Here is a 66301-nt window from a genome sequence, read left to right on the forward strand (position 1 = left end):
CCTTTTGATAGAGCCTCTGGAAGTATCGGCGAAAACAACAAAGACGTTAGTTGCCGCACAGGCGGCCGTCGCCTTTGTCAGGAGTTGGAGAACGCTCAGAGGACTCGCTTCGGCGATGTTCGACCGGAGGAAGATAAAGTTGATAGTCGAGAACGTAGGGAGAGTCTCCAGCGCCATAGAACTTTTAGAGAAACTTCTGTCAAGGTTTCTCCTCAGCGGGACACTCCTCCAAAAGCAATTAAGTGTCGAGACGCTCGGCAAGAATCCCGTAAAGACTCTTCTCAGCACTCTTGTTCTGCGGTCTTTCAAGAAACCGCTCAGAACATAAGATTTAGGTATCGAGAAGGTTCGAAGGACAACGTTGATGGCGCACTTCAGTCTACGTATCATGTCGCTCCTCAACAGGTGCGCAAAGGCATAGTTAGAGAAACTCGACGTCCTATTCATCGTGAAACTGTTCAGGACGCTCGTGAGGACGCTTCGCTGGATGCTCAATATCACAAGCATCGGGTTACCCGACAAGAAACTCACAATGCAGGTTTTGAAGACGCTAAACATCCTAGACGTCATGACGCTATTCGGCATGAATTTAAGAAGACTTTGCTAAGCGCTCAACGTTCTTCACGTCAGGACGCTCGCCAGGAGGAAGATGAAGACGCTCATGAATATGCGTTTGAGGACGCTAGGCATCCTAAAAGTCAGGACGCTCGCGGAGATACAAGGCAGGACGCTCCTCAGACGAGTGAGCGATCGATTCTTCAAGAATTTGGACGAAAGCCTCATTTAGACTCTCGTCAAGAGGGAGTTCTCCAGGACGCACGGCATGACGTTCCTTTACAGGAACTTGATAGAAATTCGACGCTGATAGGAGAACATACTCTAATCTCCTCTTCGAAAATTCTTCAGGGAAATAAGAGTTTAATCTCTTCTCGCTCGAAACAGGACACCTCTGCTGTTTCATTGGAAGAAGATTTAACTGACCCTGGTCCTGAGGATGAAGAAGAGTCTTCAGATTATAAAACCCTGACTCGCCTTTTGAAAGACTTGTTTCCTAATAAGTTTCAAGCTCCAGTTCCTCTCTCTCTGCCTTCTCAACTATCTTCATCGAAGGCAAGAAGACGACCAGGATTTGTGAAGATGGCTACGTCTCTCTCTACAAAAAGGGCATTCAAAAGGATTCACGATTGGATGGAATCCAAGAAGCGAAGGGCAAGACTTCATTTGCTCTTTCCCCCTGCAAAACTTAGTGGTAGAGGAGGAATCTGGTATGAAACGGAGGAGGAAGCAAGTTTGAGGATCCCTGCCTCCGCTCAAGGTGATTTCTCTAATTTAGTTGATGCGCCAGAAGATCTTACCTTCCGTCAGCAAAAGTATCCTGGACGATGACGGAAACAGACCATCATCTTAACGGTATTTTACAGGCACTAGAAGTTTTAACTACCTTGACGGTGTCTGGGGGTCTTAGATATGCAGTCTAGAAGTCCAGACACTATTTCTTTAGAAGGAATTATCTAGTATTTTGTCATGTATGGACAAAGCAGTAAGGGATAGCTCCGACGAATTGGCATCACATTTTGCGTCGGGAGTCCTGAAGAAACGTCGCTTTACTGCAGCTTTACATCAAAATCAGTATCGCCCACACAGAAAGCAGAACTGTTGTTCGCCCCCTGTTTTCGGCTCATCTTTCCTCAATCAATGGTAAAGATCTATCAGTGAATCTTCAGGAAAAAGCAACGCAGGACCTTTTATCTCAATCTCAAAACGTCCTGCTGCCCAGCCCTCTTCCAGACTACGCAAGTTTCCAGGAAGAATTTTAAGCCCTTTCGCAGCAGAGCTCCCTCGAGAGCCTCCACTCGGGGGAGGAGCTTCCCTAGAGGCAGAGCCCCATCAAAGCCTAGGGGAAAGAAATGACTTATCTACCCTTCAGACACCGGTCGGAGCGAGACTCTCTCTCTTTGCAGAAGCATGGAGGATAAGAGGAGCGAACAGTTGGTCACTCGAAGTTATCGAGAACGGTTACAAGATCCCGTTCCTCTCAAGACCTCCTTTAAGCACAGAACCGATAGATCTGTCGCCATCTTACCAGACTTCGAAACAACAGATCCTGCTAGATCTTCTGGATCAAATGTTAGAGAAGAGAGCAGTAGAGCGGGTTCTATCATTGAATTCCCCGGGCTTTTACAACAGGTTATTCCTGGTTCCGAAGCAGTCGGGGGGATGGAGACTTGTCCTGGACGTGAGCAGACTGAATCTTTTCGTAAGAAAGGAAAAATTCAAGATGGAAACTTCACAATCTGTTTTTAGCACACTAAGACCAGGGGACTGGATGGTGTCCTTGGATCTCCAAGACGCATACTTCCATTCCCGATTTCATCCTCGGTCCAGGAAGTACCTCAGATTCGTCTTGAAAGGACAAGTCTTCCAATTCAGAGCCCTCTGCTTCGGACTAAGTACAGCTCCGATGGTTTTCACGTTTCTGATGCAAAACGTAGCAAAATGGCTTCATCTTTCAAAGATAAGAGTCTCACTCTATCTAGACGATTGGCTCATCCGGTCGTCTTGCAAGACAAAGTGTCTGGAGGACCTTCACACAACGTTACAGCTGACAAAAGCCCTAGGCCTTCTCGTCAATTTCGAGAAATCCCATCTGATCCCAACACAGTCAATCGTGTATCTGGGGATTCAGATGGATTCAGTGGCTTTTCAAGCTTATCCATCCATGGAACATCGGCTGAAATGCTTATAAAAAGTATCAGTCTTCTTAGAGAGGGAAATATGCTCAGCGAGGGAATGGATGAGTCTGCTGGGACCATTTCCTCGCTGGAGAAATTTGTTTCTCTGGGAAGACTGCACCTCAGACCTCTTCAGTTTTTCATAGCAGACAACTGGAAGAACAAAAAAGACTTGAACGAAATTTTGAGAATCTCTCAGTCAGTCAAAGACCATTGAAGTGGTGGTTCGATTCCCGTCAAGCTATCGGAAGAACTGTCCCTCAAGCTTCTGAGCCCAGACCTAGTGTTGTTCTCAGACACGTCCATGACAGGCTGGGAGCAACACTGGGGGATGGAGAAGTGTCAGGCCTCTGGGGAGGGGAACAGAGGTCCTGGCACATAAACCTCAAGGAATTAGAAGCAATTCGATTGGCTCTGCAATTCTTCGGGGAAGAATTATAGGACGGATTGTCCAGATCAATTTGGACAACACCACTGCTCTCGCATATATCAGAAACAGGGAGGACGCATTCTCGATCCCTGTTCGAGATAGCAGAGGGATATCTTGCTCTGGGCGAAGATGAGAGATATAACGATACTAACAAGGTTCGTGTCAGGAGTGCAGAACGTTTGGGCAGACCTTCTCAGCAGTCAACATCAGCTGCTTCTGACCGAGTGGACTCTCCATTCAGAAGTTTGCCCGGGAGTTGTGGAGACTTTTGGGGGAGGCCATTAGTAGACCTCTTCGCGACATCGAAGACAAAGAGGCTCCCAATTTACTGCTCACCCCGGTTCTCGACCCAGGAGCGATAGCGATAGATGCCATGCTATGGAATTGGAAGGGAATGGATGTCTACGCCTTCCCATCCATTCAAACTCCTGGGAGAGATGATAAGGAAGTTTGCGGCTTCAGAAGGAGCAAGAATGACCCTGATCGCCCCATTTTGGTCTGCAAGCGACTGGTTCGCAGAGGTCATGTCGTTTCTGGTAGACTTTCCAAGGACTCTACCAGAAAGAATCATCTACTCAAACAGCCCCACTTCGAGAGGTATCACAAAAACCTCTCCGCTCTGAGTCTGACTGCATTCAGACTATCGAAAAGTTGGCCAGAGCGAGAGGTTTTCAAGAGCAGTGGCAAGAGCTATTGCCAACGCTAGAAGAAAATCCTCTCAAGCTGTTTACCAATCGAAGTGGGCTGTTTTTAGGAGATGGTGTAAGAGGAGTGATATTTCTTCCTCCACGACCTTTCTTGTGTAAAAACAAATAAATCATCCTTTTGAAGAAACTTGTTCATCCCAAGATATTTCCTCACTGCTCTGAATGAACACTGGTAAAGGTCTTCATCATTCCTGCTTGTACAGTGATGCCTCAATCTTATACAATTTGAGCTGCATGAATTATCATACACAAGTTTTTCAAAGACATGTGAACACAAACACAAAAATTTTTAATCCTCAAGAAACCCTCCAAAATGTTTGTTTAATTTTTTTATGTAATATAGGTTTTCAAGCTTTTATATGTGTAACTTCAATAACATTAAATAATAAAAAATAATAATTTTTTTCTCTCTCTCTCTCTCTCTCTCTCTCTCTCTCTCGTCTCTCTCTCTCTCTTTACTGGGATGAGAACATTTTTATGGACATGTATGTACTATTTTTATTAATGTTTTTCAAATATTGATATTAATAATAATAATAATATACTACATAACAGTTATTACAGAATTCATATGTGATAATATTTAAAAACAATAAAATTACTTTTCCATTTCACTCCTTTTAAGTAAGGATTCTCTCTCTCTCTCTCTCTCTCTCTCTCTCTCTCTCTCTCTCTCTCTCTCTCTCTCTCTCTCTCTCTCTCTCTCTCTCTCTCTCTTACTGAGATGAGAGAATTTTTATTATACATATATATGTTTATCAAAATTATCAAATATTAATAAGATTGATAAGATTAAATAATAAGGATAATAATAATAATGATAATAATGATACAAGCAGTTCCCAGTTATTGGCAGACTTGGTTAATGATGATCCGGTTTTATGGTGCTCATCTAGCGCCATAAAATCAGCAATTTATGGTGCCATAATAAGCAGAGTTCCTGTTATTGTTGCCATAAGGTGCTAATAATAGAGTTATGACGCTATAACATACGTAAAGGAGCCATGATTAATCAGTTATCGGTGCCATTAACCGAATATATCAGCGCCATAAGCAGCATAAATCACCAAGTTTTGGTTAATCAACCGCTTCGGCAGGCAAATGGTAATTGCACTGACAGTGGAACTCCTTCCAGGTTGGCTGTGCCCCTGTCTTGTAATGGTACAGTTGATGCCTCCCTTGTGGAGGTAGCCAGGCAATGGAGTGGAGTTGGGAGAGGACATCCCCAGAGGAGGTCTCATCCTAACAGAAATTCTATTCCATGCTGTATCTTTCTCATCATGCCAATGCAGTAAGATTGAGTACTCCATGATGTTGTGTGTGACCTGGAGCTCAAATGTGGGAATGGATGTGGCTTCTACCCAAGTCATTGTCCAACAAGTTGTTTTGTCTACAGTGGCACTGGCGGGCACACAGGACTGGTCAATCAGACAATGTCTGAGGCAGTGTCCACCATAGCTTGCCGCTCAACTGGCAAACTGGAGCCATCAAGGGGCGCCATTGAGATGGTCTGAGTCTCCACCCTCTCAGAGTGAGTATTATCAATAAGCCACGCCGAGGCAGACTTGGCACTTATCAAGTTGATGTGCTTGGTAGAGGTACCATGCTTTGGGCAGGCATGAAATCTGGCATTGTAGTGACTGAAAGCACCACAGTCCTTGCAGGGCCCCTTTTGATGGGCTCGATTGACTGGATTGTCAGTAGGTGATGAGGTTTGTTTGAGAGTAGTAATTGGAGAGGTACCATTTGGTTCTTGGTCTGCTTAGAGGAGTGCTGGTTACTCCCCCTTTAAAGTGCCACTCAGGTTCAGTGTCCCACTTTCTTAGAGTAGTTGCGGACTGGAAATCTTGAAGGGGTTCTGTTCTTCAGGCGTGCTGTCCCTGAGAGATGTCCGGGTGGCAATATGCATCAGTGAGACGTGCTGGAGGATGGGTTATAGGTCTCAAGCATCAGCCATATGACAGCCATCCATAAATGATTTGGGGTGTTTGTCATTGAGGGGCCCATGAGCACATTGATAGAATCTTCCAGAATCCTGTTAAATAGGTTCTCAAACTTGGTGCATGACATGGACTCGAGCCAGTGAAACCAGTGATAGGCCCATTCAGCCCAGGTCTGACTGATTTCTTTTGGGAGGCCCCTAAACCTTTGTCTCTATTTCCCAGTGTGGTTATCTCATAGGCCTTCGTAATTACCCTCCGAACGTCTGCCATGTTTCCCTTCTTACCCTCACCCAGCGAGCTGAGGGCAGCCGTGGTTTTACCTTACATGTGCTTGAAAGCAGTAAGGACCTCGCCATCTCGGTGGTAGTGTAGTTGTCGATAGCATTTCTACTTCCTCCAACCATGCATCGGACTCATCTTCATTCCAGGCGCAGTAGATGTGGAGATAGAGGTTTGTTAGTCAGCCAGAGCTCTGGCACTGTCCTTTCAAGCCTTTTCCATCTTGATCTCCTTTTCCTTGAGAGCTAGCTCATGCCTTCTTTTTTCTTCTGTATCCTTGTGTTCTTCTCCTTCTACCCCTTTTCTTCTTTTGTTTCTCTCTCCTTCCTTTCTCTTTCTGCTTTAGCTTCTTCTTACCACCTTTGGTCTTGTCTCTCCTGCCTTTGCTCATCTCATTCTTGTTTTTCCATTTGGAGTAAGTCATCCAGCTGTTCCTCTGCCCACTTGGTGAGCTTCTGTCCCTTAAAACCATCCTCTATCCCCATATTATTTATGAAGGCTTGGTAACGTTGTGCCGACATGGCTCTGGTAGGAAAAGACGTATAAAAGAGATGGCTTTGGTAATCAAAATGTTTTTGGGAAGTGTTCCTTCAATTTGGTGGCACTTCAATGGAATAATGATCCCTTTCAACTAAGGTGATAATGTGGCTGAGTGTGCTACTCAAAGGTTACACTAATGGAGCAGTCCTTGATTAGCAAAATCCCTAATGGTGGACACACTGCTTTTGGCACTGTATCTCAGTGTGCAGGACTCTTTCTTGGTGGCTCTAGAGTGCCGTTGTATTCCGAGGAACAACACTAATTTGTGGTACAAATCAATTGTACTAAAGGAAATGGCACTTTGCCTGAAGCAGAGTGCAAGCAATGAGTAAGAGGAGAAGAAAAAGGTAAAAGTAAGACACTTCAGGTAGAGTACTTGTTGACAGTGCACCAGATTAGGGGCACTGTGAAAGGGGAATCCATTTTGTTTTGGCACTCATGGGTGACTAGTTCCTACATACTAGTGCTGCTGCTTCCTTTCATGCAGAGGGAGGAAGACTTGGGAAGTGCAATGGATGTGCAATTTATTGCTTATAGTATACATGTCTTGGTAAGGGCCCACTTGTGCGAGACACTTGCAACCAACTGATGTTAATTTTAACTTGCACTCAAAATTATTCTGTACTGCAGAGGTTTGTTGTATATGGTCCATTCTTTTCTTTTAAGAAATGGTTCGAGCACCCTCCCAGCCTCCTGAAGTGTGTAATGGCAAAAGGTGTGAAATTATGCAAGTAATGTTGACACGAGCGCATAGACAAATTACAGCACTATGGATGAATGAGTAAAAGAAAAGTAAAGGATATGCTGAGGAAGGCTGGGGAAATCCCAATGATTGAATTTGCTGTATAACCTTGAGTTTGATTTGGTTCCCTTGGTTTTGTGAAGTAATAGGTTATCGGTCAATAATATCTCACGCGATTAACAAACCATTCCTTCTTATTAGTTTTGGTTAACTAGCATACAGATTAGAATTGTTGAATCTCTCTCTCTCTCTCTCTCTCTCTCTCTCTCTCTCTCTCTCTCTCTCCTCTCTCTCTCTCTTCTCTCTCTCTCTCTCTCTGAGGAGCATATGTTGTATAAGAACGACTCGTTACCCTTAACTAAATTAACTAGACTACACTCTCGGGTTAACATGAAATGAAATGTGGTTTCCTGTTCTTATTACTGTAATTAATTTGTAAAAGACTTTCAATTTACTGAGCAAAGTTGATGTTAGGTATGTGTGTAAAGAATGGAATGTTTCCCTGTGCATGCTATGAATGACAGTGATTGGAAATGGCCATTCAAGGTTGTGCCTTGACAGATGAGGCACATGAGAAATGATTACAATTACTACCTACTTCAAAATGGCTGCCAGAATCATGTGATTGCCAACAGGTGATCATGTATGAAGGTACTGTTTGCTGCTCTAGTGACATCATGCAGCCTCCCACATTGCAACACAGTACCAACACAATGCCCCCTTCGTTACTTTACAATTTAAAGAAAAGAATGCATATTTTCTCTGATGGAATTATTTATCAATTGAAGGACAATTTGCATGCACCCCTCCTTTTACTCATATATCAATCCATTATTATCTTGGCTTTCACTGTTTTTCTATCACATTTCCATTTATTTATGTAGAGGTCGTCATTACTTTTATAGTTCATATAATATTAAGGTGTTTTATTCCAGCTTTTGCAAGAATGTGACTGTGTTGAAAATGTTTTGGTTGTAAGTCATGGAGCAGCTCTAAAGCAACTTTACATTCATCTCCACAAGACTCTAGGATGCCCACTTCCTGGGGATCAAGAAATTTTGAACAGAATTTCTCCTAATACTGGGATCTCTGAGTATACTGTGCAGTAAGTATATATAAAAAATTTTTCCTCACTTACTAGAAACGTACACTGACGTAGCATCATTCTCCTGTAAAATTACTAAAATGTGCACAGTACATAAAAGCATGTTTTAGCTTAAACCAGCAAGTTTTATCTATGAAGATAATGGCGAGTAAGTATTAAAAGTTGAAAATTGTCTTTACAATTTGCTATGTGTATGTATGTAAATAGGATTATCATATCTGTAAACGCAGTAAGGTGGCAGCCGTGCTAATGAGATTTCCAACCATGCCTCCCTGACATCTGTCAGATGTGGATTTGTAGTCTCCTACGGTGGGTACTTTTATCAGTAGTGTCCCTTGAAAGTACTATATTGTGACTTCCAGCCAAATGAGTTTTGAAAGCCACTCCTAACTTGACACCTGCCTGTGGGTGGATCTGCAGTCTCAGACGGGTGTATGTTCATCAGTACTGTCTCTGTAGTATATATGTATATCTCTGACTTCTATTACTATGCATCAGTCCTTCGTCAATGGCTTGGAAATAAAGTCGAAACCGGTGAGGACCTACACCCTGTCTCTTATTTTTCACCTGTGGGTTCTGTTCCTCACCGCCACACACTTTCTTTGGAGTACTAGACCAGGTGACTGCCCTAGACCAGTCAAACAGCGCTGTAATCCTGCAATGGCGCAAATAAGTAAAATTATATTTATGCAGTATAGAACCGTAGGATTTACTGCACAGTAGTACTGTACAGTACATTACAGTATTATAAATACTGTAAAGTGAAAAAAGCCTACCTTTAATCCTTTGGGTGTCTAGAGAATGTTAAGATATAATAAGGTTTTATATAGCGTACAGGTAGCTATAGTGTTCAAGTTAGGATAGTTCGTCTTACGTTAATCCAATTTTACGAGAGACCAAATTATAATAGCCTAACTTTATCCCATCTTCTAGTTAAATAAGTTCAAAAACAGCAAAAGAGAATGATGAAAGTATGGTTTTGACATTATACTTGTTGCATAAATGTGTACAGCCATGAACAACCAAATGAGAAAATTTTTTCTTTTTCTAAGTAGTACAACTGAATTGGATAACAACATCCGTTTGGCTTGTATTTCAACCATCGTTCTGTAGTAAACAATTACCGTAGTTGTAATAGATAACATTATATAGAATAGAATTGAGATATCTTAGTGTAATAACTTTATTCACTATAGATCAAAGATCAAAAGGGAAATATACTGTTAAATTTAAACCTAGTTGTAGCTGAAGCTGAGAAAATTGTTCAAGCTGCTAATGACCATTATCGTGCTATGGCAACAAGGATAAAACTCCAGTAAACATATGCCATCAAACACAACTGTAGATAAAATTGAGATTAAATAATTTTAATCAAAACTACTGTGCTTGAAAGAATACAATTTACTGTTGGTTTCACGCCAATAAAAGATAATGTAAAGTTCGTATTACGATGATATAAAGGAAAATTGCTAACGGAATCGCACAATTGTTTTACTCAATAAACATTCCGCCAACGTAATCTGTCAACGAAAGAAAAAACAATTTAGTTCACAATTACAATGAGACATATTCCACCTAAAATCAATTTATGCTATACAGTAGTTGTAAATATAATTTTTTATAAAAATGTGATTCAAAGATATAAATTAAAATTTTATTATTTGGGCACGACTGAGCAACCTATTCTCTTCTTCATGTGAAAGGCTGTTACAAAGACTTCAAATGGACATGCGTACTGCCACTGTATCATATTTATGTATAAAAATAGAATAAGAATTACCCTGTTTAATAGAATTTTTCATTACACATTTTAAACAAAATTTAAAAGCATGAAAAAATTATAACAAAAGCTGAAGTTTCATTAACAAAATGAGTTATAATTAGCTCCCAAATTAATCAAATATAACCACGTGAAGTCTATGTAAATGCATTTTTGGAACAGCGGCAGACAAGAACGAACATGAAAAAGCGGGCAGTTACAAAAGCTGCCTTAATTTGTATCATATTTATGTACAAAAATTAAAATATCCTATACATGATATATTTTCATACACATTTTCATAGAAGCATGAACATTTATGTAATCGACACATCATTCGCAAAATTTGCACTTTTTTAACTATATTTTCGCTTTGATAAAGTGGAGAGAGTTAAAAGCTGCCTCTGTATCATATTTATGTACAGAAATAAAAATACCCTATACATAATACATTTTCTTACACATTTTAAACATAAAAGCATGAACATTTATAAATTGACACATCGATTGCTAAATTTGCCCTTTTTTAACTCAATATTTTCGGAAGAGCGACAGGCAGCGGCATAGAACAGCATCAGAGACATATAGTTTACCCTAATACCTATGTATAACTCTCAATGAAAATTTTTAATATCATTTGCATAACCTTTATGGTCTGAACGGTATTTCTACAAATGTAAGTACTTGTTAGACATAATGGCGCTAGCAGCTCTGTTAACCGAAAATAATGCTGTAAAATTACCTTAAAATACCTTATTTTTTCATTAATATTTTTGACGACAGCCGTAAAACCAATTCGATGTTAAGTGATTGCGCTATATATGAATAACATGATCACCAAATATATAAAAGGTGATGCTATGTTTAAATAAAAGTAATGCCACAGAAGAAAATGAAAAGATAAGAACTGCCAAGATCTTTCGGTTTCAACGACCCTTTACTATAGGCAAATCTCGGCAGTTCTCGTTTTTTTCCATCTTCTTCTGTGGCATTACATACTTACATACACATACAGTAATCTCTCCCATGTCCAAGGCACTGCCAGACAATAAAAATTTTTGGATATGATTAGAAAACTCTACAGGTGTAAAATGTTAACCTCATGCCTTTACTCATGTTAACCAGCCAAACCAAGTAACACATAGTCCAGTAAATATGCATATAAACAGCAAACAATACAATTTGTTCTGCTTATAAGTAACTTAAGGCCTGTCCACAATATGAAACATTGTTTGCAATCAATTAAAGGAAAAAAAGTGTGATTTTGCTTGTATTGGATGTTGCTTTTACTTCTTCCAAAATGTCTTGTGGCCTGCACATCATTTGTTTCTTCTGCCACAGCTAGAACAGTAAATTTAGTGGCATACTTTCTGAACACTTTCCTCTTCATTGTGTGAAGGATGAATAAAGATTTATTTTATTCTTATTTATTGAAGTCACATTGAAAATTAGCAAATTTTTAACTAGTTAGCAGATGCAACGCAACTCGTAATAAACAAAATAGTCACAGGAACTGACATCAGCAGACAGTTGTTTCTCAATTTGATTGTTTATGTCAGTACTTCCTGTTGTTTATGTTAGTGCCTTGCATGCAGTGGTAAGTGGTTGTTAATTAGTACAAGAAATAGTGATGATTTCATAGACAAGCCACAAAGTTTGTAAGCTTGATTTAATGTATGAAGATTTGCATTTAACCAATGAACTTTGGCTTCTAGCCTATTTATTAGTTAAAAGCTAATTCAGATAAAATGTGAATTATCAGTGGTATCTACCAAAGCCTGGTATAGTTTAATCTACTGAAAATACATCTTGCACTATTACACAATGTTTATGATGAAACCATGTTTTTGGACAAAATTTTAATGATTGCATGATACGTACATGAGTATATACTACACAAATTAAAGTTCTTTAGGTTACGTACTGTATATTATTTTAGTTTCATAGAATGCATTTGGTGGAAATGAATGGTGCTTGTGTATGTACAGAGTAAGCTTCATTTCTGAAACCCCAAAAAATCCAAAAACTGAAATGACATGTGGCACTGCCCTCATGGCTGATTCAAAAAGGTCGTAGACCACGGACCATTAACCAGAAAGAGCTGTGATTAACAATTCACTACCACGCCTTTTAAGATGGCTCAACCACCTATGTCTTTTGTGCACTCGCGTCGCATACCACATCGGCAACCGGTGAGTTGCCAGACCACAGAGTTGGTGATTTAAGAGGTCGAACTGTGCTGTATAGAGAAAAAATGGATAAGTGAAAAATTAATTAAGATGAAAAATTTTATTAAGTTAAACAGAAGATATAAAACTGATAAAATCGCAATAGATAGGAACAAAAACTTGAACGTAACAAAATGTATAAGTAACATGTGATGCATGTCCACCCTGGACTTTGGACCAGGTTGTAGTTTAAAATATATTTTTAAGTACAAAACCTTCACTAATACATGCATCAAATGAAGTTTCATCTGCGTTTTTTACAGTGGTTATAGGAGGTATATATAAAGGGGTTATAGGAGATATATATAAAGGGGAAAGCAATAGGAAGGTTTAGACAGGTGGGGCACAAATCTGTCGTTTGCCATGGCGTATGCTCAACTGCTGCGTCTACAGCTGAATGCTGCTCATGACACAAGATATACATCTTAGAATAAGAGTAATCACTCTAAAAAACTGACACCAAATTCATGTAATACAAAGGGTTTACATGACACCACGTAACAAACATGCTTGTGCACTGTGTCTCGGCAACAGCATGAAGCAACACTGACAACATAATTCCCTAAACCTTCAAATTTTCCTCTACATCACCTCATGTTGCACAAAGTCTTATCTTTTTGGTTAGACACTATACATCATCATTCTTAACCTATTCCTGCACCATTCCTGCATTTTGGCTTTGGTCACTTCTCACTTCTACCAGAGTCTGACTGTTCAGTAGGTTCACTAGACTGTTCACATCACTCTGTACAAGTTCATCATTCTCCCAAGAATCAACCCTTTATTGTTGCTCACTTTCCACACAATGCTGTTTCATTCTAACTCATTTCATTGACTCATTCATCAGCTGTTTCTCTGTTGCTTTCTTCATCCTCGTCATCATCATACACATTAATCTCATCTACAATAATGTGCTCCACAGCTTGCAAGCTTTCTTTTCATTCATAGAGCTCACTGACTGAGCATTTGACACCATCGTCATGTGAGTATACTGCCACAATTCTACCAAGTAGCCAGTAATTCAGGTGGCATACTAAATGTGCATAGACAGATGGTTCCCACAGGAATGTAACATTGTTCACACGAACAACATAACTGGTCCGGAAGGGCACAGTGTTCCGTAGAATGCTGGTGGCATTTTTTAAGTGCATTAACAAGTCCCACAGGACAAAACTGTTCAAAAGAACATAGTAGCACTCTTCAAGTGCGTAAGGATTCCTTAAAGGAATGTAAAGGGTCCCAAAGAATGTGGCTGGCATACAATAACATCAAAACAACTGTTGCAATATCAGGGCCGAACAACATTCTGAATTTATGGCGGCTTGTCCCACAGGTGGCTAGCATAACATAGCCTACTAATCCTCTTCCTATTGGAGGGGACAGGTGTAGTGAATGCTGATACTAATGAATGAAGTGACATCTGTGGTCGTGTGAGGAGAATAGTGGAGGTGGACATTGCAGAGGAGGTCTGAAGGCTCTGATACATGCTATACAATCCCCCACAATTTACGTCTCCAGACATCCTAGCCCTAGACACAAACATTCCTGACAAAAAACAGCAATTAGGGAGTTCATGTCACAACATATGTTTAAGGTGTTTACTAGGTGTTTGAAGTAAATCCCTTACAATCTCAATTAAAATCAGTCCTAACTGACATACTAAATTAATATTACTGAATATTCCAGATTAATTCTCTAAACGACTGTAACTCACTACAGATATGAATGCATTGCTCCAAATGAGCAATTTCATAAAATGGACTAGCTTTACTTTTTACAAATTTTTTTACACATTTCATTACACTCAACAAAATACGAAACTCAATACTCTCCACTATAGACCAGATTTCAGCAGGTTCAGAGGATGGTGACGACTTGTGTGTTATCCTATCTCCCTGATGCTTCAAGACTCGGTAGTGGATCAATTGCATGTGATAGGCACATACATCAGCACCGTTCCACACCTGTAGAATACTGTTACCCTATCCTGCCCTATTAGCTATAGTACATTTACTCCTAGCCTCATCCTGGTTACTCAACTAAGTTACAGCGACCTTAATATATTGCTCCAGATTACAACTGTATTGACTCTTAAACGCTTCAAATTTCTAGTTAACAGGTTAGTTTCTCCCTTACTTCCCCTGACATAAGCAGTTTCCCCATATGCCTTACTCAAGGCATCAGGAATGACCTGAATTTCTAATTCCTCTCTCAGGAACAAAGGTGACAAAGTAATTGTTGACTAGAATAATTTGACCAATTCTTCCCTCTCGCTTCCTCAAAGGTATGTTTGAACCTGTTACAGGAGACATCAACTTGTGGAGATCCCAAATACAAAGACCCGGAAAGCAAAGGGAGCCACCCGTAACAGCGCCTTGTATGACAAGAATCAGGCATACTTGGTATCCTATAGATCAAGAGACACGGTGGAAACCTTTAGATAAGTCAGAAACCAAGGTATAGGAATTTTACTCAATTTCAACAGTAAAACATTCAATATGTACTACTAAATCATGGTCTGAACACAACAATCATTCATAAAGTGTTCTACCTTTGACTTTTAGGAGACATTAAACACAATCCTGAGGCAAGTGGTAGTACTCTTTTAAATACTGAAATAAGGCAAGTAACAGCCTTCTGCTCTAATTCTAGTCCGACAGCACAGTTAGCAGCAGCAACAATTACACTTAGAGCTTCGACAACTCTTAAGCAGCTTTCTCTCCCAGAGCACCAGGTAATCACGTGAAGTTAGTTACATTCTGTAACTCATGACTTCTGTTAACAAGAACATCAAACTAGGTTATCTAGTTCATAATCTCAGTTAACAAGAACATCAAACTTCGATATCTAATTCTTTGAAAGTAGAAGTTCACTAATTTCACTGAAATACAGATTTCTTGCCAGTTTTTTATTGGTTGCACTACAATTAACTAACTTTTGAAACTGCTGCAGTGCATATCTCAAACTGGCGCACTTGCAAGTGCATGCAAGTCAGCATCAGGTGTGTTTCGCACATGTGAAGTCCCGTAGGATGCAACAGTAAATTCACAACGGGTCCCAGCCAATACAACCTTTGAAACACCGCCGCCGCAGTGTGTCTTCCAACTGCGTCGGGTGTGTTAGGCACATGCAGAGTCCTGTAGAATGCAACAGTAAATTCACAACAGCCCACAGAAATTAAGTTAATTGCTCCCGACATTCATGCAAGCACACTGGCTCCTTAACTTCATCAAATGGTTGGCAAAAACTATTCCTTAAGCCTATCCCATACTATCTTTGCAGTTTCTCAGCCAAGCATGAAAAAACAATCACTTGCTCTACATTCCCAATGTTTGTTGATACAGGCTGTCCTTGTTTTGAAAGACCAAATGTCAGAAATATTCCCTGACTGATATGGTTCTGCCCCAAGATGGTGTAGGACTATTATAGCCTGGCCTTAAGGGCGAAATCAACAAACATCTAAGCAAAGGTCCAGCAAGATCTGGATGAGTTTTTACACTTTTATGATAAAACTAAACTATTCAAATTTAACAAATACATGAAATGAAAGGGGACTCGTGCCAACTGACAACTTACAAAGGAAATCAACTCTGAAACAATTGAACACGAGGTCCAAAATGCACACAAAGATAATGACAAAAATCTTATCAAAAAAACACTTGAAAATCTCTTTACATTGGCCTTACGAATTTACAGTTTCATATGAATCTTACTTATCATCAGACTAGATTTTGAGTGAAAAGCAACCAAGCCAAACCTCGAATGGCAAAAATACAAAAGGATTAGATGTGGACACTTCACTGACTACAACAGCCATCTCTTGGATGAGACAAAGATTACACAACCCTACCTCAATTAAGTACCCTAGAGAAAGAGGCAGAGGCTGCTCTGGGAGCCTCGATGTCACCTTATATTCTTGAACATATTTACTTATAAATGAGAACCACAAACTCTGCTGCTTGCTTCCCATTTGTGCTTGCAAATCCTGACCGTTGCAAATGATTGTCAGGAAAAAAAGGTCCAGGATTTTTGTGACAATGTCCTAAAGTAGAACGCTACATGTGATAGAAATTTGTATATTTGCTAGGGCGTCAGAACAAATGAGCATACATACATGCAGTTAAAAATATATATATGCCAGGTGATGGACATGTTATAACCTCAGTTGTGACAAAGGTCAGTGCTCCATTAACAATAATTCTTCCCTTACAGGTTTCCCCACATCAGACAAACTTTTTTCCATAATATCCAGACATTTTAATTATTTATTTTGGGTTCAATGGACCTGGAGTGTACATTTCGTGGTTGATATTCAAAGTTACAGAAGCTTTATTGTATGCAGCTGGCTTCAATTATTTTTTTTATTCAACATGTTATGATGCTTGTAATGATTAACAGGCTGGACTGATACCAAAATTTTCACATGACTTACATGGGATTTGAAATGCACATCCTGTAGTATTCCAGGAGTTCTTCATGTGTGCTTTTTCATTATATTTTTGTTTTTAAATGCCACATTAACTCTACCTCTCTTAGATAAATGGAAGATATCTTTACAGTTATTACTGATGTTCAGTATATGTTAGTAAACAGGTTTTTTGTGATATAGGTTATTATTATGATAAAAAGTCTTTGATGTTACTATTAATGCATTGTTTAATGCAGTATCAGGGATTCATCACACTGGATGATTGGGTATTATATACAAGATTAGAGGAGGAAAAAGCCTGAGGTGTTCAAAAGAGGAAAGATGAGAATCCAGAACTCAAACATTAGGGAAGGGTATGGAAAAAGAGAGAAGTGTATAACAGGCTAAAGGTTCACGAGCCAAACGTATTGCCACCAGATGAGATAAGCTTCTTTCCCATCTTAGCACAAAATCACATATTAGTAAGGAAAGAAAAGCATGTGTAGAGAATAGGCCAAACTATTCAGTGTTGGTGTTGACATAAGAGAAGGGGCTTCCCACTAAAGACAAACTATGCAGGCCAGTTCTCAAAGGGTCCTATAATTCTTGGTATGTACTGTAGTCAATTTATGATATGTCTAAGTTTGGTTTTGGGTTGGGGAGTTCTAGCTTGAATATCATGATATTTTAAGTGTAGCATTCATAACTAAATTACTTCTTTACAGATATGCTCCAAAGAGGTATTTGCTGCACTGTGTACGTATCCATGATGATGACCATCTGCAGGCATTGTCATGATATAACTAACTGGGAAGGGTTAGTCATCAGGTATGTTCATCTAAATAAGTTTGAAAACTTACCAACTAAAATACCTTGTAGAACTATTTAAATACTAAATGATATGTAATTACAATATCTTGAGAAGTTTTAGTGTTACACAGTTTTTGTAAGTTTTAATTGCCTCAGGTGTATGTGTATCAAGCATCTCTGCTAATTGTACCTCTCGCAGTTTGGTTAATGAACATTTATAACAAAATATACATACTTTTTAACACTGGTATGTTACCTTTACCAAAGCCTACTTGTATATATCTAGGAAAGTTAATTTAAATTCCAGCTGTAAAGCAAATAAATATTCTTCATTGAATGTGGTTTAATATTTCATTCTTTATCAGTGTTCAACATTTTATGTAAGTGAAGTTACCGATAACAAAACAAACAATTAAATGTCAATTATATGGTAAGTGGCCTGGGAAGTCAGTGAGTGACAGACTTTCAGCAGCCTCAGAGTAATTGAACTGTTACTGGATATTGCAGTGATAGATGCTGTTGTGTGCTAAATAATTTTTGTTATTTATGTATAACTTCCTACCATAATATAATCTACAAGTGTACTAAGACATTCAGGAATTGGAAGAGTCCCCACATGAAAAAGTAGTCTGAGTCTTATCTGGTTAGTAACCAAAGGTACACTTGTCGAAACGGACAACAAGCCCATTCTCCTGCAGGCGCTTGAGGATGGCCCGGACATGGTTCAGGTGCTCCTCCAGCGATCTGGAAAATATGAGGATGTTGTCCACATAGCAGACACAGAAGGGTAGGTCACCAAGGATGCTGTCCATAAGGCACTGAAAGGTGGCTCTGGCATTCCGCAGGCCAAAGGTGAAGAAGGCGAACATGAAGGACCCGAAGGGCGTGATGGTCACCGTCTTCGGGATGTCATTGGGATGGACGGGAACCTGAAAGTAGGACTTTAGGAGGTCAATTTTAGAGAAGATCTTTGCTCCTTGGAGAGGCTTGGTGAGGTCCTGCAGGGGGTAACTGTCGGGCGTGGTGACGAGGTTCAGGCGGCGGTAGTCGGCGCAGGTCCTCCACGTACCGTCTGCCTTCCTCACCATGTGGAGGGGGGACACCCATGGGCTCATCCCTTCCTACAGATGCCCATCTGCTCTATTTCCGCGAACACATTATTGGCTTCCTGAAGGAGCTTCGATGGGAGGCGGCAGAACTTGGCGTGCGTCGAGGGGCCCTTGGTGTTGATGTAATGGTATACACCATGCTTTGGCGTGACCCCTGCCACCTAGCGAAGCTCAGGTCGGCAGACATCCGGGAACTCTTGTAGGAGGGAGGCATACCTGTGGGGAAAAAACGGAGCCGATGATGGGTGCCCTGGGTCCTGTGGTGAGTGGCGAGAGAGGCAGGTCTCAGTGTCAAGGCATTGGTGGGCTACATCCACAAAGAGCCTATGGTGGTCTAGGAAGTCTGCCCCCAGGAGAGGGATTCGTACGTTGGTGATGACGAAGGGCCAGGTGTAGGTCTGGCCCAGGAACACGGTGGCCTTGGTCCTGGTGCCATAGGAGCGGATGAGGGTTCCGTTGGCAGCTACGAGGGCAGTCGGGGGTACGGCTGCAGTCCTCTGCCGACGGCAGGAACACCGACTGCATGGCACCAGTGTCGACCAACATCGTGGGGCTGGCAATTGTGTCCTCGATGTAAAATCCTATGGGCATTGCCTCTGTCTCTTTTTGGAGGCACGAAGGAGCAGGGGCACTCGCACTTCCTTGCCCTACTGCCGAACTTCTGATGGAAGCAGCACCAACTGTTGTCCTGGCGGGGTTGCGAGGTTCTCCTTCTCAGGTTCCTCCTGCTGCAGGCTGTTGGCTGACGGTGGGGCAGAGAGTTTTGTGGCCTGGGTGGTGATGATCGGCCTGCTCCACCAGGCTCTCCATGCCCAGGTCTTCTGCGTCGAGGATCTGGCTGCGGACCTGGGGCACGAGTTGGCTGAGGCAGAGCTGTTTAAGGAGGCTTACTTCCTTCCTGCGTCCTTGGTGGTCCACATCCGGCAGTAGCACCAGGCCCTAGAGCTTGTTCCAGGCTATCCTCAGGTCCTCGTTGGTCATGGGGTTGCCCACCAGGTTGAAGATGTGGGCAGCTCTCTCAGGGACCAGGAGGGGGAAGGCCTGGATGAGCTGGGTCTTTAAGGCCCTCATAGGGCAGCGCTCCTGGCTGGCTGGCCATCCAGGGGGCAAGGCAGTTGAACACATCCTCCAGGAAGGCTGCAGCGATGAGGTCTGCCTTGGTTCCTTCCCTGGTGATCCCATGGAGCAGGAACTGTATCTCCGCGCAGTGTAGCCAGGCTGCAACGTTGTCTGGAGAAGGGTGGCAGTTTGACGGAGTGGGGCTTCGCTGGTGCGGTGGCGATGTGCAAGGAAGTCGATTGGGGCGCAGGGTCGGGGCGTCAGGGGACCGCCTTGGAGAGCATGGATCATGTCGCAGGTCGGGGTGTCAAAGAACTAGAAGGAACGATGGACAGCTCCCATTTTTGAGCTGAGTTCTCCATGTCTGCCAGCTCACTCTTACGGTCAACAGGTGTCGTAAATGGTGGGCCAAACCGTGAGATAAATGCCAAAACGCTCTTGTAGAGGACGTGCCGTTTTGAGTCCACTAATGGCATGGTCAACCACGGATAGGAGCACCAGAGAACCTAGACTGAGCGCCATATGGGTCCGTTAAAGGTTTTCTGGGGTAGGTGGCCTGAGCTGTTACTGTCCTAATCCGGTAGGTCACCAGTTGAGGACTGGAATCAGACAAGGAGAAAGCCCTAATTAACATTTTTGAATAGAGACAGCTGTATGTTGTATATGAGGCAGCAGTGCGGACGGAAACGTAGTGCCCGTCATGCACACATATACAAAAGGGACGAGCCCCCGCTGTGATTATGTTTCTTTGCAGCTGAAAATATACATATATCTTCATGCAGAGAGTACATTTTTACATAATATATCAGCAGATAGGCCATGAAATGCTCTACATTTCAGTATATGGTATAAAAAGTATGTACAGAGGAAGGATAGGCATTTGGCGAAATGCCGTCCTTACACTCTTATTCTTAGTTATAATTACTGTTACTGTAGGCTACTATATCCAGTTCCTTATTGCTATTTGTGAATCTATATGTATCCAACATATTCTGGTAGGATGGACATAAAAATGGGTCTGTTTATCCAAATTTACCCAGTTTCCTCAAATTATCTGTGCACCAACGGAACTATTTTCTCAGTATCTTGAAAAAAATTAAACTATTCTCCCAAAATACCCTGTAGTAAATTATCACACAATCTTAAGTACACACCCTTATTCATAAAACACAACTTGACAATCCTGCTTCAGAATCATTGCTCCTCTATACCAGTAATTGCAGCATACTGAAGTCTTAAATTTACTGTTTCCTCACCTATGGCCACTCCCACCCTACCATCCCCCGTGGTGACACGGTAGTTATGGTCATGAATCAGAATAGAAATTTATTAATATATAGTGCATAGTAACGTTTAGAATCATCCACAGTTTCTATTTTCAACTTTACTGAGGCTCAGAGCTATGATTAAGGTATTAAAAGATCATCTTATCTGCAATTTTAAGCAATGTTTACCTTACTTCATCAGAAATTTTCTGATTACCCAACACTTCTCATAGTGGCACTCAGACAAACTATCTGTTGCATAGATAAAGATAGCACAGTCTCTGAAAAGATGATTGAAAAACAGCCAAAAGAATTTTGTTTAATTACTGTATCTAAACTACTATACTAACTCTGGCATTCTTTGCCATATACAAATTATGTTCCTCATTGTGGATAAAGAATGGTTAAAAGTGTTTTGTTAGATTTAATTTTTTATTAATTTTCTACACTTCAGTTATCATTTTCCAGTTTTCTTTCCAGTAGAACATACTGTTTTCTGATAACTTACAAACAGCAATACTATTAAATTATATTCTTCAATAGAGTCTAAAAGCTTGACTCGTACTCTTGTTAAATATAATGCTAATAATAATAATGTTAAAAAATCCACAGTTATATGTTAAAATATTTCTATGTAAAAAACAAAGACTTTCAAACACCTAAACGGTGTTCTTCATCAGTGTAGACGTTGAAATGTAAATGGAGAGGGTATTTTCCTCCTAAAGAGCATCTAAAAAGGTGGGCAGGGCAAGAAAATAACAGCCCATTATCGAAGTGCTGGTTTGAGTGTTGAGTAATTCAACTCAACAGGCAGTTGCGCCAACCTCCTTGATCTCCAAACCAGCACTTCGATGATGGGCTGTTATTTTCTCACCCCGCCCCACCTTTTCGAGTTCTTCAGGAGGAAACTACCCATCTCCATTTACAATTTAAGTCTACGCTGATGAGGAACATCGTCCAGGTGTTTGAAAGTCTTTGTTTTTTACATAGAAATATATTTTGATATATAATTGTGGATTTTTTAACAATTTGTTTTCACAAGACTGTGAATTTATTAACAATGATAATAATAACAATAATAATAATAATAATAATAATAATAATAATAATAATAATAATAATAATAATAATAATAATAATAATAATAATAATAATAATAATAATAATGCCCATTAAATTTCAGCATATAACTGATGAAAATAGTATGCCTCAAAGAAAATTTTTTGTAAGACCTTACTTTAATTAACTTCATGGAATTAAAAGGAATCATTGTGCTCTAATTGTTTTCTTCTTTGCCAAATTATTCCATTTTTTTATTATGTTTAAAATTTTATTTTTATTCTTTCTTTTTATCTTTATTTTTTAGTTACATTTTCCTTTTTATTTTATTTTTATTTTTATTTTTATTTGTATAACTTATTCATATAAGTGGAAAGTTATCTGAATCTTAATCCATTTATTCATGAGCACAGTTCATTAAATAGAATACAGTGCAAAGTAGTAACAAACTGGCAAAAACAGAAGTATTTGTATATTATAAACAAGGATTTATTTTACTTATAATGAATATTCATTTCTAAGTAAAATGCAAATATGGGTACAAAACTGTCTACTTATAACAATAGAGAGTATTAGTTATCTCATATGGTCCACCATTATTTAGACTCTTAGAACTTAAAATGAGATTTTGGTCCATATTTTGTAATGGGCGGCTATAGTAAACAGTTTGTGGCTTGTTCTCCTTTACAGCTTGTGGTATCTCATCAGTGATGATGTAGGTAGTTGAGACTGGATTTCTCTTAGATTTTTTGATGACTGTGTGATTCTTTGCTGGTGGGGGTGTTTTGGATTCTTTTTTAGTCCCCTCTGAAGAACAGCATAGCGTTATCAAGCCAAATATCATCATCGAAGCTGCAAAAGAAAAGGTTTTATGTAATTATACTATTTTTCTTTTCAACGAACCACAATCAGTCATTCCTTAGTTGTCCACATTATCAACACTGTCCCCATCTGCTCCTAACCTTCAGCATCTCTCTTTCTCTCTCCTGAATAATATGTGTTTACTATTTACATATATATATATATATATATATATATATATTATATATATATATATATATATATATATATATATATATATATATATATATATATATATATATATATATATATATATATATATATATATATATATATATATATATATATATATATATACAGTAGTACCTAGAGATACGAAAGGCTCAACTTACGAAAAATCCAAGTTACGAAAGCCAATGCGAAAAATTTTACTGCTCTACATACGAAAAGTTTTCAAGATACGAAAGGTTTTCTGAAAGTCCGAGATTCGCCCGCCCGATAACAATTTTTGAAACTCGCGCCGCACGCGCCATCTTAGTGTTAGTAGACTCGCCATCATCCTCCTGCTCTCCCATTGGTTCCTGATGCTAGCCAAGCCATGAGATCCTTCTCTCTGATTGGACAGCATCCCTCCATCATGCATCTTCTATACGTACGCGCTGGCGTCCCTTAGCTCGGCCACTCCGCACCCGAAACTTTACCGTACGCAATCGGCATTCGTTCGCTCCAACGATTTCGTTTAGTAACGTAAATTCATTAGTGATTTCGTTGCAGTTCATATTATCGTGTTGTGCGAAGACTGTATTATTACGTATTTGTGTAACTTTACATAAATTAACGTAGTCATGGGTCCCAGGAAAGTTGAAATTCACGGAAGCGCGTGCTGTCTCTGGAGACAAGATGGAGATCATAAAGAAGTACGAAGCTGGTATGCGATTGAGTCGTGATCGCAAAGGAATATGGCCGTAATCCGTCGACAATAGGCACCATCCTTAAACAGAAGGATGCCATCAAAGCAACTACACCATCGAAGGGCAATCACTATTTTTGTCCTTTTTTCCAGCAAGTAGGTAGCCATGTGCATGATGGGATGGAACGGCTGCTCCTCATCTGGATAAAAGACAAAGAAATCGCTGGCGATACAGTAACGGAGACAGCAATCGCTCACGAAGGCCATTGCTATTTTCGGCGATTTGATTGCGCAGGCGGAAGACGAGGGAGGGGAAGGGACTTCAATGCCAACCCCAGAGTTCAAGGCTTCGCATGGCTGGTTCGAGAAATTTCGTAAATGGACTGGCATCCATTCGGTGGTGCGTCATGGGGAGGCTGCCAGCTCGGACACGAAAGCGGCCGAAGCCTTTAAAAAGACGTTCGACGAGATGATGACCAAGGAAGGCTACAGTTCTCAGCAAGTCTTCAACTGTGATGAGATGGCCTTTTTTTGGAAAAAAATGCCTCGTCGGACATACACATCACGGAGGAAGAGAAGAAGCTACCCGGCATAAGCCTATGAAAGACAGGCTTACGCTCGCACTTTGTTCGAACGCCAGTGGGGATTGCAAGGTGAAGCCCCTACTGGTGTATCACTCCGAGACTCCTCGAGCCTTCAAGGCCCACAAAGTGTTGAAGGAGAAGCTTCCAGTGATGTGGAGGGCTAATGCAAAAGCCTGGGTAACGAGGCTTTTTTGTTCACCGAGTGGGTAAATCGTGTTTCGGCCCGACTGTGAAGAGTTTTTTGGAAGAGAAGCGCCTCCCCCCTGAAATGTCTGCTGGTGTTGGACAATGCCCTCCCCACCCTCCTGGCCTCCCGAGGAAGATATCCTAGTGGAGTATTCCTTCGTTTAAGATTCTTTTTCTTCCGAACCCAACACCACCCCTCTCCTCCAGCCCATGGACCAGCAAGTGATAGCGAAACTTTAAGAAGTGTACACGAAACATCTTTTCAAGAGATGTTTCGACATCACCGATACCACAAACCTCACCTTGCGTCAATTTTGGAAGGAGCATTTCGACCATCGTCATTTGCATCCGACTCATTGACCTAGCTTGGCAGGAGGTTTCGAGGCGAACCTTGAATTCCTCGTGGAGGAAACTCTGGCCTGATGCCGTATCCGCCAGAGACTTCGAGGGATTCGACGGTGGCGAAGCTGGTACTGCAGAGTCAGAAACAGTTGATGATCCGAAACTGTTTTGGAACCAGATCTTGATGAGATCGTTGCATTCGCAAGTCCATGGGGCTGGTCGTCGACGAGGACGACATCAACGACCTTCTCGAGGAGCACCAAGAGGAGCTTACGACGGATGACCTGAAGGAGTTGGAGGCCATGCAACTTAACGTCGTTCAAGAGGAGTTCTCTAGCAGCGGCGAGGAAGAGGAGGAGGAGCCTATGACAACGGCAGAAATTAAGGATATTCTAGGGCGCTTTTCATAAAGTGCAATTGTTTACGAAAAAAAGACACCCCGAAAGGCTCACACAAGGTCTATGCTTGCGCAGTTCGATGACGTTTGCTTGAGTCGTTTCAGGAAAACATTGTGAAAAGTAGGCAGAAGCAATCTTCCTTGGATCGTTATTTTTAAAGAGGCCTTCAGCATTAGCAGGAGTAAGCAAAAAGGAAGAACCAAGTGATAAAAACAGAAAGTTGAAAGCAAACAAAAAGGAAGAACCAAGTGATGAAAAACAGAACGTTGAAAGCGGTGATGAAGTTGAAATTCTGTAAAAAAAAAAAAAAAGTCTATGTAAAAGTAAAAAAAAATTTAAATATAAAAAAAAAGAAAAAAAAATGTTTACGTAATTTCTAGATTTTTTGTAAGTTAAGTGGTTACAGTTTTGTTAAGGTGTTTCGTAAATTTTAGTTTTATGGTTTTCCTTAAAATTTTGTGTGTTTTCGTAAAGTTAAGTGTACTTATGTACGTACGTTATCTGCTGTTTGTCCTCCTCCTCCTCTGCCGCCACTATCAGAGATAGCCTCACTCGAAAGGTAAGCTTCCACATTTTACGTTACATTAATAATATTTTCTTGTACACTAATATACACTTTATTTACAGGTTTTTTATTTTTATTCTTAATTTAGGTATTGAATGGTCCCCAAATGTTGTCAGTATTTCATTGTTTATAGTCAATTTAGCTTTATTATGAAATTTAATGGGGTGTTTTTGGAGGGCTTGGAACGGATTAGCCATTTTACATGTAAAATGTGTTCCAAGATATGAAAAAACTCATTATACGAATGCCGCCTCGGGAACGGATTAAATTTCGCATCTCGAGGTACCACTGTATAATATAATATAATATATAATATATATATATAATACTTGTTAATATATATATATATATATATATCTATATATATATAATAATTATTATAATTTATATATATATTATATATATATATATATATATATATACTAAATATATATATATATATATATATATATATATTACAGTGTTCCCCCATATTTGCAGGGGATGGGTACCAGACAACCCTGTGAATAGTTAGAACTGCCCTCTAAAAATGCTTATATCTGCCTATCTTGAAAGTTCAAATACCATATGTATACTTGAAGTATCATCCTACATCAAATATACCATTGAATTCATATTATTAATATCATTTCAAAGTCATCTTAAACATTTTACCACTAGAAACATATACACAGCCAATAACGCACAGAAAGAGAGAGAGAGAGAGAGAGAGCGAGAGAGAGAGAGAGAGAGAGAGAGAGAGAGAGCACTGAATAGCAACAGCATTATTTGACCACCATCAAGAGTGAAATTATTTGTGAATTATTTAGAGAATAATAATGAGAGAGAGAGAGAGAGAGAGAGAGAGAGAGAGAGAGAGAGAGAGAGAGAGAGAAATAACTCTTACGATATCAAAAGATCGAAATGAACTTCTATAGGCAACATTTCTTCCCCTCCCATAGATACATATATCTTTTCCAGAGAAGAGAGAAAGAGAGGACTGAACAAGCATCTATTTGTCTATCTATCAATTCTTTGGCAGAGAGAGGGAGAGAGAGATAAAAGAAGGAAGAAACAGAAACACTTATAACTGCCTGTCTTGAAAGTTCAAATACCAAATGTATACCGTAATTAACCCTTAAACGCTGAAGCGGTATTTTAAAAATCGTCTCCCGTATGCCGGCGGCGTTTGCGAGTGAACGCCAAAGCGGAAAACATGTTTTTTTCAAAAAATCACAGCACGCTTAGTTTTCAAGATTAAGAGTTCATTTTTTGCTCCTTTTTTTGTCATTGCCATGAAGAGTAGTATGCAACCATCAGAATGAAAAAAATATCATTATCATATGTAAAATATTGGGATATATGACAGAGCTGCATATATAATTGTATACAAATTGTGCTGTGAGCAAAACGGTTAAAGCTAACGAGTTAATTTTTTTCCGTTATATTGTACACTAAATTGCGATCATTTTGGTATACAACACATTGTAAAATGATCAAGGCAACACAGAGAAAATATTATCACAAAATGATGCATGAATTCATAACGCACAGACGTAAAAAAAAACTTATTTTCAAAAATTCACCATAAATCGAAATATTGTGCTAGAGACTTCCCGTTCATTGCAAAATGAAGGTAATTGATTGAATATTACTAGACAGTAAGTGTTGTAGCTTACAATTGCAGTTTTTGACCATTTCGGTTGAGTTAAATTTGACTGAAGGACAAATTTTTTCTATTTATCACTCAGGCGGTCCCAGGGTTACAACGGGTCCGGCTTACGACGTTCCGAGGTTACGACGCTTTTTCTTAAATATTCATTGAAAAATCCGCCCTGGGTTACGACGCTTGTTCCGAGGTTACGACTGCTGACGCTTCTGACGCTCCGAGGTTTACGACGCTTTTAAAAAACACATACTATGATAAGATAAGAATCCTTTATAGTTTAGCACAGTTTCTCTCTCTCTCTCTCTCTCTCTCTCTCTCCTCTCTCTCTCTCTCTCTCTCTCTCTCTCTCTCTCTCTTTGTATTTTCCAACAAAAATAATCACTAATTCTCTCTCTCTCTCTCCTCTCTCTCTCTTCTCTCTCTCTCTCTCTCTCTCTCTCTCTCTCTCTCTATACTACAAAGATGTATGTTTTTTAGTATGATAAATAAATGATTTACTATTTTCAAATATTAATATTAATTTATACAACAATAAGATCAATTCATTAAAGAAAATACCATAGTGAATTAGTAAGATTTTAGCTTATATTTAAAAAATTATGGAAGAATGAAGGAAATCCGTCTTCTTCAAGTAAACTTCCAGTAACCTTTTCTTGAGATTCAGGTACTAAAACTGTCAGATATCAAGTTCTGTGACAGCCAGGAGGGGGAAATTCGGGGGAAGAGCTGCAGTGTTGCAATCACGTGGTCCTGACATTTCCCCCCCCCCCCCCCCCCCCTCTCTCTCTCTCTCTCTCTCTCTCTCTCTCTCTCTCTCTCATTTACTATTTGTTTTTAATACTTTCAAATAATAATAATAATAATAACTGTAATTACAAAATTCATATGTGATAAGTATTTTAAAGAAATACAATACGTACTAATCTATCTATGTCACTTTTAATTAAGGTTAACTCTCTCTTTCTCTCTCTCTCTCTCTCTCTCTCTCTCTCTCTCTCTCTCTCTCTCTCTCTCTCTCCTCTCTAATACTTTTACCGAGATGAAAGAATTTTATGGTACTAGTATGTAAAATGTTTATTGATAATTCAGTTATTTAATAATAATAATAATAATAATAAAACTTTAATTACAAATTCATAATGGTCGTATTTTAAAGAGATAAAAAATTACCTTTCCATTTCACTTGTAAGGATAATTCCTCTTTCTTACTGAGATGAGAGAATTTTTATGGTAGATGCACGTGTTTATTATATTTTCAAATAATAATAATAATAATAATAATAATAGAAGTAGTAATAATACGATAACTAATTTCAAAAGAAAATTCTTCCCTTTGTCTTTTTCTGTATCAATTTCCCACTTCAAACTCGAGTGGACACTCGAGCTTAACAATGCCATACGATGGTCAACGAATTTAATGGTTTTATGTAATTCTCTCTCTCTCTCTCTCTCTCTCTCTCTCTCTCTCTCTCTCTCTCTCTCTCTCTCTCTCTCTCTCTCTCTCTCACGAGATGAGATCATTTTTCATGGACGTGTATGTAATAAGTTTATCATTAATATTTTCCAATAATAATACTATAAGTACAAAATTCATATCTGAGTATTTTAAATACAATAATCATTCCATTTTTTCTCTTCTTTTTTTAAATACTGTAAGGACAACTCTCTCTCTCCTCTCTCTCCTCTCTCTCTCTCTCTCTCTCTCTCTCTCTCTCTCTCTCTCTCTCTCTCACCAAGATACTCTGTCATACATTTTTCTGGTGTTTCTATTTCTTCCTCTCTCTCGCTCTCAGCAAAAAGAATTGATAGACAGACAAACATAATTGCACAGTCCTCTCTTCTCTCTTCTCTGGAGAAATATAGTATTTATGGGAGGGGGAAAAAGTTGCCTACAGACATTCATTTCAATCTATTGAAACGTAAAGAGTTATTTCTCTCTCTCTCTCTCTCTCTCTCTCTCTCTCTCTCTCTCTCTCTCTCTCTCTCTTGTATTTTAATGAAAATATACAGTAATTTGTGAATACACAGTGTTGCACATGAAAAAAGTAAATTAGTGATAATTTTAGAGATACGGCCCTAAGAAAAAATTGCAAATTAGTAGTGAAATTTTCCCTGTGGACATGTTTTCAAGAACGTCGTTCCGGCTTACGACGATTTTTTGGGTACGACGCGTCTTAAGAACGGAACCCCCGTCGTAACCGGGGGACTGCCTGTACTTTATATAAAAATATTTTTAAAACTGATTAAAGCTACAACCATAGGTTGTTTTTTGTTGTATTTTACATGAAATTGCTCACATTTTCAGATATAAAACTTTATGTAACGGCTAATTTAAAATGGTGCAAACATTACGACAATCGAACGAAAAAATTTATGTTTTTTCGGAAGAGTTACCGCACGGACGTTAAGGTAAAAAGTTTATTTCATAAATTCACCATAAATCGGAAATATTGTGCTAGAGACTTCCAATTGGTTGCAAAATATAGGTAAATGATTGAATATTACTAGAATATTAATAGTTTAGCTTACAATTGCGTTTTTCGACCATTTCGGTCGAGTCAAAGTTGACCGAAGGTTGATATTTGGCAATTATCGTTTATTTATATAAAAATATTTCAAAACTGATAAAAGCTATTACCATAGGATTGATTATTGCTGTATTCTAAATGAAATTGCACACATTTTCATACATAAAAATTTATGTAACGGCTAATTTAAAATGGTGCAAACTTTACGACAATCGGACGAAACAATTTCTGATTTTTTTTCGGAAGAGTTACCGCGCGGACGTAAGGAAAATGTTTTTTTTTTTTCATAAATTCACTATAAAGCGAAATATTGTGCTAAAGATTTCCAATTTGTTGCAAAATAAAGTTAAATGATTGAATATTACTAGAATGTAAGAGTTTTAGCTTACAATTGCGTTTTTTTACCATTTCTGTCGAGTCAAAGTTGACCGAAGGTTGATATTTTGGCACATCATTAATATATGAAAATATTTCAAAACTGATAAAAGCTACAACCATAGGGTTGTTTGCTGTTGTATTCTACATGAAATTGCGCACATTTCCATATATAAAACTTTATGTAATGACTAATTTAAAATGGTGCAAACATTATGACAATCGGACAAAAAAATTTATGATTTTTTTGGAAGAGTTACTGCACGGACGTACGTAAGGAAAAATGTTTAATGTGTCTGTGAGAAAAAGTGCCTAAAAAAAGGGGAAAGGAGGCCAGCTAACCATTTAGAAATTTTGTAAATGAAAGATTTTTGTTTTTTGACAAATTCAGAGAAGCCACATATACCACTTCACAACATAAAACTTTTAGGCCTTGAGTAGATTCCCTATTTACAAAAGTACCAATACAGGACGTTCTTCAGTTTTTGAGGCGGGAAAAAAATATCCCCCTGTTCAGATCATTTCCCATGGGTGCTTGACAAAATAATAAAAGTTAGTTGAATTATGCGGACTAATACATATTTTCATTCGGGAATCATTCTATAAGCAAAACTTTGGGTGTAGTATGGGAGTACTTTAAGACCTGTTTTTTAGCCAATCTGTACATGGAATACTTTGAACTACAGTAATAAATGCAATAAAACCAAAAAACATGCTTTGGATGAGATATGTAGATGATATTCTAGCATTTGGGAAATAATGGGTGGGGCAATTTTAATGAATTCCTTTCAAATTAAATGCATTTAGTGCCCAGCATCAAATTTAATGTGAATGGGAAAAACAGAAAACAAAATTCCTTTTCTTGATGTTTCAATAATCAGACACGACAGAATACAAATTTACCCTATACAGAAAACTAACGTTCTTACTTTCATACATTCACTACTTTAGCTATCACGACATTGCTATCAAGATAGGTGTAGCTAGCAACCTGTTCTTAAAGAGCCTTACGAATTTGTTCCCAAGATTTCCTGGAAAAAAAAATTTGAACTAATTCGTAAGCAACTTTCGTCTTTAAAGTATCCTGACCATATAATGAGAAAGCAATTCACAAAGCAAACATAATTTTCTATCGACCCCTCAAAACAAGACAAAGAGACACCCAACAATAAAATAAAAATTCTTTACCTGGACAGGATTAAGACAGTGACTCAGACCCTCAGAAAATCTCAACCCTTTTGCATTTACTACCCAAACTCCTTAGCCAAATCCCTGATTAAACATCCAACAAAAGACATTCCCCAAGTAAACAGGGGTTTATGAAATCCCATGCCAGGACTGTGACCAATCTTCCATCGGATTTACAGGAAAATCACTTCCCCAGAGATTAATACAACACAAACGGTCAGTTAAGTATTATGGAGGAGTTATGGAGTTCCATTTGACAAACATCGGTGTGTGTGTGTGTGTGAGAGAGAGAGAGAGAGAGTGGGGGGGGGGGGGGGTGTAATTGCTGTATGGATAGTTAACGACTGTATGGCTGTTAGTGAGTTCTGGCTGGGTTGTCTGCTGGTAGAGATCAGAGTTCTGTGTTTTGAGTGAGTTTTTCAGTCAATCTTTGGTGAGAGCTGGTGATGGGTAGTAGTGTTGGAGGACTCTATTGAAGGCATTGGAAATTGGTTGAGTTTTGTGTTTTGTTTTGTTGTTGTTTAGTTGTTGCTAAGTTTGATGTTGTTTGCTTAGAGTTGTTGTGCCTGTGTTGTTGTGATTTCTTGGCGTTGTTAGTGGGTGTGTGTGTTGCCTTTTTTGTGTTGTTTGTGCAGAGGTCTTTTGTTGTGTTGTTGAGTTTTTGTTGTTATGTGTGAAGTTGTGGTTGTGTTCCTTGGTTGTTTGCTGTGTTGTTAGGTTGTGGTTGTGTTCTTGTTTGTTGTTGAGTTGTGGGGGTGTGGTCTTTGGGTGTTGTGTTGTTGGGTGTGTTTCCAGTTTTGTTGTGTTCTTGTTGTTGTGTTTGTTGTGTTGCTTTTTGTTGTTGTGTTGTTTGGTTTTGGTGGGTTGTGGTTGGTATCTCTGTGACCTCGACCCGCGGACAGCACAGGATAGCCCGGAGTATCTGGATTGGTGGAGTTGGTAAGTACATGTGTTTGTGTGTTTTTTGTTTTATTTTTTCTAGTTGTAGGTATTGTTCAGTTGTCCTGCTGTATTCTGAAGATAAAGTAGAAAGTGACTGGGGTGAGTTGGGCAGCTGGACTGATTAGGTATATGTGGGGGGGATTCTGCAGCTTGTTTTTGAGCTTGTGATTCCGCCACAGTATGGACAACAGAACTCCGCTATTTTCAACTATAAAAAGAACATAAACCATAGAATAAACTGAATTTGTGACGTATAATTTATAGCAGCAACCGCCGGTACAAGAGTCAAATGTTGGAATTTGCCTTAATAAAAGAGAGGCAGGTAATGAACATCTCAAAAGGAGCATGTGATTCAGATGTGATCGACAAGGTTTCATTCAACCAACGCTTCAAAAGAATAAAGGAAGATTATCAGCGGGGGTGACCTAAATTGGCTTACCTGTGGATGGGTCTCTTGGTATAAATACCACCTTTTCTGTAAACTTTTCTCATTCATATACCTGAAGAGAGACAGCAGTCTTTGAAATATAATACTTTTCTCTCTATATTTTGATGTTTTTATGGGCTCCTTTTATTAGATGGAATTCTGTTGTAACAACATTTTTACCAGTCATAATATATATATATATATATATATATATATATATATATATATATATATATATATATATATATATATATATATATATAGTCAACCTCCATACTCACTTATTCACTGGTTTTTCTGATGAAAAATATTCACTAATTAGTGTATTTTGGTGTTATTTTCATGACTAAATACATTTTTATGATACAAAAATGATTTACTAATTTTCAAATATTAACTGATTAATACTGTATTAGTAAGTTTAATAAAATTAAATGATATCATTAAAAATAATATATATTATGTACATATATATATATATATATATATATATATATATATATATATATATATATATATATATATATATATATATATATATACACAGGCAGTCCCCGGGTTATGACGGGTTTGGCATACGACGTTCGAGGTTAAGGCGCTTTTCAATTATATGGATCAGAAATTATTTCCAGGGTTACGACGCATGTTCCAGGGTTACGAGCCTACAAAGCTCATCTGGCAGAAGAAATGTGACACCACCAAAAATTCAAAATAATCAATATTTGAAGGTTTGTTTTATGCAAAATGCAATAAGAATGCAGTTTACATAGTTTTGAATGCACCCAAAGCATTAAAAGTAAGGTTTTCTTAGGATTTTTGGTGATGTTCCGGCTTACGACGATTTTCGGGTTACAATGCGTCTCAAGAACGGAACCCCCACCGTAACCTGGGACAGCCTGTAGTTATATATATATATATATATATATAATATATATATATATATATATATATATATATATATATATATATATATATATATATACAGGCGGTCCCCCAGGGTTACGACGGTTCACGGCTTACGACGTTCCGAGGTTACGACGCTTTTTCTTAAATATTCAATGGAAAAATCCGTCCTGGGTTACGACGCTTGTTCCGAGGTTACGACGCTGATGCTTCCGACGCTCCGAGTTAACGACGCTTTTAAAAAATGCATACTATGATAAAAATCCTTTATAGTTTAGCACAGTATATAATAAAAATAAGTTTCTGGTTAGATTACAACAAAAATTTGAGATTATGATGATTTTCGACACTTTTTTGTTGTTATTTTTCTATGTTTTTTCTTTTTTTAGTGACGCCTCATATGCGGAACTAGTTCCGACCGAATGAATGACATACTAGTTTACATATAACAGTCCCCAAGCGCAAATAATGAAAAATCATTGCTTCGTTTCCAGTTAATAATAACAAAACGAAGTTTCTGCTTAGATTACAACGCAAATTCCAAGTATCCAAAGAGAGGACATTATCCAGTAATTTGAGCAGAGAGAGAGAGACGAGAGAGAGAGAGATGGAGAGAGCAGAGAGAGACGAGAGAGAGAGAGAGGCAGTCTTCCGACGCTCCGAGTTAAGGGACAGAGAAGTCGTTTCGTTCGGTAAACGGTTTGAGATTATGATGATTTTCGACACTTTTTATGTTGTATTTTTCTATGTTTTTTAGTGACGCCTCATAGGCGGAACTAGTTTCCGAGCGAATGAATACATACTAGTTACATATAACAGTCCAAACCAAAAAGCGCAAATAATGAAAAAATCATTGCTTGTTTCCTAGTAATAATAACAAAACGAAGTTTCTGGTTAGATTACAACGCAAATTCCAAGTATCCAAAGAGAGACATTATCCAGTAATTTGATCAGAGAGAGAGAGAGAGAGAGAGAGAGAGAGAGGCGTCTTCCGACGCTCCGAGTTAAGGACAGAGAAGTGTTCGTTTCGTTAAACGGTTTGAGATTATGATGATTTTCGACACTTTTTATGTTGTATTTTTCTATGTTTTTTAGTGACGCCTCATATGCGGAACTAGTTTCCGAGCGAATGAATACAATACTAGTTTACATATAACAGTCCAAAAGCGCAAATAATGAAAAAATCATTGCTTGTTTCCAGTAATAATAACAAAACGAAGTTTCTGGTTAGATTACAACGCAAATTCCAAGTATCCAAAGAGAGACATTATCCAGTAATTTGATCAGAGAGAGAGAGAGAGAGAGAGAGAGAGAGAGAGAGAGAGAGAGAGAGAGAGAGAGAGAGGCGTCTTCCGACGCTCCGAGTTAAGGACAGAGAAGTGTTCGTTTCGTTAAACGGCCTCTGACTCATGCCAGTAAATGTTTTGTTGATACTAATAATATAGCCTATTTAAAGATACCGTTTTACTTTAATTAGTCTATATGATACGTAAATAGTAATCAACTGTTCTTGTAGCCCTCAATATTTGGCAAAATCGAAGTATCCAAAGAGAGACATTATCCAGTACGTAATTTGATCAGAGAGAGAGAGAGAGAGAGAGAGAGAGAGAGAGAGAGAGACGCTTTGGCAACAATGGTCTCGGGGGTTTTTATAGCTTCCTTCTGCTTGATGATCGTGGATATTGTAGAAGGATTTCGACCATACTCCCGTTGCAAAATCGACGATACGAACGCCACGTTCATGCTTTGCTATAATTTCATGTTTTGCTTCCATCGAAATCATTTTCTTGGGTTTTTTTCTATCACCTGCTTTGTCTTTAGCTTTGAGACCCATGGTTAATAATAAAATAGACCAAAAATAACACGAAAAATAGGCGCAAATACAACGAACTAAACAACGACGTGTTAACATGCAGCACCAACAAACAAACAGACTGAACGCCAATTTATCCCCGGTCACCGATACAAACTAACAAAACTCGTCGGCAAAAATCGTATCTCAAATATTTCGTTGTATATCAAAGCTTGTATTTTCGCAAAATTTTCTGTTATATCTCAAAACATTCGTATATTAGGGCAATCGTTATGTCAAGTTTCCAATGTAATTTGATCGAGAGAGAGAGAGAGAGAGAGAGAGAGAGAGAGACGAAGAGAGAGAGAGAGTGAGAGAGAGAGAGACGCTTTGGCAACAATGGTATCGGGGATTGACGTAACGTTTATTTTTTTTTCGGAACAGATAGGACAGAGAAGTGTTCGTTCATTAAACGGCCTCTGACTCATGGCAGGAAATGTTTTGTTGATACTAATATATAAGCCTATTTAAAGATACATTTACTCTTTAATTAGTCTATATGATACGTAAATAGTAATCAGCTGTTCTTGTAGCCCTCAAGATTTGCAAAATCACTCCAGGTTGTACATAAAAACTTCAAGAATGTAGTGTCACCAGAGGATTACAATAGTTTTACCTTCAAGAACCAGCATTCTTTTATGAAAAAATAACTCCAGGTTGTACATAAAACTACAGGAAACAACATGTAGTGTAACCAAAGAATTACAAGTAAGGTTTTTATTAACTTTTTTATTAGTTTAAGACATATTTATCCAAGCGTCGTTCCGGCTTACGACGATTTTCGGCTTACGACGCGTCTCAAGAACGGAACCCCCGTCGTAACCCGGGACTGCCTGTATATATAATATAATATATATATATATATATATATATATATATATATATATATATATATATATATATATATATATATATATATATATATACATACACATATATATATATATATATATATATATATATATATATGATATATATATATATTATATATACATATATATATATATATATCTATATAATATATATATATATATATATATATATATATATATATATATGTATGGTATGTATGTATGTATGTATAAACTGAATCACAAAAGTTTGGAACATGATAACTCCTTAAAATAAAGGTATAAGCCATGAAGGAAAAATAAACAACTGGAGTTTCTGCAAGATCTTTCGACTCAACGTCCCTTACTCAGCAGACAAACTGACTTACATGAGGAATTTACAGTACAGGAAAGTTGTATAACTGACAGATAGGGATTATAAGGAGATTAGTACCTAGCATCCTGTGTTTGAGCAGTGGGACTTAATTTTTTTTTGTTTTTAAAATTGTACCCAATGTTTATGCATGTTTGGAAAGGTTACTCATTCTCCAGGTGTGCCGGATTCTAGGTACTAATCTCCTTATACAGTGGCCCCCCCGTATTCGCGGGGAGGGGATGCGTACCAGACACCCGCGAATAGTTAGAATCCACGAATGTTTGGAAACCTCTATAAAAAAACACTATAATAAAAACAGCCTATTTTGTTAGTTAAAACTTAAGAAAAAACCACTAAAAATTCTCATACATGGTTTTTTAATAGTTTTATCACAAAAAGTGCATTTTATGATGAAATTGATAACAAAAACCAGGAATTTGTGGATATTTCTCATAGAAAAATATCGCGAATGCGCGAATTTTCCGCGAAAAATGCAGGGAAACGTTCCCGAGAGAAATCCGCGAATGTGTGAGTCCGTGAATCCGGAGAACGCGAATACGGGGGGGCCTACACTGTAATCCCTATCTGTCAGTTATACGACCTTTCCTGTACTGTAAATTCCTCATGTAAGTCAGTTTGCCTGCTGATAAAGGACCCCGAGTCGAAAGATCTTGCAGAAACTCCGTTGTTTATTTTTCCTTCATAGCTTATACCTATATATATATATATATATATATATATATATATATATATATATATATATATATATATATATATATATATAACTTAATCACAAAAACATATAAAAACGTGATTCTATGTATAAATAAAGGTGATGTCACAGAGGAAAAGGAAAAGACTGGACCTGCCAAGATCTTTCAGTCTTAATGACACTTTACCTAAGGTAAGCCTGATCAGAACAAAGAGAAACACAGTAGAGGTAAGCATATACTAATGGACAATACAGGATTAACAAAAGGTCCAATTCACTTTAAAGAAATGAAAAACCGCCCATGTGCTAGATTAGAGATTTAGAAGCAGCCACCACACGTGGTCACAGGTAATTTAGTCAGACAACAATACATTTAAAAAAACAAGGAGGCATATATGACCGGACTGTACAAATTTAGCAAACTCCCGAAGGATAGATTAAGGATTTAGGAGGGGTGCTGTCAAAGGCATTTAATTCGGAAAAACAATACACTTTGTATTTATAACATGAAATTTACAAATATATTCAAACATTGAGTGAGAAACAAACATAGGATATAAATATAGCGAGCAAGAGAGAGAGAGAGAGAGGGAGAGGTAGAGAGAGAAAATTATAAGTAAAAACATGTGTGACTAATTAATTAATAGTTAATTCATTTATTTTAAGGTCCTTCATAAACATTTTACAAATATATGGTTCCAAATGGTACAATCTTAAACTAAGATTTAGGTTTAGTTTTTTTTATTAGGGACTTTGTATAATCGCTGATTCAAGAAAATTCCTTGAAATTAATCATTAGACCTAGCAATTATAGAGCTATTGCCCCAATTTATACAATGAGATTATTCACTCAGATGGATAAATAGTGCATTTGAAATCTGGGCAGTTGTAACTGAATACATGTGCTGCTTAATTCGTAAATCTAAATTTTTGCTTGATTGACCGACATAAAATGGCGGGCAATCCTTACAAGGAATTTTGTTATTTGTTACGAGACTATTCTTAATTAGTATACCATTAATGGTATTGCTATAAGAGAACGCAATATTAACATTAAAAGATTTAAATATTGATTTTATAGTTTCAAATCCACGAAAGTAAGGTAATCTAAGTACATTTTTACGTGTTTATTTTTTATTATTAGCAACACTATAAAACTTTTTGTGAGCTTTTTGATAACATAAATCAATTATATGAGGTGGGTAACAGAGATTATATCCTATCTTTTTTATGTATTCTATTTTTTGGGCAAGATATTGTGGACTCGTAATCCGCAAAGCACATAAGAACAAGGAAGAAAAATGGATATTTTGATATTAAGATGGTGGCCAGAATAAAAATGTACATATGTTAAATTATTTGTGGGTTTCTTATAAATACTGATATTACATTGGAAAGACTCGCTATGTATTAATACACCTAGGAAATGGATGTTATTGTTATTTTCAATTTCAACAGTGAATTTGATGGATGGCACTAAATTATTATCCAATTTAGACAATAAATCTTTTACATTGATACCAACAGGTAAGACTACTAAGATATCATCTACATATCTGGACAATTTTAAGAGGACATGTGTGATATTTGGGAGCTGTTGTCTTTCAAAAAATTCCATAAATAAGTTTGAAAGGAGAGGTGATAAAGGGTTACCCATGGCCATACCAAATATTATTTTGTAATATTCTCCATTAAAAGTAAATCTGCAAGTACAAATACACAAGTTAATCAGCTAAATTATGTGACTAATGGACAAGGTAATTCATGCAATACAAGTTCATTACTTGATTATTCTAGCACAGAGTCAATAGGGATTTTCTGTAAACAAGGAACATACATCACAACTGACAAAGATATCACTAGGGTTTAATACAATGTTATTTCATTTTTCCACAAGATCAAGAGTATTCCAGATGTGTGAATTAGATACAGTTCCAAGTAGTGGGAATAACAATTTAGTAATATATTCAGATAGTTTATACGCAATTGATCCTACAGTACTAATAATTGGCCACATAGGGTTGTTTTCCTTATGAGTTTTAACTATGCCATATAAATAAGGTAATAAGGGACAATTTACAGTTGATTTACACAACAATTCTTTTTTATCTCAAATTAAAGTTTTTTACTACTTGGTCCAACGGATTTTACTAATAAAGTATGCATGCATGCTATGTAATCAATTTTGTCCAGAACTACTAAACTATTGTGTTTATCAGCCTTAGTAATTTGTAAGGTAGTATCATTCTTCAGTTCTTTTAAACTTTCGTAGCAAGCGAGGAAATTATTTTCATGATAGGCATTCGTAGCACAATATGTCATGCCTTTGATAATGTCTAGATGGTTTTGTGGTAGGTCACAGTATTTTTCAAACTTATATAGATATGTTGTTAGTATTAATAAAGCTGGAGGTTTGTTGCAAATGAAGAAAGACAAACCAAAGCCTAATGCACGCACTGCATTTTCACTTATTTATTTGCTTGATAGATTCACTACACAATCACTTCTAGCATTGTTGTTCCAATCACTGTTGTTGATAAGGTTGTTTAATTTTCTATCCAGTTTTCTAATTAGTGCATCTGTGGTTCTACGAAGTTTTCCATATATTTCTCGCCTTAATATATGTTTCCAATGAGCAGGACTTATGAAGGGAAGGGGAACAACAGATGGTATATTTTGTCTGAGGCAAATAATGGAAGAAATTTCGGGAAAGACAAAGGGACCTACATATGGTATCATTGACCTTGAAAAGGCTTATGACCAAGTCCCGAGACAAGAGGTATGGAGGAGCCTGAGGGAGAAGATGGTGCCAGAGAAGTATGTGCGATTGATACAAGAGATGTACCGGAATGTATTTACCAGAGTGAGGAGCAGTGTTGGGGAGACAGAAGGTTTTGAGGTGAGAGTAGGATTACACCAGGGGTCGGCTCTGAGCCCATTTATCTTTAACATGTGATGGATGTTATAATAGAGGAAGTAAGGGAGACAGTACCATGGAACATATTGTATGCGGATGATATTGTTCTGTGTGCAAAGAGCAGGGAAGATCTGGAAGTGAAATTGGAAAGATGGAGACAAGTACTGGAGGACAGAGGAATGAGAATAAGTAGATCCAAGACAGAATATATGTGTACCACCACTGAGGGGGATGATAGAGAAAGTATTCAGCTTGGTGGAGAGCAAATAAGGAGAGTTGATAAGTTTAAGTATTTGGGATCTTTTGTTAACGCTGGAGGAAGTATGGAAGAAGAAGTAAAACATCGGGTACAGGCAGGCTGGAACAACTGGAGAGCGCCTCGGGAGTTCTTTGTGACAAAAGAGTGCCGCTTAGGTTAAAAGGAAATTTTCACAAGACGGTGGTAAGAACAGCAATGCTGTATGGTACGGAAACAGCAAGCATGAGAAAAGCAGAGCAGAAGAAGATGGATGTGGCAGAAATGAGAATGCTTAGGTGGATGTCTGGGGTAACAAGAGTGGATAGGATCAGAAATGACTACATAAGGGGGTCAACTAAGGTGGTGGAAGTATCAAAGAAAGTGCAGGGAGGGGAGGCTGAGATTGGTATGGACAACGTGAGGAGAGATGAGGACCACGCTGGGAGACATACTATGGGGTGGAGGTGCAAGGAAGAAGAAAAAGAGGGAGACCAAGAAAGGGATGGAAGGACTGTGTGAGAGGAGACTTACATGAGAAGGGAATTGATGAGGCAGAAGCACAAGATAGAAATAGATGGAAACGGCTCATCTGAAACGGCGACCCCATATAAAAATGGGAACAAGCTGGGAAGAAGAAGAAGAAGAATGAGCAGGACTTAAGTAGTTAAAAGTATGTTGGGCTTTTTTCCTGTTCTTTAAATTTCTCCTTTTCCCACTGAATGGAAACACATTAATAAAGGCGCTTCACTGTACATACTTATTTCTTGGTTCCTAGGTTTACGCCTCTGAGCCAATGAAATTATTATCAACAAAAAATTTCCCTTCAGTTAACATGTATGAAAATATATTATTTCTGAGGTAGAGCAAATAGGTATTAAAGGACATTTGTAGCTTAATGCGTATATATGAATCACAGTGATGGGATCAGACTCATAAATTGGCTACATATGACAAAAGCACTAAACAATTATTCAAGGTCGAGAAATTCCCCTTCAGTTAACATATATGAAAATATATTAATTTTGAGGTAGAGTGAATTAGGTATTAAAGGACATTTGTAGGTTAATGGTGTATATATGAATCACGGTGATGTGATCAGACTCATAAATTGGCTACGTGTGTGACAAAAGCAGTACACAAATATCAAGGTCGTAGAGGAGGGTTGATGCCGAATCCAAAACAACGAATACCATAAGCGCGACAGGGATTGTAGGTGAGAGGCGTCATAGACTTATATCTTATCGTGGTAGCTGTGTGGTTAAAGGTGCTTCACTGTATGTCCTCATTCTTGGTTCCTAGGTTCACGGCCGAGAGCCAACGAAATTATTATCAACTAAAAATTCCCCTTTAGTTAACAAAATATATGAAAATATACTAATTCTGAGGTAGAGCGAATTAGGTATTAAAGGACATTTGTAGCTTAAAGCGTATTATAGAATCACGGTGATGTGATCAGACTCAATATATATAGTATATATATATATATATATATATATATATATATATATATATATATATAATATATGCGTGTGTGTATGTATGTATATATATATATATATATATATATATTATAATATATATATATATATATATATATATATATATATATATAGAGAGAGAGAGAGAGAGAGACCAGAGGAGAGAGAGAGAGAGAAACAAAAATAGCCCAGTACTTGGGTAAAATATTCTTTATTACAACTAGTTTTAGACTCTTACATACTCCATCATCAGGCATCTAAAAGATATTAAAAAAAAGCATCCACTTAAATAAAATAAAATGAAACACGTCAGAACTCACTGCCAAAATTAAAAGCCCAAAACTAGTTCACAATAAAAAGAATGTTTATGCAAGTACGTACTCTGCTTTCGACAGAATTTTTCTGTTGTATCAATATATACAGGCAGTCCCAGTTATCGGTGGGGATTCCATTCTGATGGCTTGATGATAACTGAAAATTGGCGGTTTTCGGCGATTATTGGCGACAATAACAGGTTAATGGTGCCACTGTTAGGCATGTATCAATGCCAATAACCAGAAATCAGTGCATTTCAGCACCTATTTTCAGCCATAAAAACCGGATCGTCGATAACCGATGTCCCTGGTGTAATTTGATATATATATATATGTATATATATATATATTATATTATATATAATTATATATATATATATAATGTATGTATATATGTGTGTATATATATATATATATATATATATATATATATATATATATATATATATATAAAACAAAACATGTCTGTGTGTGTGTGTACGTAAAAATTTATTCATTTCTGTTGCCCAGTGAATTAAAGAGTATTTTCTCCTGGCATGGGAAAGTTGCAAATCTAACCAATTAACTGAATGAAGTTGTAAAAGTTGCAAGTTAAGTAGTAAAGTAGTAAAATTTGTAAGCAAGTCAGAGAATTACTTGTCAAGCAATGAAGTCCTATGATTATATTTCAGATATATCCTTGATCTTGCATTTTATATGTCAGTATATTGTATATAACATTACTTTAGGTATAAAGATGTATGTCATATGTAAATGGCCTTATAATTTCAAGTTTTCTCTTTGTCTTCCCCTTGTAAATGTAATCTAGAAATAAGTAGCTATTCAGGTACTATTTAATGTTGCTGCATTTTTTATTCTTTTATAATATAGTAATATGGATAGTTGTGTTTATACATTTAATACCTACCACTGCTACTAACCTCCAGAAGTGAAGCATGTTATTATTGCCATGAGAAGCAATACCTGTCGTGGCGAGCAGAGGAGAAAATCAGAGCTGAATGAGCAGTCAGTTGGATAATAGTAGATTGTGCAGCAGACTCCTACAAAGGTGAATAGACTCCCAACAGCAATGAGTCCTATACTGAATAGACCACTGATGTGGCCTCTTTTTCCCTGGAAAAGAATGACACGATGAAAAAGCAAAACAACATGCTGGACCAATTGTTTTAAAAATTTGATGCTATATACTATGCATAATCAGTAGATCTACTTTTACCCACAGAAATACATAACTCAGAAACTAAAGTGGAGGATTACCCTAGTATGATAATTCTTCTCAAGAGCGTAAGAAAACACCCAACCCAAATAGTAGAGATATACACACACAGAAGGTGTACTAAGTTCAGATCAGATGCAGTTTTCGGTGTCTTCCCTTTTAGAAAGAAGCAAGAGAAACAGCAGCGTATTATTGTACCGTAAGGCTCTGTTCCAAAACGGGTAAACTCCTTCCAAAGTTTCTTTGTCTTTGAAGTCATTGGCACCTTTTTTTATTTGATAATTTTTTATTTGATAGCTACAGGGGAGTCTTGAGGAAGGTAGGATTTCTGAATTTTTTTTTTTTTTTTTTGAAGTAATTTATATTAAAAGACATAAGAGATAAAGGAAATTGAAGAGTACATGTCTGAACATAAGATTTATGAACTACAATTTGAACTTAATTGATGGTACTTAACTGCCTATTAAACCAGACCAATGAATCTTGGTTAAATTCTATTGGAAATTGGATATAAAATATTAAGTGGTTAGTTTTCTCTCTGTTGATGACAAGAGATAATATATGTATAAATATCGGAGTCGGTTAATGGCAATCCACTTTTATGATGCTTGCCTGTGCCATAAAATCGGCGATTTATGGCGCCATGACACGCTGAGTTCCAGTTATCGACTCCTAACGTAGTTATGGTGCCATAACACACCAAGTTCTGGTTATCAGCACCTAATAAGGTTATCGGCACCTAATAAGGTTATGGCACCATAACGTACCTAACAGAGGTGTCATTAACCGGTTATTGGCATTATAACAAGCAACAGACAAGATATTCAGACTTTAATAGACATCTTCACAGAAAAATCCATACTAAACTTCATAATAAAACACAGTTAAATAGTTAAAATCCGCGAATACTTAGAACCCCCACTTAAAATTCTTACAACTGCTTATGTTGAAAATTCAAATACTAAATGTATACCTTAAATAACATTCACCATCAAATATACCTCAAATTATTATCCTATCCTACTGTATTAATCTTTGAAATTATATTATTATTATAATTTCAAAGTCATCTTAAACATTAGTTCCTTTAAAAATATATACATATGTACTTCTAACCCTTCCAACTAAAACCGAGAGAGAGAGAGAGTGTAACTGCTATGACTTATCTTGTGCCAGGCAAGAGAGAGAGATAATTTATCTCTTTAATTTCTCATGAACTTTAATTTATTTCTGTTTACTAGGGACTGACAAAAAAAATGTTTGTTTTTGTCTTCCAAAGATGTATTACCTTTACTAGCAATTTTAAACCACTATGAAGACACAAACATTGTGCATGTGCGTTAATATCAATTGGTTAAAGAGAATCACAGACATCACCAGCAGATTAAGAATATTGCAACAAGAGAAGAGGGAGAGATGGGGGACCATATGCAACCTCACCAACGAACAATAACAGCAGGACATCATGCATGCCATTAGAATGACATGAGGCAATCTAAGACATCAGACAATCAGACACTCAAAGAAACTACACAACTTATATGGTGGGAGAGTGAGGAATGTACTTAAAAAAGATGGCTACATCAACTTGACAGAAATAGAACTCACTGACGACCAAAAAGAATTCTTTAACTACTCCTTAAATTGCTATTATATTGAAAGAACAAATAAGCAGAAAAAAATAATAGACAATCTGCAACAAATTGAACACGAGGGCAAAATCGACATGGAAGACATTTATTGAAGAGCTACTGGTAGAGGCTAACCAGACAAGAGGACACAATCAAAGCAAGATATTAACGATGAGTTTAAAGGATGCCGCTAAAGAGCTAAAAAACAACTTAAACATTATTATACACAGGTGACAAAACAGCTATATACATGGTAATGTACAGACAAGAATACAAGAAGATGAACAACATATTAAACGACACACGAAGTTCATTAAACTCCACAAAAGAAAACCCTACAGACCAGTTAAAGAAGAAAATGGCTAGACTAGGCAAAGAAGGATAACCCACAATGCCATGAAAACATTTTTCCCAAACATTGTGGGAGACTAGCCCGGGATATTGCTATGGCACAGTAAAGTCACTTAAAATAAACAACCTACTCAGACCCATCATATCACAGACATCCCCGTACCTTTAAGATATTTCATCACCTACATAGTTACCCCAGTTGGGAGGTGACCCCACCCAAATGGATAGACCTTGTCTGTCTTGGCCTTGGTCCCGACAACTGCTGTGGAAGTTGCAATGAAGCCTCCACAAAATAATGATAATAATAATAATAAGTAAAGAACATAAGAAAAAAACTGGCTCTCCACAGCAGAAAGAGAGGAACTTAACAGAGAAATAACACCCAGCAACAAAGGACAAAAAGATGAATCAAGAGACGATACCACAGAAGATGACAGAGATGACGAGCTACCAGAGAACAACACACGAAGAAACCCCAAAGAAGTAACAGAGAGGATGGAATGGGTGGAAAAGATCAGACAATGGATGAAGCCAGATACAGAAAGAACAAAGATCCCCTCCATGAAAGCATACAACACAGAAATTAAGGGAGAAAACAAGCGTAGTTAACGAAATAATGAGACTAATACACACCACTGGTATTGCAGAAACAAACAACCTGGCATATGCAGGAGGAAGACTAGTAGCAGAACTCATGGGGATACAAACACCAACACCACCATTACAACCAACCCAACAGAAACCAGAACAGCAACCACCATGAAAAGGGTTCAGGGATAAACAAATCATGGTGATGAGATCAGACTTGAGTAAACTGAAAGAGTTGGCAGAAAAGAGGCTAAGACGCAAGAAACTAAGGGAGAAACTGAACGAGAAATACAAAGTACAGGGGAGGGGACTAAACAACACAATAGAAGATATAAAACAGAGACTTAAAACCAAAGCACATAAGATCCAGTGGTATATGAACAGGAATAAAAGATACCAGCAGAACAAACTATTTGGAACCAACCAGAAAAGACTATACTACAGCCAACTAAGAGGGGAAGACATCCACTAGGAAATTCCTAAACCCAAACTAAGTAAGAGACTGGGAAAACATGTGGAGCAATCTGGTGTCACACAACAAACATGCAACATGGCTCCAGGAAGTCAAGACTAAAGAAATGAGGAGAATAAGACAAAAATTCACTGAGATCACGACAGACACAATCAGACACCAACTAAAGAAAATGCCCAACTGGAAAGCCCCAGGTCCGATGAAGTCCATAGATACTGGCTCAAAAACTTTAAGGCCCTACACCCATTAATAACAGAGCAACTCCAGCATTGTATCACAAACCACCATGCACCCAAGTGGATGACCACAGGGAGAATATCCCTACTACAGAAAGACAAAAACAAGGGAAGTATAGCAAGTAACTGCAGGCCTATCACCTTCCCACCAATAATGTGGAACTTACTACAGGTATCATCAGTGATAGGCTATTCAACTACCTAGAAGATAACAAACAAAACCATCCCCCTACCAACAGAAAGACTGCAGAAAGGAAGTGTGGGAGCACAAAAGACCAGCTGCTGATAGACGAAATGGTAATGAAGAACAGTAAGAGAAGGAAAACCAACCTAAGCATGGCATGGATTAACTACAAGAAAGCCTTCGACATGATACCACACACATTGTTAATAGAATGCCTGAAAATATATGTGGCAGAGGAAAACACCATCAGCTTCCTAAGAAATACAATGCACAACTGGAATACAATACTTACAAGCTCTGGAATAAGACTAGCAGAGGTTAACATCAGGAGAGGGATCTTCCAGGGCGACTCACTGTCCCCACTACACTTCGTAGTAGCCCATGATTTCCATAACAAAAGTCCTGCAGAAGATGGATGCTGGGTACCAGCTCAGAAAGGAGGCAACAGAATTAACCATCTGATGTCATCAAGCTGTATGGTAAGAGCATCAAGATACCCTAATCCAGACTATAAGTATTGTATCTGGGGTCATCAGGATGGGGTTTGGAAAAGAAAAACGTGACTTGGTCAGCATACAAAAGAATACTTGCAAATAATACAAGGAGAGGATAGGAAACACCAAGAGATGAAGGACACGATCAGGAAAGAATATATGCAGAGACTTAAGGTGATGCTCAAGTCAAAACTCAACACTGGAAATATGATGAAAGCCATAAACGCATGGGCAGTATCAGTAATCAGATACAGTGCACGAGTACTGGAGTAGATGAAGGCTGAACTCCGCAGCATAGACCAGAAAACTAGGAAACGCATGACGATACACAAAGCAATACACCCATGAGCAAATAGAGACAGACTATGCATAACACGAAAGGAAGGGGGGAAAGGACTACTTAAGCATAGAGTACTGCGTCAACATTGAAAGCAGAGCACTGGGGCGATATCTAAAAACCAGTGTAGAAAAGTGGCTCAGATTCCTGAACATGTGAAGAAGGATTGATAAAAGTAGATGAAGACCAAGAAATATACAGACAGGAGAATGACAAAGAGAACGGAGGAATAGCACAACAAACCAATGCACGGGCATACATAAGGCTGGCTAAAGAACTGGCCAGCAATGAAACAGAAAGAATGCTTACAGCAGCACAAGATCAGGCCCCAAGAACCAGACAAGTTCAAAGAACAATAGGTGAAATAACATCTCACCCATATGCAGAAAACCGCATAGCAAGCAAATGCCCAGCACTAGCACAGAACCAGTACACAAAGAGGCATGATTCAGTGGCAAAAGCCCTCCACTGGAGCCTGTGCAAGAAACACCAGCTACCTTGCAGTAATAAGTGGTACGAGCACCAACCTGAGGGAGTGATAGAAAACGATCAAGCAAAGATCCTCGGGACTATGGTATCAGAACAGATAGGGTGATAAGTGCCTATAGACCAGACGTGACATTGATTGACAAAATCAAGAAGAAAGTATCACTCATTGATGTTGCAAAACAGAGTAGATGGGAAAGGGAAAAAGAAACTGATATGTCAAGACCTGAAAATAGAGATAAGTAGGTATAGGGATATCCCAGTGGAAATTGTACCCATAATCATAGAGACACTGGGCACGATCCCAAGATCCCTGAAAAGGAACCTGGAAAAAACTAGAGGCTGAAGTAACTCCAGGACTCATACAGAAGAGTGTGCTCTTAGAAACAGCACACATAGTAAGAAAAGCGATGGACTCCTAAGGAGGCAGGATGCAACCCGGGACCCCACACTATAAAAAAACCACCCAGTCCACGGCTTCCTCGCCAGAAATAGATTTTTCCTACGTCAAAATCCCTATATATATATATATATATATATATATATATATATATATATATATATATATAATATATATATATATATAATATATATCTATATATATATATATATATATATATATATATAAAATCAAATTATTGAGAATGATAATGCAATCATTGGGATAATGAAAAATCCCGCTCGCCATCATTGATATAGCTGAAGACTAGGATGGGTGCTAATATCAGTTAAGGAATAGGGAATATATATCATCAGCAAGTGGGCAGAGCCACCGTGAAGAAACGTTTTCCCCATATGTAAACTTCTCTTCACTGTGCCTGGAGGCCTCATGACCTCATAGGTTAACATCACTACGTATTGTGTTCAAAACTCTTACTGCGATTTTGATGGCTCTAGTGCAGGAAACTCGCTTTCTTTTACTCTGATAAGTACCTGAACTCTTGAACTTAGATACTAAATAATACTTGCAAGCATTAGGGAAGGTTATAAAATATACACTTTGTCCGATGCTTTGATAAAAAGGTGTTGCCAAAAAACCGTGTTTCGTCGGCTCTGAATCCCTTAGTAGCTTACATAGAAAGCGAGAAAACAGGGTACAAAATTACATATAAAATTTCCTCAAGAATACGTACTAATGCATAAGAATGTAAAGCAATCCAGTTTTCCACTCAGTTAAAAGCCATATACCCAGTTCATATGCATATGTGTATATATTTAAATGAAAGTGAAAGTATTTGAAAAAGTCTTGATTCTCTCTCCTTTTGAATTCCAAAAATGATTAAGATACGGTGTGCTGGATGATTTGAATGCAAAAGTAGATGTTCTTGAAAGATTGTGTAGCTGGTAGATCGGGCTTTGGCAAAATGACCCTCCAGCATTTCCATTTCTTGATCTTGAGTCTCTCAGGTCAGTATGAATGGAAAGGAGAGTCTCCTTATTTATCACCAAGCATGTGATGTATTTGTGTAAGTCCGAAAATGGATATGTGTTAAATGAAATACGACTCCTGCCTTGTTATTGCCTTTTCAGTACGTCAATTTGAATGTTGACCCAGATAAAACTATATTACGAGGAAAATTAAATACAAAATGGTGACATTGAAACTTCCTTGAAAAGAAGCGTTGAGTTTCATAATAAAGCAATAAGATTGAATTAACGCAGTCAGAAATGCACAAAATAATTGCAGAAAGGATAAATTACAATTCAATTTCCGAATGCTACATAATTTCTGTTCTTCCTTGAGGGTATCTCCTATTTTCTTCTCGATGTCCTGCATTCATTAATTGCCTTCCAAGCAACCTAAATTGGTATTACGAAAATAAAAGCATTTTCTTACCTTAGTCTTGTTGCCCATAGTTTTCAGAACTTTAGCTACCAGTATCTGTTGAAAGGAAAAGGGTAGAATTAAGATTTTAGAGTTCTTCATATTATCTGCATTTCACATAGCCTACAAAATTTGATTGGATTACCTCACTACCTTCAGTAAACGAGTTTACTAAACTAACGATATCTTAATGCTTGTATTGCTGTAATTCGTGTAGTAGATAGTTCCAAGAATGAAAATTACTTTGCAAACTAGTTGCTGGCGGTGGAAAAGTAAAATGAATTAGTTTATCAGTTGGATACAAATAAGTTTGTTTCTCTCTTCCTTAAAAGGAATGCAGCTGTGGTTATCAAACTTGTAACTGCTAGACCTCAAAGAGAAGCTCAAGTGTTGCCAGAATTCGAAGTGAGTCTTACTTCAGACTCAAGAGTCTAGATGGAAATTCCACATCCAATATTACATTCTTGAATTCTTCATCTTAATAATAGGTGAAATTTGTAACAAAATTATTTCTGCTAATTAGTATGGCGCATGCATTACTCTACTTCATTAGAGGCAAACTTCTGGCATTCGCCTGTGAAAGAGTAGGGTAACAAGATTTACTTCCGAGGACCAAATGTAGCGCTTGAAGTTTCCTAGCTAACAAAACGATTAGTTGTAGTTTTGTTATAATGCCTATTGAATTTTTCACCTTAGTCTCGATGGACAAACTAGGCTACCTCAGAAGAAATAATTATTCTAGGAAAACACAGGACGTAAAGATTGAATATGACCTGTATCACAAAAGTGACTGAATGATTCAATTGATCTCATTTTTATGTTAGTTTTCCCTAGGTTGTTCATTTTTGTATAGACTGATGATGCATGACTTATTGGAGCATTTGGAAATGAGTTTGTATTTGATGATGACAGTGCCTATGCTTATTCCCACATCCAGGCCAACCTTATCTCTGGACATCAGCTAGTAGCAGGATGCTTTCAGTTGTTGCAGTCATGTCCATCCACTGTATCTCGCCATGTGGCATCGTGGTTTTCAGAGCTTACCGACTCTTGATCAAGGTATGAATGGTGCCATGCCAGTGAGCACGGGGATTGTAGAGTTATGTACCTGAGAGTCAGTGATGATGCTAGACTCCTGGCCAAGAGTCACAAGAGGACCTTCTCCCTTTATCAGGCATTAGAAGATAAACAAGGTTACCAGTAACAGCTCCAAGGTCGATTTTATTTTTTCCCTGGATCATTAGGAAGGAGGGAGAGGGAACAGAAATTGCCATGTAGTCTTAAATGAAACAGAACTTCCCATTATACACAATATTCTTATTTAATCTGATAAAATTGTCCATAATTGATACAACTTTTATCTAAATTCATAGTTTTTGGCAACAGCTTTTTGGTTTGGCAATGGAAAATCGTATGCAACTCTTTCAAATGTATGTTTGGAATTTTATGAAATGCAATATCTTCTTAATGATAACAAATTTTACACTGAAATGGTGCAGATATGTCTGTGGCATGATATGCCTGTTGCCTTTGGATAGGGATGCCTTAGGGTTTTTGAACTTCTGAATGCCTTTTTACCATCCACAAAATTTAGATTGGAAATAGAAAAAAATAAAGCTAGTTCACATCATGGCACAGTCTGTATGAGATGCGTCAACAGTTTTAGATTCAAAATTTTATTGCAAACCTACAGTTCAGAATATTTTATTTACAGTTTTTCCAGCCATCACCCTAAAGCAGAAAATAAGTTTTTCAGTTATGATTTGAAAGCATTACAATGTCTGATTATGGTTTGCACAAAGAAATTCAAAATGTGCAATTGCAGAAGAATTGTGTTATCTATTTGATTCTGCTGATGGTTACCTCCAAAGAACCAGTAAAAGTTTTCTAGTAGTGACAGATCAAGCACTTTTGTATGAAAATATTTTAGTTTTATAATACAATGAGGAGGATTCAACGATTGTAATTAACTTGTTGCTTAAAAAATGTTGCTTCCAATAACAATCCTTCTGTCAAGAGCTCACTTTGTTGTAACAAACCAGTAGTGCCAGCAGAAGGGGTGTACAAACTCAATTAAAAACTGAAAGACAGTGGCAGAAGATAAATGAGATATTCAAAAACAATTCACGTGCCATCTTTTGTAATGGAATAAACTTTGACCATCCTATCAACAAGCATTCAGCTAAAGTAACCTTTTAAAGTTCTTCAATACACGGCAGATTGTATGTTTAAGGGTGCCTTATTAACTCTCAGAGATATAAACTTGAGAATGGTCTTTGTAAGAAAAGCGAATTACTGGAAAGTTTTACTCTTAAAGACTGAAGTAAAACGAGCTGTTGAATAATTTTACCAATTGCTTATTTGTGTATTTCCAATTTGGGAGCTGCATTTTCCACCAAGTATATTTTGTTTTTGTTATTTTTTGTGCTTAATTTAACTTTTTAATGGTTTTACTATGTGTTACCTCATATTGTTTTCCTTTGTAAGTTATGTTCTTGAAAAATTCTCAGTATCCTGAGTTAAAATTACTTTAATTAAAAGTTGAAATGTCTCGGTATCTCCTCTTGATTTTAATGTTTTATATATATATATATATATATATATATATATATATATATATATATATATATATATAGATATATATATATATATATATGACTGGTAAAATGTTCTTTTACAACAGAATTTCATCTAATAAATGGGAGGTAATGAACATCTCATAGGGCGCCTTGGATTAAGATGACTAGTTAAATCTTCCTTCAACCAATGCCTAAGAGGATTAAAGAGGAATTGAGTCTGATCACGTCACCGTGATTCATATATATGCACTAAGCTACAAATGTCCTTTAACATTTAATTTGCTCTACCTCAGAATTAATATATTTTCATATATGTTAACTGAAGGACATTTGTAACTTAATATATATATATATATATATATATATATATATATATATATATATATATAAATATATATATATATATATATATATATATATATATATATATATATATATATATATATAATATATAGGCATTCCCCAGTTATTGGAGGACTTGGTTAATGGCAGCCCGATTTCATGGTATTTGTCTAGAGCCATAAAATTGGGGATTTACGGCACCGTGATGCACTGAGTTTCAGTTATCAGCACCATAAGGTGCCAATAATAGAGTTATGGTGCCATAACATACCTAACAGGGGCACCATTAACCGGTTGTCGATGCCATAAGCACCATAAATTGTCAAGTTTCAATTAATGGCAGTTTTCACTTATCAACACCCTGCCGAGAACAGAACCCCACCGATAACTGGGAACTGCCTGTATATATATATATATATATATATATATATATATATATATATATATATATATATATATATATGTATATACATATATCTTGATAGCCAAATGGTAGAGTCAACTGTTAACAGTATCACTTTAAAACAAAACCCAGCGTTTAAATCATGGCAAGGGCAGAACCCATAGTCATTTAAAATTCACTTTGTAAGTTATTCCATGGCATAGTGATTTTTCCACTAAGTGAATTGTTTCAATACATTTGGGAGTATATATAATATATATATATATATATATATATATATATATAAATTTTATATACAGGGATATATATATGTGTATATATATATATATATATATTATATATATATATATATATATATATATATATATATTTATATATATATATATATATATATATATATATATAAATAATATTATATATAATATATATATCATATATATATATATATAAATATATATATATATATATATATATATATATATATATATATATATTATAATATATATATATATAATATATATATTAATATATATTAATATATATATATAATATATATATAATATATATATATATATATAATATCTTTGATAGCCGAATAGTAAAGTCAACTGTTTACAGTATAACTGTTTCTAAACCAAAACCCCTGGTTTGAATCATAGCTAGGGCTGGAGCACTTGGTCATTTAAATTCTATTTGTGAGTAAGTAATTTTTTACTAAGCAAGTGTGTGTGTAGACTCATGCACATGAATGCTATTAAACATGATATTATGTACTGCATGTTTTAACATTTTCCAAAAAAATCTGGACTTCTGAAACAAATTTGTATAATGCTGAGATATAGTACCTGTGATGACCAATTGCAGTTTGAGGGGCATTAAATGCTCGTCACTTAAACAGAAAAAAGAAAGATCAAGCTATATACCTTGGAAAGAGTGCACAGAGATTTGTACCCTTAGGATGACTAGTAGTGTCACGGTCTGGTGCTGAGCACGCATATGCCAGTACATATCAGTGACACCAAAAAATACAATGGATGAGTGGATATGACACCTTTAGATTAGGCACATACGTATATCCATTGTTCTGTACCCTGATTTGTTGTGATTGTGGTTTTTTATAAATGATAGAACACTAATATTGTTTGATAAAGTAAATAAGGATTGGTACTTTATGTGTAATATATATACACATTATATATATATATATATATATATATATAATATATATATAGATATATATATATATATATATACATATACATATATATAGTAAAGTACGCACAAACAAACACTAACACACACCCATATATATATATATATATATATATATATATATATATATATATATATATATATATTCAAAGTGCATACATACAAACACACACACGCGCTCATATATATATATATATATATATATATCTATATATATATATATATATATATATATATTATATATATATATATATATATATATATATATATATATATATATAATGGGTGTGTGTGTGTACGTATTTGCATGTGTAGCTTCCCAAACCACGTAAGTCCAGGTGAGTCGTGTCATATCAGTATTTGCCATTAGTTACTTCTCTCATGTCAGGATGTATCCTATTTTCTTAAATCGTTTTTGCTGTTTTCCGCATTGTGTTAAGCTGAATGCCTTTCTCAAGTCTGCAGATCTAACACTTCATTTGCATTTGTTATGTAGGTATTTCATACTGATGTAGGTCGTTAAGAAAACACGCCTTGCCTTTAGTCCCTGCGTGTGCTTATACTGCAGCATTTGCTTTAATGCTATTTTCTGTTTCATTGAACACTTGGGCTGCTTAAGGGGCAAGAGGCCTTTTTTGTTAAGGCATAATTTGGTAAGATTAATGATAAACTCTGGCTGTCCAAAAATTGTTGACTTTTTTTTTTTTTAAAGAATACAAATTCCAGATTCAGCCCATCTGGCTCTGCTGCTGTATACTTAGTAATTTACGTGTTGTCGACGATTCCTTGCTTGAATTTCGATCAGCCCCGTTTTAACTGGTTGTTTTCAGTTTGATTTACGATTATGGTGATGAAGGTTAGGCACTTCAGTGTCTAGTATCTCTTTGTCAATATTTGGCATGTTCACTATGAATCCTGTAAATTTGCTGCGCTCTTCGATGGGACGAACTACTGTCAGTAAGGCTTAAATAATAAAAAAAAAGATTGATTCCTGTAAATAGCAGGACATGAAAGGAGAACAAAGGCACAATCCATGTACAACTACTTTATTTTAGAATCTCACTCACATTAGACAGTCAAATTTTGTGACAGTAGGTACAGCCAGCAACAAAACCAGCGTCGCCCCGCCAAACCTGGCTCTGAGAGATCATGCCCTTATTGCCCTGAAAGGTGGCCTTTGTTCAAACAACCAGTACATAGGTAGAATGGTTCGAGTGGGAGGATGAGGGAAATTACGGTATTCAGGCAGAGAAATACAATAACGAATCAAATATACGGACAAAAACAGAGAGAGAGAGAGAGAGAGAGAGAGAGAGAGAGAAGAGAGAGGGAAAAGAGAAGAGAGAGAGAGAGAGAATACGAAGAACTGTAATGAAAGAAATGCGTACAGTTTATGGAGAGAGAGAGAGTGCTTTTATTCCTTTTAGTTATTAATCTGATGGATATAGTTGAGACCTTCTGCTTTAAGAAATGTTATCGTGTATTTTTTGGTAAATAATTATTATGAAATCTTATCTTATAGTACTGCTTTAAATCGTTATCATATTTTCTATGTAAAAAAGAAGCCTTAAATATTGTTGGAACTGACTATTCATATTAATATTATTCAGACGGAAATATCCTTTTTCATTATCGTATAAGCAGCTCTCTCTCTCTCTCTCTCTCTCTCTCTCTCTCTCTCTCTCTCTCTCTCTCTCTCTCTCCATTTGTCGTTCTGTCCTACATCTTAAATCACTTGATACACTTTAAATAATGGTAAACGTTTCATGTTATTTGGATGTGGCCAAGGATCACGAAACCGTCAATCCCTACTCTACCAACTTGTGCTTGGCTGCATCTTTTTTTGCTCTAGATTGACTGGACTATAATTACCTGTATTACCAATAATATGCGAATCTAGTCACAAAGATGTTACACACCAGATTTTATAGCCGTGGGTTGTGTGAGCCATCAATGCATCAATTTTGCAAAGGTATTATTTTATTAACTAAGCTATGATAAGAACACATTATTGGATATGCTACTCTAGTACTACAGGATTTGTATTTATGGCATAACTTGGTTGAGTTACCAGTATTTGAGTGTGACGGGCCACTTGGCTCCGCCCCTCGCAACCATCTAGGCTACTTATAGAAAGTATTTTAATTTGCTATATTTCTCATATTATATTATATTTATTATATTGTTTCTGAAACTCTTGATGAAAATAAATTATGTGAAATGAAGTGGATGTTTGAATCGGTGCATTAATATAATGATAGCAGGGTATAAAGGATGCAGGTGTTGCAAAGCCGTATACTATTAACATATTTTTAGTGTCTCAAATTATTGGGTAACAGTCTTTAGACCTGGGCAGATCGGTCACGTCTTAGCTATATGTAATATATGTTAACTGATGGGCAATTCTTAATTGATAATAATTTCGTTGGCTCCCGGGCACGAACCTTGGAACCCAGAAATGAGGACGTACAGTGAAGCGCCTTTAACCACACAGCTACCACGAGAGGATATAAGTTGATGTAACTTATATCCTCTTGTGGTAGCTGTGTGGTTAAAGGCGCTTCACTGTACATCCTGATTTCTGGGTTCCTACGTAGGTTCGCGCCTGGGAGCCAACGAAATTACTACCAACTAATAATTCCCTTTCAGTTAATATATACGAAAATATATTAATTCTGAGGTAAAGCGAATTAGATATTAAAGGACATTTGTAGCTTAATGCATACATATGAATCACGGTGTTGTGATCAGACATATATATATATATATATATATATATATATATATATATATATATATATATATATATATATGTATTTGTGTATGTATATATACAAATATATCTAATATATATATATATATTATATAATATATATATATTATATAATATATATATAGTATATATAGTATATATACACGTCACTAGGACTATTGCCACTGGGTAAACTACCACTGGGAAAATTGCCCATCTATATTGCCGTCCATTGACATATTTAAAAACACATTAAATGTGACTGCATTTGATTGATAATAGTTAAGAAAATATGGGTGACAAAGAAAACAAAATAAAAAGCCAAAGTTTATTTCAAAATAGACATTTGTAAAATGGCACTGTAAAGTGCATAGTTTATATCCAAAAGCAATAATTTAAAAAAAAATTAGAATGGGACTTATTAAAAATATGATTGTTATAAGTAGTAAAATTTAAATTCTTCATTTTATCATCTCAATTACTATAGTTTAGGACTATATTTCTAGTCTTGCATTCAGGTCTTTGTATACATTGTATCTTGAGGCCTGACCTTAGGCCTGCTGTAGTTTTAAGTCTTAACGAAGTGTTATGCTGTTGTTTTCCATGTTATCAATAAGTTCTTAAACCCCCATGTATTAACTGAAGTTGATCTGCCAGAACACCAAAAGGTAGTAAGGTATTCTTCAATTTTACCATTATCATTTTTACCCTAAAAGAATACTTCAAATTCATACTACATTATAGTTTTAAATGTAAACCAACTAGCTCATCTACAAGTAAATTTAACCAACTAGCTGGGCCACAAGTGAACTTAACAAACTAGCTGGTCTGCAAGTAAACTTTACCAACTAGCTAGTCTACCAGGGTTGATCATCAAATAACTAAATGTAGCCTACCATAGCCTAACCTTAGCTTAGCAATAATAGCCTAACTTGGCAACCTTCAGGAATAGTTTATTGTTTTCATCTGTCCTTCTCCACAGCTCAAGTCTTGGCTAGTTATGAAAGTTAAGTTATTCTTACAAGCTAGCCCACCTGAGACTGTACAATGTAAATAAGCACGTTGAATTATAGGTCCGTATAACTGTGGATTGTTACATTGCTTTATATATGTACCTCCTAGTAATAATTGTACTTGAAAATTTTCAAAAAGCTTTTACGTCATGGTTCACTTGATTTAGTTCTGTAAAGTACACACAGTGTCCTCTCCCCTGAATCACAACTGTATGAATATGAATTCATGCAGATTGTAATGAAATTTATACTGTAATTAAAAAATAGTTTCTTTTATAAGATCTGTGAGTAGCCCCATATATACCTTAAAAATGTCTGCAGGTCAGTGCAGGAAGCCTGTCGTTAATATGTGACATATGAGATTCAGAAATAATTTTTGTGAATTTTGTGTTTAAGATTTCCTGACAAGAAACTGCAGAAGGGATAAAAAGCCAAACTGTGGATCACACATTGCAGCAACCAATGAGGAGCCCTTCATAAATTACGAAACTCCTTAAGGGGGTTGGAGGGGGTATAGTGATGTCTTATGAGTTACCAAACATATTCAGATTTTTCCTGTTTCTTTTGAAAAGATGTAAACTGTAGAAGAACAAAAGGGAGAGAGTAAAGATTCTGAAATAGACTTTCATTATATTTTAGTAATACTGGCAAATGGTATTTAATTTTTTTTATAATTAAATGTTTAACAAATATCACAAACTCAACCCTTGTTTGTACGTGAATATTTTTGCTATAAGTATTACGTGACATAGAATGATATGACAAACTCATCCCTTTTCTGGAATTAGAAAAATATTACAAATCAAATAAATCCTCTTCCAATCTTATGCATAGTCTACTTTGTGTATTATGATAAACTCAAAGAAAAATACCGCAGACTCTCTCTCTCTCTCTCTCTCTCTCTCTCTCTCTCTCTCTCTCTCTCTCTCTCTCTCTCTCTCTCTCTCTCTCATAAGTGTGGTGTGTATGTATGTATATATATATATTATATATATATATATATATATATATATATATATTATATATATATATATATTCTGATAAGATTGTTTGTATGATATATATATATATATATATATATATATCTATATATATTTTCTGATAAGGTTGTTTTGTATGTATATATATATATATAATGATAATATATATATATATAGATATATATATAAGAAATAGATGGAGAAAATAATAAAAATATCCTTAATTGAAGGCAATATACACGAAACAAGTTATGGTGAAAACGGATTGATTTCACATATATACCTATACACTGTTTTTCTGCGCTAAAATACAATCCATCTCTCTCTCTCTCTATTCCTTAATACTCTAAGATTACGCTTGTCACTGCAAAGCGAGAGAGAGAGAGAGAGAGAGAGATTATTTCAGCAATTTATAACACCAAGAGACCCAAGACATTATCCAAATCTTTCAAAATACTTCCTGATATATTTTGACAAATCGAAATATCTCTCGTGATATATAGAAACTCAATGAAGAATCGAGAGAGAGGAGTGTGTGTAAGGACTGGGTATGGCCTCTGCAGATATGGATTCCAGCTTGAAGAAAATATGGCCTTGTCTGGCCTCGGCAGCAGCTGTTGTTCAGACGTTGAAGTCCTCATGTCTAGCGATTTACTGAGAGAAGTCTGACGCAGAAATAGTCATCTTGTTTGCTGTAGCGGCCTATTCACTGGTGAGGATGTAGATCTGTGAGGATGGAGCTGCAGAGCCCAAGGAAAAGGAACTGGACGAGAGAATTGAGGCCTTGCGAGACACCATCCAGCAGGTGAACTTGATGTAATAAATCGTCAGTTGCAGCAGAGGTCGACTACTATGAAGGCATTGGACAGATCACTCATGAGATGTTGCAACAGAGAGGGCCCACTCACTCGAGGCTGAAACTTTGTTTCTGAAGAAGGAGAAACAACAGCTGGAAAACAAGATCATCAAGATCACAGAAGAAAATCACCAGATGAAGTACAACACAAAGGAAATTGGGCAGAAGACGACGCATTATTTGAGGGAGTTTTCTGTGCAAATAGCAAAGGCAAACTGCCAGCTTCAAAGGTCTGAGAAACTCCTACAACAGAAGGAGAAAGCCAGCAGCTCGGGACTGAATAAGCATCGCGGATGGCGAGGCTCATCCAGGAACAAAGTGACGCGACCGAGGCAGCGCGAATCCGAGAGGAAAGACCTCAAGCTCAGGTTCTAGCGCCTGCTTAAGGAAGTGGAAGACCTCACAAAGGAAAAGCGTCGACCCCAGTGTGAACTTAAGGTGGCGGAACTCAAGAGTATGAAAGGCTTCCCAAGTCATCAAGAATCCCAACGGGAAAGCGCCCTTCAAGACATACATGGAAGAGGACGAACGAACGAACACGCTGTCTCCGTCTGTCTTCCAGGAAGGAGGAAGACTTCGAAATCGAGAAGATACGAGTCGAAGCCTACGGCAGATTCTCAAACCAACCTTCCGCTTCAAGTTCTTTTCCTCACCCTCCACGAGAGAGTCTGCATCAAACACAACAAGGAATTAAAACAAGTTTTTGGAGGAAACCAAATGTCTGCTACATATATGGAACCCTCCAAAATGTGGAAACATCATAGTACAAGCAAGCTGTCAGATGACCATCCACAAACAAGTCACACCATGTCAGGAAATTCTAAATTTATATATATTCAGAAATTCTGAATATATATAAATTCAGAGTTGGATCGATACACAACTTCAAGAACTACAGTACAAGCTGTCAGAGGGCCGTCCACAAACAAGTTATTGTTCAAAAAGAAGTTGAAAAGCAAATGACACCATGTCAGGAAATTCTAAATTTATATATGATCAGAAATTCTGAATATATATAAATTCAGAGTTGGAGAAATACTTCAAGAACTACAGTATTTTTTTGGTAAGCAGTGCCAATGAGCAGAGGGAAAGCGCTCATTGCTGGCTAAACAAAACCCCTCAGCAATGATTTGGCCCTGTGATGAAACCCCAGCAGTGAGGCATCATGCCGTTAAAAGCACAAGGAGAGAGAGAGAGAGTTAAGAAAAATTTCAAAAGCAGATGGAAGAGATAGGCTACTTTTGCAGGTGCAGGACGGAATACTTCTGGAGGAGTTAAAAAAGAATCCTGAGAATGCCAAAGACTGCATAACTGCTCACTTAGAAAAGACAGAGGACAGGAGGCTCCAGGAAGGCGAGAGGTCAAAAAGAACGTTCCTATAGGTACTAAGAAGAAATTCAGATGGCATTAGTTGTAGAGAGGAGGGGGAGGGCTGAGAGAAAACAGAAAAAGGCTGCATGAAGGTCTGCAGAGAAGAGATACAAGGAGACGAGAAATAAAGGAAGACTGGATACACGAAGGAGTCCTGGAAGTGGAAATGGGAGGAGCTGGAGGAAAGAGAGATAAAACAAAGAGAAGTCAAACAGAAGGATAGCAAGAACATCGATAGAAAAAGAAAAACTCTGATTTCCTAAGAGACAAAAGAAGATCAAGCAAAATGAGAAAGAAGCTATTAATAAACCGATTTTGTGCAAGGTGAAATTGTCAATGTTCATATGAGGGATCCTCCAGAAGACGAACTACAAATGGAAACCTGTTTCAAGGAATTTTAAGAAGTGTTGTTATGGTGAGCAGTGCCAATGAGCAGAGGGAGGGCGCTCACTGCTGATTAAACAAAACCCTTCTGCAATGATTTGGCCCTGTGATGACACCCCAGCAGTGAGGCATCATTGCCATCAAACGTGCAAGGAAAGAGAGAGAGAGAGAGAATACAGCTGCTATAGGTTAATGAAAAAGAAGGACATTTCCGTCTGAATAATATTAATATGAATAGTCAGTTCCAATAATATTTAAGGCTTTTTATATATAGAAAATATAACGATTTACAACAATACGATTTGATAAGATTTCATAATAATTATTTTCCAAAACATATACGATAACATTTCTTAAAGCAGTTCTCAAATATATCCATTAGATTAATAATTAAACAGGAATAAAAGCTCAGTCTCTCTCTCTCTCTCTCTCTCTCTCTCTCTCTCTCTCTCTCTCTCTCTCTCTCTCTCTCTGTACACTGTATGCATTTCTTTCGTTACCGTTCCTCATACTCTATTTCTCTCTCTCTCTCTCTCTTCTCTTCTCTTCTCTTATCTCTTTGTCCAAATATATTTCATTCATTATTGCATTTCTTTGCCTGATTACTGTAATTTCCCTCCTCCTCCCATTCGAACCATTCTAACTATGTAGTACTGGCTTTTGTTGCTGGCTGTACCTACCTACTTAACCAGTCAGCTAACCTGGATCGAAACGTACTTATACCTACATACAGAAGAAAATTTATTACTCCAATTTTTTCCTCTTTTTATTTCAATTTTGGTGGGAATCAGAGAAAATACAATCAACTACATTCAAATTTCTTAACCTCAATGCCTTAACGTAAGTAACGCATTTAAAGTACAGTCAGTTTTTCCCATGCAACCTAAATGCCTTAACCTATTAATAACAAAATTAAAGACAGTCAACTTCTCCTCAACTTAAACGTTTTAACAAAGTAAGAATACCACAAATATCCTTTTTTATCAGGGATTATTTCTCAAAAATTGCAATGAAAAAATAAGTACAATTTCTGTCAGAGCAATCCACTCAGAAAGCAGACAGGCTCAGTAATGCATATTCTTTTATCAGAAAACGCCACAATGCAGCTAAATAATCACCTTCAACGAAGGTTTAATATACAGTAAATCTGGAAAAATCATAATCTCAAAGACACTTTACTTTTATTTGGGTGAGAATGTGGCTTCAAGAAGTTACCATTGAATTTCACGATAATATCCTCTTTTAGTGACTCACAAATATTATCATCCCAGTTATGTAAATCTTCTTATCATAAGAAAAAAATATCCGTTGTCTGTGCATATTCTGTCTTGCTAGTACGCTAAAAGATTCTTTTCACTCACCCTACTAGAGCTTCAGCATTCTCTGTAATAGCTCCCTGCGTCTTCTGTCTCAGCATTTACACTTCCAAGGTGGTGAATCCGAGTAGACCAGCTGAACAGGTTACCAACAAGCCTCTGTCTAAGCACATCCATTAAAAAACAAGTAAAAAAATGTGCCGAAGTTTCTCCCGAGCAGTCGAGTGTTCTGTACAGCGTACAATCAAAGCAACCGAAATTAGATTTATCTCTCTGTGGTCTGGATATAATGCTATATGAGCCGCGGCCCATAAAATCTCAGCCAGCCGTGGTGGCCTGTGTTGTTGCTTTGCCAGAAGCACGATCATGGCTAACTTCAACCATAAATAGAATAAAAACTACTGATGCTAGAGTATACTGCAATTTGGTATGTTTGATGATTGTGGGGTGGATGATCAACATACTGATTTACAGTCAGCCTTAATAGTTTTTAAGGTCTGATGGCGGACAAAAAAAGTGCGGACGGAAAGACAAAGCCGACACAATCGTTTTCTTTTCAGAAAACTGAAAATAGAGTAAATCCTTCAGGCCCATTCCTGAAATGGGAAGGATTCACTAGAATTGAAAGGAAGATGGAGTTGGACAATGACAAATTAATCCTCACGTAATTCTTAATGTAAAATTAGAACAAGTATGCCAAAAAGGAATATTTAACAAAGTAAAGAGAAGGCCTCAAGCACAGACGGGAAAAATGATCTGAGAAGCACTTATATGTCTTTTCTTGAAGTTTCGGGGAAATTTTACTTAAGGCAAATGAAAGAAATCGTGGCAGATAGAAACAGAAAAGAGGCGGGAAAATCGTAGAATGCTAAAGCGAGATGAGAATGAAGAGCTTGCTGAACCCAACACTCCGCTATGTAAGGGAAATGTCTATGTTGAATGTAACTGAAAGATGTAATCTATGGTGACGAATTGTCTCTGCTACATAACAACTTTGGTATAAGAGGAATTAAAGAGGCGAGAAATGTGGAAATAGGTATAGTAGAAGGGGGTTTGGGTAACATATGGTTAGCATAGGTGAATGAATGAATCGGTGTCTTGATCTTGAATTAATTCAATCAAGGAAAGTGTGAAGGATCATAGACTGGTGAAAAGAGTATGAATTTCAGAAATGTTGGGAGGAAGACGGAGAACAAGACTTTAACTAAAAAGGACAAATGAAGTATTGGAAGAAGAGTCTTCAATATCCAGGACATGAGTGTAAGGATGAGTGGCTGGTGTTTTGGAAGTCGTCTGCTTGGGGTCTCCTGCGATCAGTAATTCAAGTATGAATGTTGAAGTAAGTATTCATTAGCTTTCATTTTCTCAGAACCCGCTCTACGTTAGGAGAATGATTAATACACACACATATATATATATATATATATATTATATATATATATATATATATATATATATATATATATCACAGGTACTGAGAGAAATTTTTTTTTTTACAAAATTTGGCATATGACAGGAAAACAAAATAATTACCAGATTACAGAGAACAAAATCAAGGAAATGTAGAATAGGAATTATATAAAGAAATACGTAAATAACGTGGATGATAATTACGGGAAAAGAAAATACTTCATGAGCCTAAAATCGAATGTATACTACATGGTGCTATGAAAGATCGATTTTGACTATGGTATTAAGTATTCGATTTAAATCTATGATCAGGCAAATCCATTCAATAATCAATGAGCGTAACGGAACAAGATGTTAAACACTAACTGAATAAGAATGAAAATTCAGATGAGCTATAAAGCCCTAATGCTGTACTAACAAAAGAATCAGAAAGATGTTTTTGTGGTATCTACATGAAAAGCTAAGAATTCAGAAGATACTTATGTGAATAGAAAAACTCAGACTCCAAAAAAATATTCCAGTAGCTGTAAAAAGATACTGGACAAAATGTATGCACAAAGTTATGAAAAGAAATACCGTATGAAATACCATAGAGACATTAAATACTCGGAAAACCTATCAAGCATAAGTAGGATTTATGCAACAAAGAAGAGGATGAGATAATTTGCATATCTTAGAAGCTTATTAATCAGAAGATTCAAAGAAGGAAAAGACATTTGACATATAGGGATATTTTCAAAAGACTGAAAAAACTAACATGAGTCAAGATGAAATATAGACTTATGTTTACAAGTATTTATATAAATGAGCAACTGAAGTTGACACATGAAATCATGTCTACAAAAATACAGGATGGAAAAAAAATCAATAAAGCCAAAGGGTTGGGGTGCAATGGATCAGCTGCTGTATTTTTGCATTGTCGTCTGATTATAGAAAACCTAGAAAAAAGCAAATAGAATTCAACAAACGGGTAATTTGCCTGCGTGATGTGTTGAATTCTAAGCCATTCTTATAAACAAACAGCAGAAAAAAAAAAGCTGGTTAGTGTGTGTTAAATACCAAATATTAAAGTAATATGATGATATTCAATGACTGGTATGAAACAGATGATGATGTTATAAAATAGTGAAGGAAAATAAGCTATCTGGGTGTTGTATCAACAAACGAAACACTA

At 37.0% G+C, this 66301-nt stretch overlaps 1 protein-coding gene across 1 annotated transcript; it reads right to left on the bottom strand.

The window, feature by feature from the left end:
- Positions 1-22034: 22034 nt before the first annotated feature.
- Positions 22035-50571, bottom strand: LOC135207105 (uncharacterized). The gene is made up of 3 exons (XM_064238707.1): positions 50522-50571; positions 43610-43802; positions 22035-23027 (listed from the first exon to the last, which is right to left on the bottom strand). Exons 1-3 carry the CDS (start codon positions 50537-50539, stop codon positions 22726-22728), a joined length of 513 nt encoding a protein of 170 aa, XP_064094777.1. The 5' UTR covers positions 50540-50571; the 3' UTR covers positions 22035-22725.
- Between the last annotated feature and the right edge of the window lie 15730 nt (positions 50572-66301).

The sequence above is a fragment of the Macrobrachium nipponense genome, chromosome 32 (genome assembly GCF_015104395.2).
Source record: "Macrobrachium nipponense isolate FS-2020 chromosome 32, ASM1510439v2, whole genome shotgun sequence".
Classification (NCBI taxonomy): domain Eukaryota; kingdom Metazoa; phylum Arthropoda; class Malacostraca; order Decapoda; family Palaemonidae; genus Macrobrachium; species Macrobrachium nipponense.

Bases quoted from the DNA above. Each gene is read 5' to 3' on its own strand.
- LOC135207105 (XM_064238707.1), bottom strand. The intron at 23,028-43,609 runs GTTAGTAGCAGT...TTTCTTTTGCAG, and splicing joins AACATGCTTCACTTCTGGAG to CTTCGATGATGATATTTGGC.